Source organism: Galleria mellonella, unplaced genomic scaffold (genome assembly GCF_026898425.1).
Source record: "Galleria mellonella isolate WM207_F2 unplaced genomic scaffold, CSIRO_AGI_GalMel_v1 utg150, whole genome shotgun sequence".
NCBI lineage: Eukaryota > Metazoa > Arthropoda > Insecta > Lepidoptera > Pyralidae > Galleria > Galleria mellonella.
In genome coordinates, this window is record NW_026442002.1 from 1 (window position 1) to 55,836 (window position 55,836).

Sequence of the window (55,836 nt, forward strand, 5' to 3'; positions counted from 1 at the left end):
ATACTGCCGGACTCCTACCGGCTAAAAACCACATGGCATTCCCTCGCCGCGCCTTTGTGTTGGGGACCCGGGTTCCCTTGCGTAGTCCACCGGGATCCCAACGGCGTTGGCCCGCACCGGCTCGCGGGCCCCGACTCAGTTTGGGGCGGGTACGAGATGTTGAATACCCACCCCCGTCTAGGGGAAGCGCGCGCGGGGATGCGCGCGCGACTTCCCAGGGCCATGTTGGTATGGGGTGGGACTGCCCCCGCAGTCGTCACCCCGGCCCTGTGGCGATGTAATTATCGCCGGAGAGGAGGGCGGGACTACCTGCCCGTTTCCATCTCCTCTCCCTCCACACTCACCCGGCCTGCTGGGTTCGGCAATTTCACCGGTTGCTTCTTACGCTTCTTAGGAGGAGTGCAGGCCTTGGACCCCACCCAATGGTCCGACGGCCGGCCCTGCGCTGAACACACAGCGCACTTTGGGTCGGCCGCGCACATCGCCGCCTTATGGCCTTCGTTTCCGCAGCGGTAACATAGACCGCTGCGGTCCTGCTCATGACTGCAGGATGCCCGCACATGTCCTTCCTCCAAGCAGCGGAAGCACCGAAGCGGCCTCTGCCGCAGGAGCTCTGCTTTCGCCGAAACCCAGCCTATACGAACTCGGCCGGCGACCGTCATCTTCTTAACTGCTTGCAATGGAGCTTTAACCCAGCAAGTGCCCACCCCAGATCTAGTACGTCGAACCTCTCCGACTCGCACTTGGTCCACCTGACAGCCGCCCTCCCGGGCAACCGCAGCGACCACTTCCTCCGACGTAACACTGTCGTCCAGGCCCGATATCCGCATCTCCGCGGACTTTACGGGCCTGGAGATTTTGGCCATATTCTCCGGGATGAACTCCCGGAGCTTCGACGCCAGAACGTCGGCCTTCTCCGCGCCATCAGCACCTGGAACCTCTAGAACCTTACCGCCGGTGATCGCGGTGCGAAACCGCATATCTTCGATCCCCAATGCGCGGAGATCGATCCTTCTCTTGGCCTCCGCAAGGACATTCGCATACGCGACACCCTCCCTTTCCGCCTCCGGGTCCAACGTAATAATAACCGCCGCGGAGCGAGGCGGTTTTAGTTTAGAAGGCGAGGGTGCGCTCGTCTTCTTTGCCTTCTTCGAGGGGGCCGAACCGGCTTTCGTCACCGGAGGGTTGACAGCCACAGGCTGCCCTTCGGGAACACTGACGGTCTTGCCCCGTTTTCCTTTTACGACCGTCGCCCAGGAGGACACGGTCGCCTGCACAGGTGGCTGAGCGGATGTTGTTGCTACCGACTCGGGCTGTCCAGAAGGCGCCGGTGTGACGGGCGTCTTCTTCGCCTTCTTTTTCTTGGCCCGACCCGTTTCTGACTGGGGAAGAGAACCCCGGTCGCCGACTCTAGGGGGGTCGGGCACATCTGACGCCATTGTTCCAGCCTCTGGCAGGGTTTGCGTGGAGACCGCTGACGCAGACGACACCTTCTCAGTGGAGGGGAGAGCAGAGATCATCTCTTTCACCTCCTTCATAAGCGTCCCTACCATTTGGCGGACGATTCCGCCGACGTCCCTCATTATTTGAGCGCGGAACGCGCTCGCCTCACTCCCTACGACAGGGACAACATCCGCCGAGATACCGGCATTGGCCGCTGGCTTGGCAGCTGGCTTGGCAGCACGAGCCTCGGCCAACTGCCGACGCAGGTACTCGACTTCCTGCTCAAGTCTCAGGTTCTTTGAGACCAGTGGAGAGACCGACGTCGGAAATAGATCCCCCTCCAAGGTGTCCACAACCTGTGTGATCCCGGCCAAACCCTCTTTCAGGGTCCTTATGGTGGTCCCTTTGAGGTTCCCTGCCTTCTTCACAACATCAGTGAGAGCATCCGCTTGCCGGTGGACGAGACACTTCGCCCTGCGGATTACCTCCTCGGCCACTTTATTCTTATTCTCGGCGGCGGCAGTGGCAGTGGCGCCAGACGCCGTCGGCCTATCCGACTCCGACAGTATATCCGACGCTTCATCCCCTGAGGAGAAGAAGTCACTCTCATGATAATCCAGGGCCGTCGCTGGAGGTAATCCAGACTTGGTAGCACCCGCCCCAGGGACCGCTCCGGTTACATCGTCCTCAAAGAATCGGTAGCTGAACTGCCGCCGACATTCCTCCTTCTTCCTTGTGCGAGAACTTGCTCTCGACCCCACTCTAGGGCTGCCGGACCTTTTGCGGGCGGACTGGACATCGCCCTCATCCTCAACTATAGAGTCTGTGTCAGACTCAGCAATGTGTCTTTTACGCCAGGAGCGGAGACCAGACGTGGACGGCAACGGTTCCATTTCCATCTCCTCAGTTGGGGTTGCACACGAGCTCGACCGCGTAGACCCGCAGTCGATCTCGCCCGCAACCGCTCTCAGCAGACTATGGCGAGTACGACGACGACCTAAGAGACCAACATCTTCGCCCAGTACTACCGAACACTCTTTCAGGAGTTCTAGCCCCGACTTCTTACTTTCTACGCCCTTCTCAGGCACCAACTTCTCTCCGCCCTTCTCAGGCACTACTTTCTCACCGTCCTTCTCAGACACGACATCAATTTTGGGTTTTGTTTTTGTTTTTGATATTTCCATACTTGTTCCCACGAGTATGGGGGAAAGGTTTCACACGCAGGGGAGCCCCCTGCTTCTGCGTGCGGCCTACATACAACGGGGTGCGGCAGATACCCCGAGGTTGGTGCCCTTGCGGCCGATGATACTCCACCGACCCGCCCGCGGCACAGAACACGCTAACCGAACTTATGATGTCCGGTAGCGTGCACCGCACAACGAACTATGCATCGCCAGGCACCGAAGCTTACACAAGAGGATTTTTATAGAGGTTTACTCCTCGCGGCCCAGGCGATTAAGCCAAGGCCCCCGTCCCCTCACTCCGGTGCGAAACATGACCACACCTTCGCGAGGGATTACGGTTTTTCGGCGGTGGCACTGAAACCAGCCCGATTGCGCAACGAAGCACTCACCGGGCCCGCCGACCACTCCCACTACGAGAAGTCGCGGAACAAAACCCGCCCCCAACGAAAACACGACAAACCCCATAACTTGGGCTCGCCGCTCACCACCTCTGTCGGAATATTAGCCGTCGGTAAGTGAGATCTCGACAGCGAGAAGTCACTTACCGCCGTTGCCCAGGATGCACCAGGCCCCAGCCATTGTCAGCCACCGTTCCCGCCGGACGTATCCGCACCAGGACAAGTGACCGTACAATGAGCCAGGGCACTCTTGGAGGTTTTCCGACCCAGACCCTAACCTAACCTAACCTAACCTAACCTAACCTAACCTAACCTAACCTAACCTAACCTAACCTAACCTTTTTTTTTTTTTTTTTTTTTTTTTTTACATGTGGAAAATGCGTCATGCAGAGACACACCCCCGGGGGAGGGTGTGAATACTGCCGGACTCCTACCGGCTAAAAACCACATGGCATTCCCTCGCCGCGCCTTAATGTTGGGGACCCGGGTTCCCTTGCGTAGTCCACCGGGATCCCAACGGCGTTGGCCCGCACCGGCTCGCGGGCCCCGACTCAGTTTGGGGCGGGTACGAGATGTTGAATACCCACCCCCGTCTAGGGGAAGCGCGCGGGGATGCGCGCGCGACTTCCCAGGGCCATGTTGGTATGGGGTGGGACTGCCCCCGCAGTCGTCACCCCGGCCCTGTGGCGATGTAATTATCGCCGGAGAGGAGGGCGGGACTACCTGCCCGTTTCCATCTCCTCTCCCTCCACACTCACCCGGCCTGCTGGGTTCGGCAATTTCACCGGTTGCTTCTTACGCTTCTTAGGAGGAGTGCAGGCCTTGGACCCCACCCAATGGTCCGACGGCCGGCCCTGCGCTGAACACACAGCGCACTTTGGGTCGGCCGCGCACATCGCCGCCTTATGGCCTTCGTTTCCGCAGCGGTAACATAGACCGCTGCGGTCCTGCTCATGACTGCAGGATGCCCGCACATGTCCTTCCTCCAAGCAGCGGAAGCACCGAAGCGGCCTCTGCCGCAGGAGCTCTGCTTTCGCCGAAACCCAGCCTATACGAACTCGGCCGGCGACCGTCATCTTCTTAACTGCTTGCAATGGAGCTTTAACCCAGCAAGTGCCCACCCCAGATCTAGTACGTCGAACCTCTCCGACTCGCACTTGGTCCACCTGACAGCCGCCCTCCCGGGCAACCGCAGCGGCCACTTCCTCCGACGTAACACTGTCGTCCAGGCCCGATATCCGCATCTCCGCGGACTTTACGGGCCTGGAGATTTTGGCCATATTCTCCGGGATGAACTCCCGGAGCTTCGACGCCAGAACGTCGGCCTTCTCCGCGCCATCAGCACCTGGGACCTCTAGGACCTTACCGCCGGTGATCGCGGTGCGAAACCGCATATCTTCGATCCCCAATGCGCGGAGATCGATCCTTCTCTTGGCCTCCGCAAGGACATTCGCATACGCGACACCCTCCCTTTCCGCCTCCGGGTCCAACGTAATAATCACCGCCGCGGAGCGAGGCGGTTTCAGTTTAGAAGGCGAGGGTGCGCTCGTCTTCTTTGCCTTCTTCGAGGGGGCCGAACCGGCTTTCGTCACCGGAGGGTTCGCAGCCACAGGCTGCCCTTCGGGAACACTGACGGTCTTGCCCCGTTTTCCTTTTATGACCGTCGCCCAGGAGGACGCGGTCGGCTGCACAGACGTTTGAGCGGAGGTCGAAGCCACCGGCTCGGGCTGTCCAGAGGGCGCCGGTGTGACGGGCGTCTTCTTCGCCTTCTTCTTCTTGGCCCGACCCGTTTCTGACTGGGGAAGAGAACCCCGGTCGCCGACTCTAGGGGTGTCGGGCACATCTGACGCCATTGTCCCGGCCTCGGGCAAAGTTTGCGTGGAGACCGCAGACGAGGACGACACCTTCTCTGGAGGGGGGCGAATGGAGATCATTTCTCTCACCTCTTTCATAAATGTCCCTACCATTTGGCGGACGATGCCGCCGACATCTCTCATTATTTGAGCACGGAATGCGCTCGCATCACTTCCTACAACAGGAACACCGTCTGCCGAGATACCGGCCTGGGCCGCTGGCTTGGCAGCTGGCTTGGCAGCACGAGCCTCGGCCAACTGCCGACGCAGGTACTCGACTTCCTGCTCAAGTCTCAGGTTCTTTGAGACCAGTGGAGAGACCGACGTCGGAAATAGATCCCCCTCCAAGGTGTCCACAACCTGTGTGATCCCGGCCAAACCCTCTTTCAGGGTCCTTATGGTGGTCCCTTTGAGATTTCCCGCCTTCTTAACGACGTCGCTAAGAGCATCCGCTTGCCGATGGACGAGAAGTTTCGCCCTATGGAGTACCTCCTCGGCCACTTTGTTCTTGTCACCGGCGGCAGCGGTGGCAGTGGCGCCAGATGCCGTCGGCCTGTCAAGCTCCGTCGGTTTGTCTGACTCCTCATCTCCGGAAGAAAAGAAATCACTCTCGTGATAATCTAAGACCGTCACTGGGGGCAGACCAGATTTGCCAGCGGCTGTCCCTTCATCTTCGAAAAATCGGTATGTGAATTGCCGACACTCCTCCTTCTTTCTAGCGATCGAACTGGCTCTCGATCCCACTCTAGGGCTGCCGGACCTTTTGCGGACGGATTGGACATCGCCCTCATCCTCGACCGTGGAGTCCGTATCGGACTCGTTAAGACGCCTTTTGCGCCAGGAGCGTAGTCCAGATGTGGACGGCAACTGCTCCGTCTCCATGCCTTCATCAATTGGGGATGCGCACAAGCTCGACCGCGAAGACCCGCAGTCGGTCTCGCCCGCAACCGCCCTCAACAAGCTGTGACGAGTGCGACGGCGACCTAACTCCACAACATCCTCGCCCAGTACAACGGAGCACTCTTTCAGAACCTCCACTTCCGACTTCTTTTACTAACACCGCCCTTCACGGGCACCGACATCTCTCCGCCCTTCGCGGGCACCGACTTCTCACCGTCCTTCTCGGACACGACATCAATTTTGGGTTTTGTTTTTGACATATCCATACTTGTTCCCACGAGTATGGGGGAAAGGTTTCACACGCAGGGGAGCCCCCTGCTTCTGCGTGCGGCCTACATACAACGGGGTGCGGCAGATACCCCGAGGTTGGTGCCCTTGCGGCCGATGATACTCCATCGACCCGCCCGCAGCACAGAACACGCTAACCGAACTTATGATGTCCGGTAGCGTGCACCGCACAACGAACTATGCATCGCCAGGCACCGAAGCTTACACAAGAGGATTTTTATAGAGGTTTACTCCTCGCGGCCCAGGCGGTTAAGCCAAGGCCCCCGTCCCCTCACTCGGGTGCGAAACATGACCACACCTCCGCGAGGGATTACGGTTTTTCGGCGGTGGCACTGAAACCAGCCCGGCTGCGCAACGAAGCACTCACCGGGCCCGCCGACCACTCCCACTACGAGAAGTCGCGGAACAAAACCCGCCCCCAACAAAACACGACAAACCCCATAACTTGGGCTCGCCGCTCACCACCTCTGTCGGAATATTAGCCGTCGGTAAGTGAGATCTCTAAATAGCGAGAAGTCACTTACCGCCGTTGCCCAGGATGCACCAGGCCCCAGCCATTGTCAGCCACCGTTCCCGCCGGACGTATCCGCACCAGGACAAGTGACCGTACAATGAGCCAGGGCACTCTTGGAGGTTTTCCGACCCAGCACCCCAACCTAACCTAACCTTTTTTTTTTTTTTTTTTTTTTTTTTTTTTTTTTTTTTTTTTTTTTTTTTGGAAAATGCGTCATGCAGAGACACACCCCCGGGGGAGGGTGTGAATACTGCCGGACTCCTACCGGCTAAAAACCACATGGCATTCCCTCGCCGCGCCTTAATGTTGGGGACCCGGGTTCCCTTGCGTAGTCCACCGGGATCCCCAACGGCGTTGGCCCGCACCGGCTCGCGGGCCCCGACTCAGTTTGGGGCGGGTACGAGATGTTGAATACCCACCCCCGTCTAGGGGGAAGCGCGCGGGGATGCGCGCGCGACTTCCCAGGGCCATGTTGGTATGGGGTGGGACTGCCCCCGCAGTCGTCACCCCGGCCCTGTGGCGATGTAATTATCGCCGGAGAGGAGGGCGGGACTACCTGCCCGTTTCCATCTCCTCTCCCTCCACACTCACCCGGCCTGCTGGGTTCGGCAATTTCACCGGTTGCTTCTTACGCTTCTTAGGAGGAGTGCAGGCCTTGGACCCCACCCAATGGTCCGACGGCCGGCCCTGCGCTGAACACACAGCGCACTTTGGGTCGGCCGCGCACATCGCCGCCTTATGGCCTTCGTTTCCGCAGCGGTAACATAGACCGCTGCGGTCCTGCTCATGACTGCAGGATGCCCGCACATGTCCTTCCTCCAAGCAGCGGAAGCACCGAAGCGGCCTCTGCCGCAGGAGCTCTGCTTTCGCCGAAACCCAGCCTATACGAACTCGGCCGGCGACCGTCATCTTCTTAACTGACTTGCAACGGACCTTTAACCCAGCAAGTGCCCACCCCAGATCTAGTACGTCGAACCTCTCCGACTCGCACTTGGTCCACCTGACAGCCGCCCTCCCGGGCAACCGCAGCGGCCACTTCCTCCGACGTAACACTGTCGTCCAGGCCCGATATCCGCATCTCCGCGGACTTTACGGGCCTGGAGATTTTGGCCATATTCTCCGGGATGAACTCCCGGAGCTTCGACGCCAGAACGTCGGCCTTCTCCGCGCCATCAGCACCTGGAACCTCTAGACCTTACCGCCGGTGATCGCGGTGCGAAACCGCATATCTTCGATCCCCAATGCGCGGAGATCGATCCTTCTCTTGGCCTCCGCAAGGACATTCGCATACGCGACACCCTCCCTTTCCGCCTCCGGGTCCAACGTAATAATCACCGCCGCGGAGCGAGGCGGTTTCAGTTTAGAAGGCGAGGGTGCGCTCGTCTTCTTTGCCTTCTTCGAGGGGGCCGAACCGGCTTTCGTCACCGGAGGGTTGACAGCCACAGGCTGCCCTTCGGGAACACTGACGGTCTTGCCCCGTTTTCCTTTTACGACCGTCGCCCAGGAGGACGCGGTCGGCTGCACAGACGTTTGAGCGGAGGTCGAAGCCACCGGCTCGGGCTGTCCAGAGGGCGCCGGTGTGACGGGCGTCTTCTTCGCCTTCTTCTTCTTGGCCCGACCCGTTTCTGACTGGGGAACAGAACCCCGGTCGCCGACTCTAGGGGTGTCGGGCACATCTGACGCCATTCTCCCGGCCTCGGGCAAAGTTTGCGTGGAGACCGCAGACGAGGACGACACCTTCTCTGGAGGGGGGCGAATGGAGATCATTTCTCTCACCTCTTTCATAAATGTCCCTACCATTTGGCGGACGATGCCGCCGACATCTCTCATTATCTGAGCACGGACTGCGCTCGCATCACTTCCTACAACAGGAACACCGTCTGCCGAGATACCGGCCTGGGCCGCTGGCTTGGCAGCTGGCTTGGCAGCACGAGCCTCGGCCAACTGCCGACGCAGGTACTCGACTTCCTGCTCAAGTCTCAGGTTCTTTGAGACCAGTGGAGAGACCGACGTCGGAAATAGATCCCCCTCCAAGGTGTCCACAACCTGTGTGATCCCGGCCAAACCCTCTTTCAGGGTCCTTATGGTGGTCCCTTTGAGATTTCCCGCCTTCTTAACGACGTCGCTAAGAGCATCCGCTTGCCGATGGACGAGAAGTTTCGCCCTATGGAGTACCTCCTCGGCCACTTTGTTCTTGTCACCGGCGGCAGCGGTGGTAGTGGCGCCAGATGCCGTCGGCCTGTCCAGCTCCGTCGGTTTGTCTGGCTCCTCATCTCCGGAAGAAAAGAAATCACTCTCGTGATAATCTAAGACCGTCACTGGGGGCAGACCAGATTTGCCAGCGGCTGTCCCTTCATCTTCGAAGAATCGGTATATGAATTGCCGACACTCCTCCTTCTTTCTAGCGATCGAACTGGCTCTCGATCCCACTCTAGGGCTGCCGGACCTTTTGCGGACGGATTGGACATCGCCCTCATCCTCGACCGTGGAGTCCGTATCGGACTCGTTAAGACGCCTTTTGCGCCAGGAGCGTAGTCCAGATGTTGACGGCAACTGCTCCGTCTCCATGCCTTCATCAATTGGGGATGCGCACAAGCTCGACCGCGAAGACCCGCAGTCGGTCTCGCCCGCAACCGCCCTCAACAAGCTGTGACGAGTGCGACGGCGACCTAACTCCACAACATCCTCGCCCAGTACAACGGAGCACTCTTTCAGAACCTCCACTTCCGACTTCTTTTTACTAACACCGCCCTTCACGGGCACCGACTTCTCTCCGCCCTTCGCGGGCACCGACTTCTCACCGTCCTTCTCGGACACGACATCAATTTTGGGTTTTGTTTTTGACATATCCATACTTGTTCCCACGAGTATGGGGGAAAGGTTTCACACGCAGGGGAGCCCCCTGCTTCTGCGTGCGGCCTACATACAACGGGGTGCGGCAGATACCCCGAGGTTGGTGCCCTTGCGGCCGATGATACTCCACCGACCCGCCCGCAGCACAGAACACGCTAACCGAACTTATGATGTCCGGTAGCGTGCACCGCACAACGAACTATGCATCGCCAGGCACCGAAGCTTACACAAGAGGATTTTTATAGAGGTTTACTCCTCGCGGCCCAGGCGGTTAAGCCAAGGCCCCCGTCCCCTCACTCGGGTGCGAAACATGACCACACCTCCGCGAGGGATTACGGTTTTTCGGCGGTGGCACTGAAACCAGCCCGGCTGCGCAACGAAGCACTCACCGGGCCCGCCGACCACTCCCACTACGAGAAGTCGCGGAACAAAACCCGCCCCCAACGAAAACACGACAAACCCCATAACTTGGGCTCGCCGCTCACCACCTCTGTCGGAATATTAGCCGTCGGTAAGTGAGATCTCTAAATAGCGAGAAGTCACTTACCGCCGTTGCCCAGGATGCACCAGGCCCCAGCCATTGTCAGCCACCGTTCCCGCCGGACGTATCCGCACCAGGACAAGTGACCGTACAATGAGCCAGGGCACTCTTGGAGGTTTTCCGACCCAGCACCCCAACCTAACCTAACCTAACCTAACCTAACCTAACCTAACCTAACCTAACCTAACCTAACCTAACCTAACCTAACCTAACCTTTTTTTTTTTTTTTTTTTTTACATGTGGAAAATGCGTCATGCAGAGACACACCCCCGGGGGAGGGTGTGAATACTGCCGGACTCCTACCGGCTAAAAACCACATGGCATTCCCTCGCCGCGCCTTTGTGTTGGGGACCCGGGTTCCCTTGCGTAGTCCACCGGGATCCCAACGGCGTTGGCCCGCACCGGCTCGCGGGCCCCGACTCAGTTTGGGGCGGGTACGAGATGTTGAATACCCACCCCCGTCTAGGGGAAGCGCGCGGGGATGCGCGCGCGACTTCCCAGGGCCATGTTGGTATGGGGTGGGACTGCCCCCGCAGTCGTCACCCCGGCCCTGTGGCGATGTAATTATCGCCGGAGAGGAGGGCGGGACTACCTGCCCGTTTCCATCTCCTCTCCCTCCACACTCACCCGGCCTGCTGGGTTCGGCAATTTCACCGGTTGCTTCTTACGCTTCTTAGGAGGAGTGCAGGCCTTGGACCCCACCCAATGGTCCGACGGCCGGCCCTGCGCTGAACACACAGCGCACTTTGGGTCGGCCGCGCACATCGCCGCCTTATGGCCTTCGTTTCCGCAACGGTAACATAGACCGCTGCGGTCCTGCTCATGACTGCAGGATGCCCGCACATGTCCTTCCTCCAAGCAGCGGAAGCACCGAAGCGGCCTCTGCCGCAGGAGCTCTGCTTTCGCCGAAACCCAGCCTATACGAACTCGGCCGGCGACCGTCATCTTCTTAACTGCTTGCAATGGAGCTTTAACCCAGCAAGTGCCCACCCCAGATCTAGTACGTCGAACCTCTCCGACTCGCACTTGGTCCACCTGACAGCCGCCCTCCCGGGCAACCGCAGCGACCACTTCCTCCGACGTAACACTGTCGTCCAGGCCCGATATCCGCATCTCCGCGGACTTTACGGGCCTGGAGATTTTGGCCATATTCTCCGGGATGAACTCCCGGAGCTTCGACGCCAGAACGTCGGCCTTCTCCGCGCCATCAGCACCTGGAACCTCTAGAACCTTACCGCCGGTGATCGCGGTGCGAAACCGCATATCTTCGATCCCCAATGCGCGGAGATCGATCCTTCTCTTGGCCTCCGCAAGGACATTCGCATACGCGACACCCTCCCTTTCCGCCTCCGGGTCCAACGTAATAATAACCGCCGCGGAGCGAGGCGGTTTCAGTTTAGAAGGCGAGGGTGCGCTCGTCTTCTTTGCCTTCTTCGAGGGGGCCGAACCGGCTTTCGTCACCGGAGGGTTGACAGCCACAGGCTGCCCTTCGGGAACACTGACGGTCTTGCCCCGTTTTCCTTTTACGACCGTCGCCCAGGAGGACGCGGTCGCCTGCACAGGTGGCTGAGCGGATGTTGTTGCTACCGACTCGGGCTGTCCAGAAGGCGCCGGTGTGACGGGCGTCTTCTTCGCCTTCTTTTTCTTGGCCCGACCCGTTTCTGACTGGGGAAGAGAACCCCGGTCGCCGACTCTAGGGGGGTCGGGCACATCTGACGCCATTGTTCCAGCCTCTGGCAGGGTTTGCGTGGAGACCGCAGACGCAGACGACACCTTCTCAGTGGAGGGGAGAGCAGAGATCATCTCTTTCACCTCCTTCATAAGCGTCCCTACCATTTGGCGGACGATTCCGCCGACGTCCCTCATTATTTGAGCGCGGAACGCGCTCGCCTCACTCCCTACGACAGGGACAACATCCGCCGAGATACCGGCATTGGCCGCTGGCTTGGCAGCTGGCTTGGCAGCACGAGCCTCGGCCAACTGCCGACGCAGGTACTCGACTTCCTGCTCAAGTCTCAGGTTCTTTGAGACCAGTGGAGAGACCGACGTCGGAAATAGATCCCCCTCCAAGGTGTCCACAACCTGTGTGATCCCGGCCAAACCCTCTTTCAGGGTCCTTATGGTGGTCCCTTTGAGGTTCCCTGCCTTCTTCACAACATCAGTGAGAGCATCCGCTTGCCGGTGGACGAGACACTTCGCCCTGCGGATTACCTCCTCGGCCACTTTATTCTTATTCTCGGCGGCGGCAGTGGCAGTGGCGCCAGACGCCGTCGGCCTATCCGACTCCGACAGTATATCCGACGCTTCATCCCCTGAGGAGAAGAAGTCACTCTCATGATAATCCAGGGCCGTCGCTGGAGGTAATCCAGACTTGGTAGCACCCGCCCCAGGGACCGCTCCGGTTACATCGTCCTCAAAGAATCGGTAGCTGAACTGCCGCCGACATTCCTCCTTCTTCCTTGTGCGAGAACTTGCTCTCGACCCCACTCTAGGGCTGCCGGACCTTTTGCGGGCGGACTGGACATCGCCCTCATCCTCAACTATAGAGTCTGTGTCAGACTCAGCAATGTGTCTTTTACGCCAGGAGCGGAGACCAGACGTGGACGGCAACGGTTCCATTTCCATCTCCTCAGTTGGGGTTGCACACGAGCTCGACCGCGTAGACCCGCAGTCGATCTCGCCCGCAACCGCTCTCAGCAGACTATGGCGAGTACGACGACGACCTAAGAGACCAACATCTTCGCCCAGTACTACCGAACACTCTTTCAGGAGTTCTAGCCCCGACTTCTTACTTTCTACGCCCTTCTCAGGCACCAACTTCTCTCCGCCCTTCTCAGGCACTACTTTCTCACCGTCCTTCTCGGACACGACATCAATTTTGGGTTTTGTTTTTGTGTTTGATATTTCCATACTTGTTCCCACGAGTATGGGGGAAAGGTTTCACACGCAGGGGAGCCCCCTGCTTCTGCGTGCGGCCTACATACAACGGGGTGCGGCAGATACCCCGAGAAAAAAATTTTCTCGAGGTAAATATACAATTGAAAAAAAATTTTCTCGAATTTCATTGAAATTTCTCTTGTTCCCGTTTCTAAATTCATAGTCTTGCTGATTCCTATAGTTATTAAAGTCTTCTACACCCCCCCACCCCTTACAACCCCCTATTGCTCTTTGCGAAACCTAACTCTAAACTAAGTCAAAAATCTTCAAAATTTTCAAAATTTTTCCAACTTTTTCGCTAGTAATCTTGTCCAGTCTTATAGTTTTCTCGTTTCCTGCAGTCGTTCGCCGCTCCCTCGCCCCCTACCCCCGAAATTCTATACACTAACCTAACCTAACTCCCCCCACTTTACCTAACTTTCCTCCCCACCTATCGGTCCTAGAATTTTTTCTATATTTTTCCCGTGCTGTGCGCTCCGCCCCGAGTGCATAGACACCACTCCCGACCCCGTACGAGCACTTTGGCGAAACCGAGGTTACCTAAGCTCTGCTAACGTTTTGTAGGTAAATATACAATTGAAAAAAAAATTTTCTCGAATTTCATTGAAATTTCTCTTGTTCCCGTTTCTAAATTCATAGTCTTGCTGATTCCTATAGTTATTAAAGTCTTCTACACCCCCCCACCCCTTACAACCCCCTATTGCTCTTTGCGAAACCTAACTCTAAACTAAGTCAAAAATCTTCAAAATTTTCAAAATTTTTCCAACTTTTTCGCTAGTAATCTTGTCCAGTCTTATAGTTTTCTCGTTTCCTGCAGTCGTTCGCCGCTCCCTCGCCCCCTACCCCCGAAATTCTATACACTAACCTAACCTAACTCCCCCCACTTTACCTAACTTTCCTCCCCACCTATCGGTCCTAGAATTTTTTCTATATTTTTCCCGTGCTGTGCGCTCCGCCCCGAGTGCATAGACACCACTCCCGACCCCGTACGAGCACTTTGGCGAAACCGAGGTTACCTAAGCTCTGCTAACGTTTTGTAGGTAAATATACAATTGAAAAAAAATTTTCTCGAATTTCATTGAAATTTCTCTTGTTCCCGTTTCTAAATTCATAGTCTTGCTGATTCCTATTGTTATTAAAGTCTTCTACACCCCCCCACCCCTTACAACCCCCTATTGCTCTTTGCGAAACCTAACTCTAAACTAAGTCAAAAATCTTCAAAATTTTCAAAATTTTTCCAACTTTTTCGCTAGTAATCTTGTCCAGTCTTATAGTTTTCTCGTTTCCTGCAGTCGTTCGCCGCTCCCTCGCCCCCTACCCCCGAAATTCTATACACTAACCTAACCTAACTCCCCCCCCCTAACTTTCCTCCCCACCTATCGGTCCTAGAATTTTTTCTATATTTTTCCCGTGCTGTGCGCTCCGCCCCGAGTGCATCCCCGACCCCGTACGAGCATCGGCTCTGCTAACGTTTTGTAGGTAAATATACAATTGAAAAAAAAATTTTCTCGAATTTCATATTTCTCTTGTTTTTCTAAATTCATAGTCTTGCTGATTCCTATAGTTATTAAAGTCTTCTACACCCCCCCACCCCTTACAACCCCCTATTGCTCTTTGCGAAACCTAACTCTAAACTAAGTCAAAAATCTTCAAAATTTTCAAAATTTTTCCAACTTTTTCGCTAGTAATCTTGTCCAGTCTTATAGTTTTCTCGTTTCCTGCAGTCGTTCGCCGCTCCCTCGCCCCCTACCCCCGAAATTCTATACACTAACCTAACCTAACTCCCCCCACTTTACCTAACTTTCCTCCCCACCTATCGGTCCTAGAATTTTTTCTATATTTTTCCCGTGCTGTGCGCTCCGCCCCGAGTGCATAGACACCACTCCCGACCCCGTACGAGCACTTTGGCGAAACCGAGGTTACCTAAGCTCTGCTAACGTTTTGTAGGTAAATATACAATTGAAAAAAAAATTTTCTCGAATTTCATTGAAATTTCTCTTGTTCCCGTTTCTAAATTCATAGTCTTGCTGATTCCTATAGTTAGTTATTAAAGTCTTCTACACCCCCCCACCCCTTACAACCCCCTATTGCTCTTTGCGAAACCTAACTCTAAACTAAGTCAAAAATCTTCAAAATTTTCAAAATTTTTCCAACTTTTTCGCTAGTAATCTTGTCCAGTCTTATAGTTTTCTCGTTTCCTGCAGTCGTTCGCCGCTCCCTCGCCCCCTACCCCCGAAATTCTATACACTAACCTAACCTAACTCCCCCCACTTTACCTAACTTTCCTCCCCACCTATCGGTCCTAGAATTTTTTCTATATTTTTCCCGTGCTGTGCGCTCCGCCCCGAGTGCATAGACACCACTCCCGACCCCGTCCGAGCACTTTGGCGAAACCGAGGTTACCTAAGCTCTGCTAACGTTTTGTAGGTAAATATACAATTGAAAAAAAATTTTCTCGAATTTCATTGAAATTTCTCTTGTTCCCGTTTCTAAATTCATAGTCTTGCTGATTCCTATAGTTATTAAAGTATTCTACACCCCCCCACCCCTTACAACCCCCTATTGCTCTTTGCGAAACCTAACTCTAAACTAAGTCAAAAATCTTCAAAATTTTCAAAATTTTTCCAACTTTTTCGCTAGTAATCTTGTCCAGTCTTATAGTTTTCTCGTTTCCTGCAGTCGTTCGCCGCTCCCTCGCCCCCTACCCCCGAAATTCTATACACTAACCTAACCTAACTCCCCCCACTTTACCTAACTTTCCTCCCCACCTATCGGTCCTAGAATTTTTTCTATATTTTTCCCGTGCTGTGCGCTCCGCCCCGAGTGCATAGACACCACTCCCGACCCCGTACGAGCACTTTGGCGAAACCGAGGTTACCTAAGCTCTGCTAACGTTTTGTAGGTAAATATACAATTGAAAAAAAAATTTTCTCGAATTTCATTGAAATTTCTCTTGTTCCCGTTTCTAAATTCATAGTCTTGCTGATTCCTATAGTTATTAAAGTCTTCTACACCCCCCCACCCCTTACACCCCCTATTGCTCTTTGCGAAACCTAACTCTAAACTAAGTCAAAAATCTTCAAAATTTTCAAAATTTTTTCCAACTTTTTCGCTAGTAATCTTGTCCAGTCTTATAGTTTTCTCGTTTCCTGCAGTCGTTCGCCGCTCCCTCGCCCCCTACCCCCGAAATTCTATACACTAACCTAACCTAACTCCCCCCACTTTACCTAACTTTCCTCCCCACCTATCGGTCCTAGAATTTTTTCTATATTTTTCCCGTGCTGTGCGCTCCGCCCCGAGTGCATAGACACCACTCCCGACCCCGTACGAGCACTTTGGCGAAACCGAGGTTACCTAAGCTCTGCTAACGTTTTGTAGGTAAATATACAATTGAAAAAAATTTTCTCGAATTTCATTGAAATTTCTCTTGTTCCCGTTTCTAAATTCATAGTCTTGCTGATTCCTATAGTTATTAAAGTCTTCTACACCCCCCCACCCCTTACAACCCCCTATTGCTCTTTGCGAAACCTAACTCTAAACTAAGTCAAAAATCTTCAAAATTTTCAAAATTTTTCCAACTTTTTCGCTAGTAATCTTGTCCAGTCTTATAGTTTTCTCGTTTCCTGCAGTCGTTCGCCGCTCCCTCGCCCCCTACCCCCGAAATTCTATACACTAACCTAACCTAACTCCCCCCACTTTACCTAACTTTCCTCCCCACCTATCGGTCCTAGAATTTTTTCTATATTTTTCCCGTGCTGTGCGCTCCGCCCCGAGTGCATAGACACCACTCCCGACCCCGTACGAGCACTTTGGCGAAACCGAGGTTACCTAAGCTCTGCTAACGTTTTGTAGGTAAATATACAATTGAAAAAAATTTTCTCGAATTTCATTGAAATTTCTCTTGTTCCCGTTTCTAAATTCATAGTCTTGCTGATTCCTATAGTTATTAAAGTCTTCTACACCCCCCCACCCCTTACAACCCCCTATTGCTCTTTGCGAAACCTAACTCTAAACTAAGTCAAAAATCTTCAAAATTTTTTCAAAATTTTTCCAACTTTTTCGCTAGTAATCTTGTCCAGTCTTATAGTTTTCTCGTTTCCTGCAGTCGTTCGCCGCTCCCTCGCCCCCTACCCCCGAAATTCTATACACTAACCTAACCTAACTCCCCCCACTTTACCTAACTTTCCTCCCCACCTATCGGTCCTAGAATTTTTTCTATATTTTTCCCGTGCTGTGCGCTCCGCCCCGAGTGCATAGACACCACTCCCGACCCCGTCCGAGCACTTTGGCGAAACCGAGGTTACCTAAGCTCTGCTAACGTTTTGTAGGTAAATATACAATTGAAAAAAAATTTTCTCGAATTTCATTGAAATTTCTCTTGTTCCCGTTTCTAAATTCATAGTCTTGCTGATTCCTATAGTTATTAAAGTCTTCTACACCCCCCCACCCCTTACAACCCCCTATTGCTCTTTGCGAAACCTAACTCTAAACTAAGTCAAAAATCTTCAAAATTTTCAAAATTTTTCCAACTTTTTCGCTAGTAATCTTGTCCAGTCTTATAGTTTTCTCGTTTCCTGCAGTCGTTCGCCGCTCCCTCGCCCCCTACCCCCGAAATTCTATACACTAACCTAACCTAACTCCCCCCACTTTACCTAACTTTCCTCCCCACCTATCGGTCCTAGAATTTTTTCTATATTTTTCCCGTGCTGTGCGCTCCGCCCCGAGTGCATAGACACCACTCCCGACCCCGTACGAGCACTTTGGCGAAACCGAGGTTACCTAAGCTCTGCTAACGTTTTGTAGGTAAATATACAATTGAAAAAAATTTTCTCGAATTTCATTGAAATTTCTCTTGTTCCCGTTTCTAAATTCATAGTCTTGCTGATTCCTATAGTTATTAAAGTCTTCTACACCCCCCCACCCCTTACAACCCCCTATTGCTCTTTGCGAAACCTAACTCTAAACTAAGTCAAAAATCTTCAAAATTTTCAAAATTTTTCCAACTTTTTCGCTAGTAATCTTGTCCAGTCTTATAGTTTCTCGTTTCCTGCAGTCGTTCGCCGCTCCCTCGCCCCCTACCCCCGAAATTCTATACACTAACCTAACCTAACTCCCCCCACTTTACCTAACTTTCCTCCCCACCTATCGGTCCTAGAATTTTTTCTATATTTTTCCCGTGCTGTGCGCTCCGCCCCGAGTGCATAGACACCACTCCCGACCCCGTCCGAGCACTTTGGCGAAACCGAGGTTACCTAAGCTCTGCTAACGTTTTGTAGGTAAATATACAATTGAAAAAAAATTTTCTCGAATTTCATTGAAATTTCTCTTGTTCCCGTTTCTAAATTCATAGTCTTGCTGATTCCTATAGTTATTAAAGTCTTCTACACCCCCCCACCCCTTACAACCCCCTATTGCTCTTTGCGAAACCTAACTCTAAACTAAGTCAAAAATCTTCAAAATTTTCAAAATTTTTCCAACTTTTTCGCTAGTAATCTTGTCCAGTCTTATAGTTTTCTCGTTTCCTGCAGTCGTTCGCCGCTCCCTCGCCCCCTACCCCCGAAATTCTATACACTAACCTAACCTAACTCCCCCCACTTTACCTAACTTTCCTCCCCACCTATCGGTCCTAGAATTTTTTCTATATTTTTCCCGTGCTGTGCGCTCCGCCCCGAGTGCATAGACACCACTCCCGACCCCGTCCGAGCACTTTGGCGAAACCGAGGTTACCTAAGCTCTGCTAACGTTTTGTAGGTAAATATACAATTGAAAAAAAAATTTTCTCGAATTTCATTGAAATTTCTCTTGTTCCCGTTTCTAAATTCATAGTCTTGCTGATTCCTATAGTTATTAAAGTCTTCTACACCCCCCCACCCCTTACAACCCCCTATTGCTCTTTGCGAAACCTAACTCTAAACTAAGTCAAAAATCTTCAAAATTTTCAAAATTTTTCCAACTTTTTCGCTAGTAATCTTGTCCAGTCTTATAGTTTTCTCGTTTCCTGCAGTCGTTCGCCGCTCCCTCGCCCCCTACCCCCGAAATTCTATACACTAACCTAACCTAACTCCCCCCACTTTACCTAACTTTCCTCCCCACCTATCGGTCCTAGAATTTTTTCTATATTTTTCCCGTGCTGTGCGCTCCGCCCCGAGTGCATAGACACCACTCCCGACCCCGTCCGAGCACTTTGGCGAAACCGAGGTTACCTAAGCTCTGCTAACGTTTTGTAGGTAAATATACAATTGAAAAAAAATTTTCTCGAATTTCATTGAAATTTCTCTTGTTCCCGTTTCTAAATTCATAGTCTTGCTGATTCCTATAGTTATTAAAGTCTTCTACACTACCCCCCACCCCTTACAACCCCCTATTGCTCTTTGCGAAACCTAACTCTAAACTAAGTCAAAAATCTTCAAAATTTTCAAAATTTTTCCAACTTTTTCGCTAGTAATCTTGTCCAGTCTTATAGTTTTCTCGTTTCCTGCAGTCGTTCGCCGCTCCCTCGCCCCCTACCCCCGAAATTCTATACACTAACCTAACCTACTCCCCCCACCCCCACTTTACCTAACTTTCCTCCCCACCTATCGGTCCTAGAATTTTTTCTATATTTTTCCCGTGCTGTGCGCTCCGCCCCGAGTGCATAGACACCACTCCCGACCCCGTCCGAGCACTTTGGCGAAACCGAGGTTACCTAAGCTCTGCTAACGTTTTGTAGGTAAATATACAATTGAAAAAAAATTTTCTCGAATTTCATTGAAATTTCTCTTGTTCCCGTTTCTAAATTCATAGTCTTGCTGATTCCTATAGTTATTAAAGTCTTCTACACCCCCCCACCCCTTACAACCCCCTATTGCTCTTTGCGAAACCTAACTCTAAACTAAGTCAAAAATCTTCAAAATTTTCAAAATTTTTCCAACTTTTTCGCTAGTAATCTTGTCCAGTCTTATAGTTTTCTCGTTTCCTGCAGTCGTTCGCCGCTCCCTCGCCCCCTACCCCCGAAATTCTATACACTAACCTAACCTAACTCCCCCCACTTTACCTAACTTTCCTCCCCACCTATCGGTCCTAGAATTTTTTCTATATTTTTCCCGTGCTGTGCGCTCCGCCCCGAGTGCATAGACACCACTCCCGACCCCGTCCGAGCACTTTGGCGAAACCGAGGTTACCTAAGCTCTGCTAACGTTTTGTAGGTAAATATACAATTGAAAAAAAAAAAAAATTTTCTCGAATTTCATTGAAATTTCTCTTGTTCCCGTTTCTAAATTCATAGTCTTGCTGATTCCTATAGTTATTAAAGTCTTCTACACCCCCCCAACCCTTACAACCCCCTATTGCTCTTTGCGAAACCTAACTCGAAACTAAGTCAAAAATCTTCAAAATTTTCAAAATTTTTCCAACTTTTTCGCTAGTAATCTTGTCCAGTCTTATAGTTTTCTCGTTTCCTGCAGTCGTTCGCCGCTCCCTCGCCCCCTACCCCCGAAATTCTATACACTAACCTAACCTAACTCCCCCCACTTTACCTAACTTTCCTCCCCACCTATCGGTCCTAGAATTTTTTCTATATTTTTCCCGTGCTGTGCGCTCCGCCCCGAGTGCATAGACACCACTCCCGACCCCGTCCGAGCACTTTGGCGAAACCGAGGTTACCTAAGCTCTGCTAACGTTTTGTAGGTAAATATACAATTGAAAAAAAAATTTTCTCGAATTTCATTGAAATTTCTCTTGTTCCCGTTTCTAAATTCATAGTCTTGCTGATTCCTATAGTTATTAAAGTCTTCTACACCCCCCCACCCCTTACAACCCCCTATTGCTCTTTGCGAAACCTAACTCTAAACTAAGTCAAAAATCTTCAAAATTTTCAAAATTTTTCCAACTTTTTCGCTAGTAATCTTGTCCAGTCTTATAGTTTTCTCGTTTCCTGCAGTCGTTCGCCGCTCCCTCGCCCCCTACCCCCGAAATTCTATACACTAACCTAACCTAACTCCCCCCACTTTACCTAACTTTCCTCCCCACCTATCGGTCCTAGAATTTTTTCTATATTTTTCCCGTGCTGTGCGCTCCGCCCCGAGTGCATAGACACCACTCCCGACCCCGTACGAGCACTTTGGCGAAACCGAGGTTACCTAAGCTCTGCTAACGTTTTGTAGGTAAATATACAATTGAAAAAAAATTTTCTCGAATTTCATTGAAATTTCTCTTGTTCCCGTTTCTAAATTCATAGTCTTGCTGATTCCTATAGTTATTAAAGTCTTCTACACCCCCCCACCCCTTACAACCCCCTATTGCTCTTTGCGAAACCTAACTCTAAACTAAGTCAAAAATCTTCAAAATTTTCAAAATTTTTCCAACTTTTTCGCTAGTAATCTTGTCCAGTCTTATAGTTTTCTCGTTTCCTGCAGTCGTTCGCCGCTCCCTCGCCCCCTACCCCCGAAATTCTATACACTAACCTAACCTAACTCCCCCCACTTTACCTAACTTTCCTCCCCACCTATCGGTCCTAGAATTTTTTCTATATTTTTCCCGTGCTGTGCGCTCCGCCCCGAGTGCATAGACACCACTCCCGACCCCGTACGAGCACTTTGGCGAAACCGAGGTTACCTAAGCTCTGCTAACGTTTTGTAGGTAAATATACAATTGAAAAAAATTTTCTCGAATTTCATTGAAATTTCTCTTGTTCCCGTTTCTAAATTCATAGTCTTGCTGATTCCTATAGTTATTAAAGTCTTCTACACCCCCCCACCCCTTACAACCCCCTATTGCTCTTTGCGAAACCTAACTCTAAACTAAGTCAAAAATCTTCAAAATTTTCAAAATTTTTCCAACTTTTTCGCTAGTAATCTTGTCCAGTCTTATAGTTTTCTCGTTTCCTGCAGTCGTTCGCCGCTCCCTCGCCCCCTACCCCCGAAATTCTATACACTAACCTAACCTAACTCCCCCCACTTTACCTAACTTTCCTCCCCACCTATCGGTCCTAGAATTTTTTCTATATTTTTCCCGTGCTGTGCGCTCCGCCCCGAGTGCATAGACACCACTCCCGACCCCGTACGAGCACTTTGGCGAAACCGAGGTTACCTAAGCTCTGCTAACGTTTTGTAGGTAAATATACAATTGAAAAAAAAATTTTCTCGAATTTCATTGAAATTTCTCTTGTTCCCGTTTCTAAATTCATAGTCTTGCTGATTCCTATAGTTATTAAAGTCTTCTACACCCCCCCACCCCTTACAACCCCCTATTGCTCTTTGCGAAACCTAACTCTAAACTAAGTCAAAAATCTTCAAAATTTTCAAAATTTTTCCAACTTTTTCGCTAGTAATCTTGTCCAGTCTTATAGTTTTCTCGTTTCCTGCAGTCGTTCGCCGCTCCCTCGCCCCCTACCCCCGAAATTCTATACACTAACCTAACCTAACTCCCCCCACTTTACCTAACTTTCCTCCCCACCTATCGGTCCTAGAATTTTTTCTATATTTTTCCCGTGCTGTGCGCTCCGCCCCGAGTGCATAGACACCACTCCCGACCCCGTACGAGCACTTTGGCGAAACCGAGGTTACCTAAGCTCTGCTAACGTTTTGTAGGTAAATATACAATTGAAAAAAAATTTTCTCGAATTTCATTGAAATTTCTCTTGTTCCCGTTTCTAAATTCATAGTCTTGCTGATTCCTATAGTTATTAAAGTCTTCTACACCCCCCCACCCCTTACAACCCCCTATTGCTCTTTGCGAAACCTAACTCTAAACTAAGTCAAAAATCTTCAAAATTTTCAAAATTTTTCCAACTTTTTCGCTAGTAATCTTGTCCAGTCTTATAGTTTTCTCGTTTCCTGCAGTCGTTCGCCGCTCCCTCGCCCCCTACCCCCGAAATTCTATACACTAACCTAACCTAACTCCCCCCACTTTACCTAACTTTCCTCCCCACCTATCGGTCCTAGAATTTTTTCTATATTTTTCCCGTGCTGTGCGCTCCGCCCCGAGTGCATAGACACCACTCCCGACCCCGTACGAGCACTTTGGCGAAACCGAGGTTACCTAAGCTCTGCTAACGTTTTGTAGGTAAATATACAATTGAAAAAAAATTTTCTCGAATTTCATTGAAATTTCTCTTGTTCCCGTTTCTAAATTCATAGTCTTGCTGATTCCTATAGTTATTAAAGTCTTCTACACCCCCCCACCCCTTACAACCCCCTATTGCTCTTTGCGAAACCTAACTCTAAACTAAGTCAAAAATCTTCAAAATTTTCAAAATTTTTCCAACTTTTTCGCTAGTAATCTTGTCCAGTCTTATAGTTTTCTCGTTTCCTGCAGTCGTTCGCCGCTCCCTCGCCCCCTACCCCCGAAATTCTATACACTAACCTAACCTAACTCCCCCCACTTTACCTAACTTTCCTCCCCACCTATCGGTCCTAGAATTTTTTCTATATTTTTCCCGTGCTGTGCGCTCCGCCCCGAGTGCATAGACACCACTCCCGACCCCGTACGAGCACTTTGTTGGCAAGCAGTCAAGGACATGACTAGAATCAATATAGAGCACCAAAAGATTTATGTAGAAGAGTTTATACCGATAAAGCAATGTTATAATTGTCTTCAATACGGTCACCTCAGGAAAGATTGCAACGTAAACAAACCGATATGTTCTCATTGCTCTTCAAGTGAGCACGAGTTCAAAAATTGCCCAGACAAAAACAACACCCAAAAAGTTAAATGTCATAATTGCTCCAAACCCAACAACAAATACAACCATAATACAGACACCAAACATAGCGCAACCTCAGTACATTGCCCCGTATTCCGGGCGATGAAAGAAACCATTGTCAAAAGAATTCAATATTACGTCTAAAAACAGTCATAAACCAATCACCATAGTACAATGCAACTTAGGAAGAGGATATGACGCCCAACAGGAATTTTTAATATACATGCACAAAAATAACATAGACTTAGGAATAATTAACGAACCCTACACCGGTAGTAGGCAAACTTTTAACAACATATTCGGATTTGAAACTTACCAGTTTCCAAAAAGTGACACGCCCGTCAAGTCTTGTATTATTACTCAAAAGAATAGATTCTCAATCCTCGGTATGTCGGAATATTCAGATAATAATACAGCAATAATCCAAATCAAATGCAACAATAGGAATATATTCATCTCATCGGTTTACATAGAACCCCGGAATAAAAGTGGTGACCCCAATGATCATACTTTAAATAGAATTCTCAACCCGCTAGAATTATTTATCAAAAAGCATCACAAAGCTATTCACATTATTGCAGGCGACTTTAACGCATGGCACAGAGATTGGGGATCCGTCATAAACAACAAAAGAGGCAACCAAATTGCTAATTTTATTACTGCCAACAACATTCATATCTGTAATACTGGCAACACACCCACATTCAAGACGATAACGCACGGTAGGCTGGTTGAATCTATTATCGATTTAACCCTTGTCACAGCCACGGATTTGGACTGTATAAAAGATTGGAAGGTCAATGACGGAGTATGCCCATCTTCTGACCACAATGCGATCGAGTATAAAATTATAACTAGTAAAAACAAAACAATAAATAAAATAAAAAATACAACATATAAATACGACACTAAAAATTTCGATTTCGATCAAAATAAAGACAAATTCATCGCAGAAATCACCAAGCAACTAAATACAGACATAAATATTAATTCATTAACAATTGAAGAACTCGAACAGTTAATCGACAGTATGACCCTAACAATACAGAAGACATGTGATAAGTTAATACCAAAAATAAAAACTAAAAGACTGGTCGCCCCTTGGTGGAACGATCAGCTTGAAGAGCTTAAAAAGAAAGTAATTAAAAATCATCATAAACTAAGAAAGCTAAAGAAACAGAACAAACCATTAGCAGAAGTAATAGAAGAAAAGAAGAAAATAAAAGGAGAATACTCAGCAGCAATTAAGGAAGCTTCCACTAGGAATTTTAGAGAATTCTGCCAGAGACAAAAGAAGGAAGACGTATGGGAAGTCACCAACCGTATAATCAAAACCAGACCACATAACACAACACCAGCTACTATGAAAACCGCACAAAACACTTATACACAAAACTCCAAAGAAACGGCATTAGCTATAATGGAAAATTTCTTCCCCGACGATACCGCAGATAGCAAACCCAGCCATATCAAAACACGCACAATAGCTAATCTAAAACCAAACACAGCACCTGATTCACCATTTACGGAAACAGAACTCATAACCGCAGCTAATGAGATGAATCCCAGGAAAGCACCTGGAGAAGATCACTTAACTGCGGACATATGTCAAATGTTCATTGCATGCTTCCCTCGATTTGTTCTTGGCATGATGAATCGCTGCTTGTCACTTGGATATTTTCCAAAAAATTGGAAGACGGCTACAATTAAAATTCTACCCAAACCTGGCAAAACAGACTACACAGACATTAAATCCCATAGACCCATAGGACTACTCAATAACTTCGGCAAAATACTAGAAAGGTTAATCATACAACGTCTCAATCATCATTTATATATCACACAACAAAATAACAATAGACAATTCGGCTTCAAAACTGGTCTCTCAACGACACACGCACTTCATCATGCCATTAACTTAATTCAATCATCAAGGAGCAATAAGGAACATGTCATCGCCATCTCCTTAGACATACAAGGGGCGTTTGACCATGCATGGTGGCCAGCCATATTAAAACGATTGATTATAACGCAGTGTCCCATAAACATATTTTCTGTCATTAAAAGTTACCTCTCGGATAGAACAGCCAAACTAAATTATCTCGACGAAACTTTATATAAAACCCTCAATAGGGGATGCGTTCAAGGGTCAGTTTGTGGGCCTACGTTATGGAACCTCATAATAGATGAACTTCTTGATATCGCGCTACCGGATGAATGTCATATGCAAGCGTTCGCCGATGACATCCTGCTCATAGTGCACAGTAAGAGCATAGATCGTTTGGAAGCATCGGCGAATCTTGCGCTAAAACAAATTAGTGCATGGGGTTCGGATGTCAAGTTGACATTCGCCCCACATAAAACGCAGATGGTGGCGTTTTTTCGACCAAAGACTGCTTCAGCGCAAATATACATGAATAGTGTCAAAATTAACTTCAGTAAACATATAAAACTTCTTGGGGTCACTATTGATTATCAACTCAGATTCGTCAAGCATATAGATAATGTAATCCAGAAAGCACGTAACGTGTACCAAATGCTACAGCGGTATATAAAGCCCACCTGGGGGGTACACCCAGAAAATGTCAAGGAAATCTATCTACACGTTATTGTACCCATCATAGCATATGCATCCAGCGTAACGATTAAGGCTCTCAATTACAAACATGTCACGCGCAAACTACTTTCTCTACAACGTGGATTTGCAATAAATATAATAAGAGGATTCCGCACGCTCCACACCGAAACTGCAATATCCCTTGCTTGCTTAATACCCATAAACGCTAAACTACTAGAGCTGGCGAACAATGAAGCGACGCGCATAAAGGGCACGTCAGAGCATTTACCACATGAAATAAAACTAGACATACCAGCACATCCATCCACATTGTTGCATCCATCCTTACGTCCAAAAATAACCTATCAAGAGATACACACCAAACAGGATTACACTCAAAAAATAACTGGTAATCAACATAAGATATTTACAGATGGTAGCAAAAATGAAAACATGGTAGGAGCTGCAGTCGTCGTGCATAATCCTGATGGGACTAAGGACACCACAAAATTTAAACTCCACTCCGCCTGCACCGTCTTTCAGGCGGAACTGTTGGCAATTTCTAAAGCCGTAGAATGGATCGCAAATAATAACATCTATACGGCCACTATATTTACAGATAGCAAATCAGGGCTCGAAGAGATTGCGAATCCCAACACCAGAAACCCGCAAGTGGTTTCGATACACCATACAATCAATAGAATTCGTGAGGAATGCAAGGAAACAAATTTTGTGTGGGTGAAAGCGCATGCAGAAATAGAAGGCAATGAGGAGGCCGATGTTGCTGCCAAAAGCGCTGCTCATCTACATAAAATACTGGATTATGACAGGTTCCCCATCAGTTATGAGAAGTACATAAATAGTCAGCGCAGCAATGTAGAAACAGAAAAATTATATACTGAAATAGATAACTCAAAATACATCAAAATACTAATACCCACATATGAACTGCTCACACAAGTAACTGATAAATTCAAACCGGACTTTGAAATAACGCAATATTTGACAAATCACGGCTATCACCGCGAATATCTACATCGTTTTTGCATAACTGACGGGGATGCGTGCCCTTGCGACAATAACTATATACAAACATTTGAACATCTTATAAAAACTTGCCCACGTTTCGTCGCAACACGTAGCAATCATGAAATTGCATCATCGATGATGAGAATAAAGCCTTATGACATTCAGGATATCATGAAATACGAAGTAACAGTAGATACATATAAAGATCATATTAAATATATAATTAGGAATCTAAAAGAATTCAATAAAACTTAATTAATGTGTATAAATGTTATAACTTTAATATTATATAAGAGAGATTTCATATACAAGATGATTTTTGTAAATAACACGATTCGAAGAGGTTGTCAGTTGGCGTAGCACAGGGTTGCTCTGTCGATCGTCGGACGCGCGGCCGGCTGAGAAGGGACCGCGCGCCCGGCGGCCGACCCTCTTTCCTTATTTAACACTGGACATTACACCCAGTGTAGCAGTTCTGTGGTAGTTATAGATGCGGCAACAGCCAACCTCAACAAATACATATAATATAATACATATATATATATATTAAAAAAAAAAAAAAAAAAAAAAAAAAAAAAAAGTACAGAGATATAAATTCTAACTATATCACAAAAAAAATAAAATAAATAAAAAAAAAAAAAATAATATATATATGTATAAATAAATAAACAAATAAAATCTAATAAAAACTTATAATAACGTATATATATATTTAGTTTATTATATATAACTATTCAAATACTAAATATAAAAAATGAATAAAATGTTAATACAAAATAAATAACAAATATAATAAATGAACATCAGATAATATCAAACAATATACGCATTCAAACATAAACCAAATATTGAAACCAAAATCAAAACAACTCACCATATATATACACCGCTGTGCATTGTATCCCGATAGCGATGCATTTCGGCTCCCAAATGACAGGATCTCAGTAGACCCTTGAAAAAAAAAAAAAAAAAAAAAAAAAAACCTAACCTAACCTAAAACCTAACCTAACCTAACCTAACCTAACCTAACCTAACCTAACCTAACCTAACCTAACCTAACCTAACCTAACCTAACCTAACCTAACCTTTTTTTTTTTTTTTTTTTTTTTTTTTTACATGTGGAAAATGCGTCATGCAGAGACACACCCCCGGGGGAGGGTGTGAATACTGCCGGACTCCTACCGGCTAAAAACCACATGGCATTCCCTCGCCGCGCCTTAATGTTGGGGACCCGGGTTCCCTTGCGTAGTCCACCGGGATCCCAACGGCGTTGGCCCGCACCGGCTCGCGGGCCCCGACTCAGTTTGGGGCGGGTACGAGATGTTGAATACCCACCCCCGTCTAGGGGAAGCGCGCGGGGATGCGCGCGCGACTTCCCAGGGCCATGTTGGTATGGGGTGGGACTGCCCCCGCAGTCGTCACCCCGGCCCTGTGGCGATGTAATTATCGCCGGAGAGGAGGGCGGGACTACCTGCCCGTTTCCATCTCCTCTCCCTCCACACTCACCCGGCCTGCTGGGTTCGGCAATTTCACCGGTTGCTTCTTACGCTTCTTAGGAGGAGTGCAGGCCTTGGACCCCACCCAATGGTCCGACGGCCGGCCCTGCGCTGAACACACAGCGCACTTTGGGTCGGCCGCGCACATCGCCGCCTTATGGCCTTCGTTTCCGCAGCGGTAACATAGACCGCTGCGGTCCTGCTCATGACTGCAGGATGCCCGCACATGTCCTTCCTCCAAGCAGCGGAAGCACCGAAGCGGCCTCTGCCGCAGGAGCTCTGCTTTCGCCGAAACCCAGCCTATACGAACTCGGCCGGCGACCGTCATCTTCTTAACTGCTTGCAATGGAGCTTTAACCCAGCAAGTGCCCACCCCAGATCTAGTACGTCGAACCTCTCCGACTCGCACTTGGTCCACCTGACAGCCGCCCTCCCGGGCAACCGCAGCGACCACTTCCTCCGACGTAACACTGTCGTCCAGGCCCGATATCCGCATCTCCGCGGACTTTACGGGCCTGGAGATTTTGGCCATATTCTCCGGGATGAACTCCCGGAGCTTCGACGCCAGAACGTCGGCCTTCTCCGCGCCATCAGCACCTGGAACCTCTAGGACCTTACCGCCGGTGATCGCGGTGCGAAACCGCATATCTTCGATCCCCACTGCGCGGAGATCGATCCTTCTCTTGGCCTCCGCAAGGACATTCGCATCCGCGACACCCTCCCTTTCCGCCTCCGGGTCCAACGTAATAATAACCGCCGCGGAGCGAGGCGGTTTCAGTTTAGAAGGCGAGGGTGCGCTCGTCTTCTTTGCCTTCTTCGAGGGGGCCGAACCGGCTTTCGTCACCGGAGGGTTGGCAGCCACAGGCTGCCCTTCGGGAACACTGACGGTCTTGCCCCGTTTTCCTTTTACGACCGTCGCCCAGGAGGACGGGGTCGACTGCACAGACGTTTGAGCGGAGGTCGAAGCCACCGGCTCGGGCTGTCCAGAGGGCGCCGGTGTGACGGGCGTCTTCTTCGCCTTCTTCTTCTTGGCCCGACCCGTTTCTGACTGGGGAAGAGAACCCCGGTCGCCGACTCTAGGGGTGTCGGGCACATCTGACGCCATTGTCCCGGCCTCGGGCAAAGTTTGCGTGGAGACCGCAGACGAGGACGACACCTTCTCTGGAGGGGGCGAATGGAGATCATTTCTCTCACCTCTTTCATAAATGTCCCTACCATTTGGCGGGACGATGCCGCCGACATCTCTCATTATCTGAGCACGGAATGCGCTCGCATCACTTCCTACAACAGGAACACCGTCTGCCGAGATACCGGCCTGGGCCGCTGGCTTGGCAGCTGGCTTGGCAGCACGAGCCTCGGCCAACTGCCGACGCAGGTACTCGACTTCCTGCTCAAGTCTCAGGTTCTTTGAGACCAGTGGAGAGACCGACGTCGGAAATAGATCCCCCTCCAAGGTGTCCACAACCTGTGTGATCCCGGCCAAACCCTCTTTCAGGGTCCTTATGGTGGTCCCTTTGAGATTTCCCGCCTTCTTAACGACGTCGCTAAGAGCATCCGCTTGCCGATGGACGAGAAGTTTCGCCCTATGGAGTACCTCCTCGGCCACTTTGTTCTTGTCACCGGCGGCAGCGGTGGCAGTGGCGCCAGATGCCGTCGGCCTGTCCAGCTCCGTCGGTTTGTCTGACTCCTCATCTCCGGAAGAAAAGAAATCACTCTCGTGATAATCTAAGACCGTCACTGGGGGCAGACCAGATTTGCCAGCGGCTGTCCCTTCATCTTCGAAAAATCGGTATGTGAATTGCCGACACTCCTCCTTCTTTCTAGCGATCGAACTGGCTCTCGATCCCACTCTAGGGCTGCCGGACCTTTTGCGGACGGATTGGACATCGCCCTCATCCTCGACCGTGGAGTCCGTATCGGACTCGTTAAGACGCCTTTTGCGCCAGGAGCGTAGTCCAGATGTGGACGGCAACTGCTCCGTCTCCATGCCTTCATCAATTGGGGATGCGCACAAGCTCGACCGCGAAGACCCGCAGTCGGTCTCGCCCGCAACCGCCCTCAACAAGCTGTGACGAGTGCGACGGCGACCTAACTCCACAACATCCTCGCCCAGTACAACGGAGCACTCTTTCAGAACCTCCACTTCCGACTTCTTTTTACTAACACCGCCCTTCACGGGCACCGACTTCTCTCCGCCCTTCGCGGGCACCGACTTCTCACCGTCCTTCTCGGACACGACATCAATTTTGGGTTTTGTTTTTGACATATCCATACTTGTTCCCACGAGTATGGGGGAAAGGTTTCACACGCAGGGGAGCCCCTGCTTCTGCGTGCGGCCTACATACAACGGGGTGCGGCAGATACCCCGAGGTTGGTGCCCTTGCGGCCGATGATACTCCACCGACCCGCCCGCAGCACAGAACACGCTAACCGAACTTTTAATGTCCGGTAGCGTGCACCGCACAACGAACTATGCATCGCCAGGCACCGAAGCTTACACAAGAGGATTTTTATAGAGGTTTACTCCTCGCGGCCCAGGCGGTTAAGCCAAGGCCCCCGTCCCCTCACTCGGGTGCGAAACATGACCACACCTCCGCGAGGGATTACGGTTTTTCGGCGGTGGCACTGAAACCAGCCCGGCTGCGCAACGAAGCACTCACCGGGCCCGCCGACCACTCCCACTACGAGAAGTCGCGGAACAAAACCCGCCCCCAACAAAAACACGACAAACCCCATAACTTGGGCTCGCCGCTCACCACCTCGTGTCGGAATATTAGCCGTCGGTAAGTGAGATCTCTAAATAGCGAGAAGTCACTTACCGCCGTTGCCCAGGATGCACCAGGCCCCAGCCATTGTCAGCCACCGTTCCCGCCGGACGTATCCGCACCAGGACAAGTGACCGTACAATGAGCCAGGGCACTCTTGGAGGTTTTCCGACCCAGCACCCCTAACCTAACCTAACCTAACCTAACCTAACCTAACCTAACCTAACCTAACCTAACCTAACCTAACCTAACCTAACCTAACCTAACCTAACCTAACCTAACCTAACCTAACCTAACCTAACCTAACCTAACCTAACCTAACCTAACCTAACCTAACCTAACCTAACCTAACCTAACCTAACCTAACCTGGCCTGGCCTGGCCCTGGCCTGGCCTGGCCTGGCCTGGCCTGGCCTGGCCTGGCCTGGCCTGGCCTGGCCTGGCCTGGCCTGGCCTGGCCTGGCCTGGCCTGGCCTGGCCTGGCCTGGCCTGGCCTGGCCTGGCCTGGCCTGGCCTGGCCTGGCCTGGCCTGGCCTGGCCTGGCCTGGCCTGGCCTGGCCTGGCCTGGCCTGGCCTGGCCTGGCCTGGCCTGGCCTGGCCTGGCCTGGCCTGGCCTGGCCTGGCCTGGCCTGGCCTGGCCTGGCCTGGCCTGGCCTGGCCTGGCCCTGGCCTGGCCTGGCCTGGCCTGGCCTGGCCTGGCCTGGCCTGGCCTGGCCTGGCCTGGCCTGGCCTGGCCTGGCCTGGCCTGGCCCTGGCCTGGCCTGGCCTGGCCTGGCCTGGCCTGGCCTGGCCTGGCCTGGCCTGGCCCTGGCCTGGCCTGGCCTGGCCTGGCCTGGCCTGGCCTGGCCTGGCCTGGCCTGGCCTGGCCTGGCCTGGCCTGGCCTGGCCTGGCCTGGCCTGGCCTGGCCTGGCCTGGCCTGGCCTGGCCTGGCCTGGCCTGGCCTGGCCTGGCCTGGCCTGGCCTGGCCTGGCCTGGCCTGGCCTGGCCTGGCCTGGCCTGGCCTGGCCTGGCCTGGCCTGGCCTGGCCTGGCCTGGCCTGGCCTGGCCTGGCCTGGCCTGGCCTGGCCTGGCCTGGCCTGGCCTGGCCTGGCCTGGCCTGGCCTGGCCTGGCCTGGCCTGGCCTGGCCTGGCCTGGCCTGGCCTGGCCTGGCCTGGCCTGGCCTGGCCTGGCCTGGCCTGGCCTGGCCTGGCCTGGCCTGGCCTGGCCTGGCCTGGCCTGGCCTGGCCTGGCCTGGCCTGGCCTGGCCTGGCCCTGGCCTGGCCTGGCCTGGCCTGGCCTGGCCTGGCCTGGCCTGGCCTGGCCTGGCCTGGCCTGGCCTGGCCTGGCCTGGCCTGGCCTGGCCTGGCCTGGCCTGGCCTGGCCTGGCCTGGCCTGGCCTGGCCTGGCCTGGCCTGGCCTGGCCTGGCCTGGCCTGGCCTGGCCTGGCCTGGCCTGGCCTGGCCTGGCCTGGCCTGGCCTGGCCTGGCCTGGCCTGGCCTGGCCTGGCCTGGCCTGGCCTGGCCTGGCCTGGCCTGGCCTGGCCTGGCCTGGCCTGGCCTGGCCTGGCCTGGCCTGGCCTGGCCTGGCCTGGCCTGGCCTGGCCTGGCCTGGCCTGGCCTGGCCTGGCCTGGCCTGGCCTGGCCCTGTGCTTGGTAGTGTCACTAACAGGACTGCACCGGGAGCCAATATGATTTGATAGAAAACGCTGTTATATATATATATATATATATATATATATTTTTTTTTTTTTTTTTTTTTTTTTTTTTTTTTTCCTTTTCCTCATCTCACCTGTTACGTCTGCCTGATCGTTAGCTCATAAGGAAATTAAACTTCTTCTAATTCATTCATTCCTCTTTCTGTGTGTTGTGTAGTACTGGCAGTGTCGCTTTTTCTATTCCATGAGTGTCGCAAGTGTTTCGTCGGCACTTGGTAGGAATATACAGCTAATTACTGTATGTTTACTTACTTACCTACCCACCTGCCTGCCGAGTGTAGCAGTTACTAACAAAACTCTCCCCCCCACTCCTTTCTCACCCCATCCACACAGGTGGGGAGGGGGGGGGTGAGGGGAGTTCCCTCGTGGTTTTCAGTGAAATATCTGAAGTATCATAGCCCTCAAGAAAGGCGACGCGTGAAATGTACTGATGTCCGGGCTGACCATCTCTTTCGATTTAGGGTATTCCTATTTAATATGCAAGCTGATGGGCCGTCTAATGAAAAGTGGTAACTGTCACCTATATACATGAATAGTAGTTCCATGGCCATAACGACATAACAGAGTGTCAGAGTGCACTGTATCGCTTAGATACCCTTCATACGTTGCCATTCCTGAAGACTAAGGTGTATTAAGGTGGCACCACAGTGTGATCTCAATATGATGTAACTATGTCTCGGTGTATATATATATATATATATATATATATATATTTACATCTGGTAATCATCATCTCATGTCGCTGAGTTGATATTTGAAGGTACATTTAGAGGAGAAATATAGCTTTAAATTTTTCAGATGAGCTAATGACAGAATATTTGAATCCTTAACATTTTAGAAGGTACGAGATAATTCCTCGAATATTATAAGGACGTATGGACGTATAAACCATTTCTTAGGCTTAAGTCAATGCATCGTCATTTCAGCCATTACCTGTCCACTGCTGAACTTTCTCGTCCGCAGACTCGTATACTGTTAACGTAAGTGGGGTTAACATTTGTACCAGTAAAAGCAATTAAAATCACATACACTTTTTTATATTTTATATTTCTTGAACCTTATATACGTACATGTACAAACAATATATACATTTTACATTTTTATACATGTAAATGAAGCGCTGACAAATTCCCAACATGTATTAATGGTACAGCGACACCGATTGGTCAGAATGCAGAACTAGACTTATGCATGCACAAAATTAAACTCTCTATAAATACTTCGACAAAATTAACACAACTTTGTATCGCCGAAGTGTTTATAGAGAGATATTATCGTACACTTGTATATGTTAAACCTAGATATATGGATATGCACAGTTGAACAAGCTTTGAATGTTTAGGTAACAATATAACAGTTAATATTGTAATTTTACTACTATAAATCAGTTCTGTTTGTAATTCGACATAATTATAACAACGTACTAAAACTTAACAAATGTATTATGCAAGTGCTATGAAGAAACCAAATAAGCCGCTGTAATTTATGTCAAACAAAAATTAAATACTTAATTACTATATACCACGCCATCTATCCGTACCGATAGTAAAACCACAGTACTACACAGTAGTAGTAGTACTAAAGAACTAGATGGCGCAGTGTATACAAAATAATAGCATAAAACTTGACTATTGTAGGACGGAATTCTAATTTCAGTGCAAATTAAAAATTAAGATCAGAAAATAATGGCTAAAGAAATTGATAGAGAGAATACAATACAGGTAAATATATAATTAATACCTAAGCACCTCAGAGATAAACCTTACAAACTAGGCAAATAAAAATAAATCTTATACCTCTAGAACATGGCTCATTTTTCTATAAATAGATAGCTTTACGGTTTCATTTGTTACTATGGTCAAATAGACAATTATAAAACAAGGAACTTTTTTGAAGTATGTAGTTTCAGATTTTCTTTACAAAACATAGCTGCACAAAATGTATTTTTTTTCAAATAAGTTGCCATTATTGGTTTATATATATTTTGAATGTGAAAGAAATGTTTACTAGTTCAATTTATGGGTCGTAAAGCAGTCCAAGCTTGTAAGTCCCCCGAGCTTGGAAGCTTGGAGGTCCCGGGGCGCGGCCCCGCCTAGCCCTCCGGTAGCTACGCCACTGCTTGTAAAACAAACACGTACTACCTGAGCGTTAGTTAGTCGACGATGTGGCGTCCATTCTGTATATAAGAGAAAACAAACCAGTTACAATGAGATTGATCGCATAGAGATTCACTTTACTATCAGCGCACGCAGAGAGGAGCGGGCGCCTTACATGCATCATACATCTCTTGTCAGATCCACTGTCGTGAGTCGCGTCATGCATGCACGCCGGCCTGCTAGGTCTCCGGAAACTGTGGACTCCTCCCTCAGAGCTAGATCACGGCCTATCTAATCATCATAAGTCAGTGTACACCCTGCCCGATACACGCTTCCAATATCGCATTGTACATCTATTTTTATAGCTGTTTGCATATAATCTCAATTAACACTAACATGAGTAATATTTTGGCTCAAATGTGTAGTCAATTAATATTCTACACTATCTCCTATAGATAAAGCTTAGATTTCTTTAAAAAATATTATCAAATATTGGCTCAAATACAATAAAATCTAAAATAAAGCATAATAATAATCTAAATAAAGTCTATATTGCAATGATAAGCTCGACTAGCTCGTCCTTTTTAATATAAGCTTTATTTTATTTTGAATAAAGGCTATATTGCTTTAACATTTGTACTACCTAAACCTCGAGAGACATGCTCCGAATAGTTACCATTTTAAGCACCATATTTCCGCAGATTTGGGAAACGAGGTAATTTGAACCTTATAATATACACGTAAAATTGAAATTAAAACACCATATCACAGAGAAGGCGGAGTGAAAGCAGTTTTCTCTGCCTTATTGTCATTGATAATTTTCCCCTCACTGTTCAGGCGAGCGTTCAGGCCGCCTTTCGTGATCTTCTCTCCCATGTGCCGGGCGCGTTTCTCCGCCTTCTTATCAACTCTCTTGCCAGCCAGAGCGACCTTCATCTTCTCCCAGAACCAAGGATCGCCCCACTTGACATACGTATTAGTTTTCAGATACGCCCGAAGTTCCGCGTCCAGCTGGTCATCGGGCGGAGCGTCCTCTAGAAGTACAACGACCACTCTAGTTCTCTTCTCCTTCTGAGCACTCAAGTGAGCCACCCTGAACTCCATTTTGCCCCAAACGGAATCCACAAAGTTCTTGGACAGCACTATGATAGTCCGCCGCGATTGTTCCACGGAGCTCGCGATCTGCGCCGGGATCCACTCCCCGATGACCCAGTCTCGGTAGTGCACACAGATCTTGAAAGGCCTCGGTCCGTTCTCCAGTCCCGGAAGCAGTTGTTCCGCGACGAATCTCGCATCTTTATGTGAGAACGAAACGAACGCGTCATAGATTTTATCGCGGTCCACGTCTTCCTCTCGTATCATCCACCGCAGCCACTCCCGGGAGTATATGAGCAATTTAATTTCAGACGAATACTTGTAGACTAGAGCGGCGGCTATAGCCGCTATTATGCCAAGTGCGGCGAGGGCGCCGCCCAGTATGGCGGCGCGTCGGACCGCGCACAACCTGCCCGCGTCCACCAGCCACGGCGTTTCACCTCCTATGCACGTGACGTTCGCCGCGTCGGCGACCTTCGCTTCACTGCTTTGTAACAGTACAACGTCGTCGATGTGATCGCAGTCGCAGTTCAACGGATTATTCGCCAGACGTAAAGTGATGTTCGCTTTCAGTAACTTCGATGGAACTCTTGACAGGAGATTCCCAGACAGGTCCAGTTCTTTTAAAGTAAAAGGCACTAGCGGTACCTTTGTCAGATTGTCGTTTGTAAGAATCAAAGTGGTAACGTGTTTTGGTAGATCTAGCAAATTAGTCGAAGGCCGATTTAGACGGAGTTTGGTCGCTGATAAACCATAAGACGAAGGTTCCGGCAGTTTGGGTAGAGTAAGGCAGGTAAATTCGAGTTCACTAGTGGCTGGTCTCAAATTGCAGGAGCAATCAGTTGGGCAGTCGTCTGCTGGTAGATTACATGTTAACACATCCGGCTGCAGCGTGCGAATGGGGACACCTTTGACATGGTTCGGAGCTGCACATCGTGCCCCGTCCGGAATCAGTTTTGGCTCAGCGGTGACGGCTGTAGACAGACCTTGGAGACGTCTGATGAAGGAGTACATGTTACAGTCGCAGTTGAAAGGGTTATCGTCGAGCAACACCTTGGATTTCGTTGCAGACCCAGTTCCGGCGAGCCAGGGCGGCATTTCCATCACTTCCACGTTGGTTATGTTGTTGTGTCGAAGGTCTATAGTGATTTCAGAGCCCAAGAATTGGATGTCGGCACCCTGAAAAGGAAAAAGAATACGATTACTTCTGTACTACATAATGTTTGTATATCTAGTACTATGTTATCTGACACCTAGACTGACTATCAACGCACAGCTAATACTACTAAGTCTAGAAAGTTGACTAATTATAAATATTCTTGAACTATACAAAGCCACATTATCAGCAAGTAATATGGGCTGCATTTTATTTTCAATAAGTTTACGATATCGGGGAGTGAGGGAGAGAGAGAGAGAGACTAAGGTTTCTAGTCGTCAGGAATCACAACACATGTACGGTAACCACAGTACCTGTGATTTACATGGTGACCGTGAGCTTGTTAACCATTTCTAATTCCAAATTCAAATCAAACATACTCCTACTCAAAATATTCAAGGATACTCACCGTTAGTTCGCCGATCTGGTTCCAGGCCAAGTTTAATTTCTTCAGATTCAACAAAACGAACCTCCAATCGCTGAATATGGACGTGATGGAGTTGCTGCTGAGGTCCAGTTCTCTGAGCTGCAACAACGAACTGAACGGGGACTGCAGCTCGAATTCCTCGTAAGTAGAGACTTTATCGGGCATTTCGACGCCATCGAGGCGGAGAGTTAGTGAGTTGTTGGAGAGGTAGATCGTCTCCAGGCCGCCTGCGTCGTTGAACGCGTCACTAGCGATCAACTTCAATCTGTTGTTGGTGATTCGAATTGATTTCAATCGCGTCAACCCAGAGAATAGTTGTCTGAAAAAAAAAAAATTTAATACATCATTGAATGATTTTGGAATTTACTAAACAAATCGTCACGTCATGATGGACTAACTGAGCTGCTTTCTTCCTCACTTATCGTCCCTCATTGGTGCCCCGCCAGCATATACCAACCTCCTACCACCACGTGGTTTAGTGTAATCATTTTATTTCGAGTTTCCATCGTATCTTAAATATCTTTTTTTTTTAATTTGTAGTCGATTAAAATAAAAAATAAATAAATAATAAAAAAATACTAACCCAGGCAGCACTTCAATAAGATTCTTATCCAGATTTAAGTCTTTCAGCTGCTTGAGAGGCCAGAACACGTCCGACCTCAACGTTTGTATCTTGTTATCATTCAGCTGCAACGACTCAAGTTTGATCTGGTCTCTGAACAATGCAGCTGGTAGAGCGCTTATGCTGTTGCCGCTGAGTTGCAGGCTTGTGATCGCTGACGAGTTGTGAAAGGTGTCAGGGGACAATTCGTAGATTCTGCATTTCGTGAGTCGTACACTTTTCAGAGCGGGAAGATTGGCGAACGAGCGCGGACTGAGTTTCAGATTGGCGCGGTTGTCAAACGCTGTTACCTGTAAATTGATAAAAATAAATAAAAGGTATAATTGTGTAATCTTTATTTCTGTGTTGTGTTGTCATATGTAACATGTATAATTTATATTATATTTATAAAAAAAAAAAAGAAAAAGAAAGTACCTTCTCCAGAAACTGTAGTCCAGCAAACACGTCAGTGGCTATCTCTTCCAGGGGATTGGCGAAGAATGTGATCTGTTTTAACTTGGGAGTGTTCACGAACGCGTTGGTGGGCAGCACACGGAGTCGGTTGCGACTCACGTCCAGCCGCTCCAACGAGTCCAAGCCTGCGAAATGTCACTTATACCATGAAACCCATCATCGTAATTACAACTCCCTATAGCGGGGGAACAGGGATTGTTAGTAAAGGAGACATAAAAAAAAAAAAAAACACATTGCTAGCAATATACCCAACCAGGTCGACCTCCTCGCGGTTCCCCATGGAAACTATCATGGTTAATTCCTGATGAATTCATCATGATGGACTAACTGGCCTGTTTTCATTCTCATCTATCACCCTTCACTGGTGCTCCGCCAGCGTATCCCGTTAGCGCAGGCGGGGTTGCCATACCGTTTTCACCATATGGGTCCATGGTCCCCATATGGATCGAGCCTGTATCTGGGCAATCTCTTAAATTACGTACACTTTTAAATTAGTATTACCCGCCACAGCGACTGGACAGCAGCGAATGTATCTATTGAATCTCCATCTAACATGTATGAATCTGAACGTTCCTCTCGTCGATGTTGTAAACTTGTTTTGCAGTAGTTAGTAGCAGCGCGAATGCGGAATGCGAGCGGCCGGAGGATCTTATCGAGCTATGGCACGCGCTGACTCACTAGGCCTGTAGTCACCAACTACAATATTTACACTCACGTACTCATCAATGTCATCACCACTGTTTAGTCTGTGACGTGACACCGATATCGTACTGAGTACCCCTGGACCCTGGAGTGTCCACTCCGGGGTGTTCTTTCTTTCTTTTTGTTCAATTCTATTAACATAGCCTCTGTTGCTTCATGTATCAGTTTCGTCGAACTAATCTGTTTTGTTACTATTCTTTTTTTTTATACCACTGAGGTGGCAAACAAGCATACGGCCCACCTGATGGTAAGCGGTTACCGTAGCCTATGAACGCCTGCAATACCAGAGGTATTACGCGCGCGTTACCGGCCCTGAAGAAACCACTTTACCCCCATTTTGAAGAACCCCATGCTGTAGTGTCTTGGGAAAATCTGTTATTCGTGAGAATCTGTTAGTGGTTTAGTTTGTTGTCTTGGCAGTGAAATAACATGACACGGAGGTATAACGCCTTAGTCCTTAGAAGGGTAACGAATGTTGTCCCGGATTATAATAGGCCACACCTTCCTTTCCCGTGGGTGTCGTAAAAGACGACAAAAGGAACTTACTGCTGGTAGACGGATTGGCAACAGTGTCCCTCTTAAAACATTTTTAAAAGTCTAACTGAGGTTGCCAACCTGCCTGCCAAGCGTGGCAACACTGTGTTTATGGGGAAGGCTTAAGTTTAGCAGTGGACGAGTTAAAAGCTGGAATAATAATGGAAGTCGCATTATAGTCTCTGAGGTTCAGGATGTAGCTCATGTGTTCAGGATGTAGACCACGGTTACTGCTGCTCATCAGGCGGGCCGTCAGCTTATTTGTTATTACATGTTAAATGAAAATCCAGCTACGAACCTTGAAACGCATCAGGATGGAGTTGTTCAATAAGATTATCCCACAGGTGGAGCTGTGGTAGCTTGTCCAGCCCTCGGAACCCGCCGGCCGGCAGTTCACGGATATTGTCACTGGACAGTTCCACGTGCTGCAGCGAGCCACCGGACTGGAAGCCCTCCTCGCTGAGGGTCAAGTTAGCTCCTCGCAGTCTGAAGTCCGTGAGGGAGGGCAATACTTGCAGCGCTTCGTACGGCACAGTGGTTTGGGCGGCTAGAATGAACATTTAACAAAATAATCATACTATATTTTACCTATGACATTGTCCGTGGGACCGACATAATAAAAAATTACCTTCTGCATTGGAAATAGTAGCTATACCTAGTTTCATTGCAGCTGGTTACAGCATGGATATCCTACTACGGTAAACCCTACATGTTATATTAACATGTTAGTTAATTTTACAAAATATTTTTTTATACAACTTAGAATAGCGAACAAGCTGACGGCCCGCCTGATGTAAAGCGGTAACCGTCGCCTATACACATGAGCAGTATCATGTATACTGTTTGGTACATGATACCCCCCATGCGTGACCATTCCTATGGACTCGGGTGTTATTCCTCTGTACTCTGTAAATTCACGCCATATCCCACCCTTCAAACCGAAACACAGCCATGCAAACACAACTGCTTCACGGTTGAAACACGGATGGGACAGAGGTACCCAAGCAATCGACTTTTGTACAAAGCCTCCCTCTAGTGATGTGTATATTTTTACCTGCGACTATATCCTCGGGACTGCGCTGTACTCACTCACCGGGATTAAATGCAGTCTACGTTCTCCACCCGTATAGTACGTATATACTAAATTTCATAGTGATTTGTCGAGCCGTTAAGACCGTAAAGAGGTGAGAGGCTAAGAGGTAACAAACTCAATTTCACATTACAAATAATTGTGTAAACTGTAGTTGTGGCCGCTCGCACGGCAACTGACCGGCGTCGAGGAGCCGCAAGCTGGTGAGCGCGCGCAGGCCGGCCACGTGGCGGGCGCGCAGCGGCGTGCCGGGCGCGCGCACGAGCAGCGCGCCGGCCGCGCGCGCGCCCAGCGCGCCCAGCACGCACGCCAGCGGCCCGCCCAGCTCGCACTGCGACACGCTGAAGCTCCTCAGCGTGTCGTTGCGGCCCACCGCTATGTGCGGCAGCTCGGGGCAGCGGATCACTCCGCCCTGCGGGTCACGCATTTATAAGCAAATGAAAAAAAAAAGAACACTCTTGTCATAGGACAAAGTTAAGGGGGCGAGCAGGATACCATTTGCTTTTATAGAGGGCAAACGAGCATGCGGCTCACCTGATGGTAAGTGACACCATGATCACCCGCAACACCAGAGGCATTACAAGTGTCCTGCCGACTTTTTAAAAAGGAATATGTTCTTTTCTTGAAAGTTATGTTGTCGTATCGGTTCGGAAATACTGCTGCTGGAGGTTGATTCCAAACAGTGGTTGTACCATATTCATTCCACAAAACTACTCAGCGTACCCTTTTTAAGAGCTTCCAAGTTCATATTTATCGGATTGCTTCCTATGTTCGCGTAACATACAACATGTATTATTATTATTTTACATATATAGGTGTGTACAATTACTTTTTATTGTATTAAATGTTCAACTGTAACTAGATATCATTGACTCTGTCTTTAGCTGTACGGTTTTTGTCCTTGAACATTCTACAGTTTTCTTTCAGCTTCTCAAATGTTGACTGTGAGAGCTCCCTCTATGGAATAAGTCCGCCATTGGATATTAAATCTTTTAATGTGTCCAATGTAAATTATGTACAGTAAAGATTTTACAATACAATACAAATACAACACATTCATTTAGTTTTAAACTGGCTCATATCAGCCGTTCTCTGTCCGCTGCTGAACATAGGCTTCTTCCGTAGACTGCCATAAGGAACAGGACCTTCCTCAGTGCAGTTTACCATTGGGTAATTTTGCCAGTAGTTGTCATGCTAGGCAAGCAGATTGGCAACCGCAGATTGGCTTTTGATGATGTTTTAAGAGGGACGCTACTGTCCATCCTTCGATTATTAAACTCCCTCACTTGTCTCTTACGATACCAACGGGAAAGAAAGGGGTGACTACTCTATGCCGGGATTTTGTTGAATTCGTCACGATGGGCTAACTGACCTGCTTCATCCTCACCTATCATCCCTCACCGGTGCCCCGGCAGTGTATACCGATAGCGCGGGCGGGGTTACCATTACATTATCCATTTAAAAAAAAAATCTATGTCGGGACCAGACGGCAAACGAGACTGAATAGAACTATGCAATACATGAGGTGGCATCCTTTTTTTTATAATCCTTAGAACGACAAACAAGCTAAAAACACGGCACATGGAAAGCAGCAACCGTCGCCTATAGACATAAACAGCTTCATGCTCATCACAGGATATAGTGCCTTTGTACCCTGTAAATTCATTGCCATATCCCAGCCTTCGAACTGAAACACAGCTGTTCAAGTACAGCTGCTTCACAGCAGAAACACGAGTGGGACAGAGACGCATGCAGACGACTTTTGGACAAAGTCTAGTGAGAGAAAAGATGTCACAGCTGCACCCACCGTGCAGCGGACGTCAGCGTAGCTGTTGATCTGCGCGGTGACGGTGACGTTGGCGGACGGCAGCTGGCACGTGTACTCGCGCTGGTCGCCGGCGTAGCCGCACGAGCACGGCGCCGGGCAGTCGAACGCGCGCACCGGCCCCACCAGCGCCGCCGCCAGCGCCGCCACCAGCGCCGCCGCCGCCGCGGACCGCGACCGCATCGGTGGTCGGCGCTCGGCTGCAACAACACGAAATATACGATTACACTTTTATTTCATCAGGCACATGAAACCTAAGAACAAGGAATTACATAGAAGAAATGATAAAATAAAAACTGTAAATCATACGGTTGTCTCCTTTCTTCTTATGCAAATATAATTAGTAAAAAGAGGACGAAAGATACACCATCAGTTGCTATTCTTGTCAATTCATAGCAGGCCAGTGCAGATTAATTAGCTGATCGAGATGGAACTAGTCGCGATAGTTCCCAAGAAGAACCGTGGGGAGAGCGACCTAATTTTTTATTTCGTGATACTGTAGTCCCATGTTAATTTAGTGACGCTTAAGGATGCAATTTTTTTTACACAACGAAATCTACATAATTCCGCGATCAAATTTAAATTGAAATTTGAATTTAGAACACGTTCCAAATGTAAATACATTTATTGCGTTCTGAGATCACCGTTCATTGCGAGCGTTCAACTGCTACTACAACTACTACAGTTTACTATTTAAATTATTAATACATAATTTTGCGTTCTATATTTAATCTTTTAAATTTTACATTTAGAACACGAATTCCGAATTGAAATAAACTGCTTTTTCGAATTTAGAACGCAGATGAATGATTAATTGAATCAATTCTTCATATGGTAAATGTAATGTATCTACGAACAATGGAAGCTTCATAGTTGCGTTACACAAAGTAAAAGGCACAAAAATAAATAAGTAAATAGAGATAGATTCTCCTTCTTTTAGTATCAGATTAAACTATTTGATATTATATCTATTGTACTATATGTACTGTATCAGTTTCAACGAATAATCGAGCCGAGCTTGAGACGAGACACCGCCTGCCGGTGCCCAATAGTGGGACGTGGGGGGCCAGGGATTGTTAGTACTGAGGTCTAATAGTTTCATTGCTAGCAATGTACCCTCTCAGGTCGACCACCATCATGGTTAATTCATCTGCCAAAATTAATTGTATGATTTTTGTTATAATGCATAATTTACAAAGCATTTTGTGTTTATTTTATGATTATAATTAATAAGTTACATCATGTAATGTAAGTTTTTATGTGATGGAAAGTGGCAACCGTCGCCTATAGACATGAGCAGTATCATGCACATAACAGAGTATACTGTTTCGCCCATGATACCCCCCATGCGTTGCCATTCCTGAGGACTCAGGTGTTATTCCTCTGTATCCATTAAATTCACGCCATATCCCACCTTTCAAACCGAAACACAGCCATGCAAACACAAATGCTTCACGGTAGAAACACGAATGGGGACAGAGGTACCCAAGCAATCGACTTTTGTACAAATGTTTGAAGGAGTGCATATAACTCGATTACCCAAACGATTTATGGCCGATTGTAAATTCTAGGCACTATTCTACGTACACTGGAATTTATTGTATTTGTAATCACTTATGATAAATAAAGAACTTTTGAAAACAAACAAAAACATCACGGTGGGCCAACGGACCTGCATTCATCCTCACCTATCATCTTCCACTGGTGCCTCGTCAGTGTATACCGATAGCGCGGGCGGGGCTACCATTCCATTAAAAAATATAGTGGAACGTTGTCATATATTAAATATGACTAATCTCTTCCCTTTATCAAAATAGACTACTAGGGTATTATGTATTTATGTATCAATGTTTTAAGTATGTGAGGTATTTTATAAAATTAGGGTACGATGAGGCCGACATATCCTTATAGGATAAGAGCCTCTAAATAAAAATAGATAAAAAAAATTACTAATCTCTTACTAAGTGTTACGACAATTTTAACACATCTTGGTTCATCGTCATCATCATCATCCCAGCCATTACCCGTCCACTGCTGGACATAAGCCTCCCCCATAGACTGCCATAAGGAACGGTCCTGACCCACCTGCATCCACTGACTCCGTGCGAACTTGCTTACTTTTATTAATTGAAGAGGAAAAACAAAAAAAAATATATTGAAATAAACTTATATTTAAACATATTGAAATAGTCATATTTTTTCATTACCACCCATTCGGAACGCAATGTCAGCCAAGGAGAACGGGCAAGAAACTCTCAGCTGTTGCTATTTTCATAAAAAGTTTAACTGTACAAATAATGAATTTGTGTGAATACAAACCACTAAGCAGTATCAGACAATACAATTTACAGAAAAAAATATAGTAAATAAATAAAATAAATAAATAAAATAACTCAATAATAATCAAGTTTTAGGATTAAGTCCGCCATGTACACGTATTTGTACTAATAAATAAATAAATAAATAAAAAAATTTTAAAAAAATAACCGAATTGAAAGCCTCTGGCAGAATATTATCCAGTGAGAGATTATTTTCTTTTATATCACTACCACAAGGAAACAGTCGCCTATGACCTGTGATGCCCATGGTGCTCATGCTCTGTCATTCCTGAGAACTAAGGTGTCATACCCGTACCCTGTCATTTCACTGCCATATCCCGCCCTTTAAACCTAAACACAGCTACGCAATGAAATATAATAGACGTCCTAAACCAACCAAATTATGACGTCCTTTTAAAGTCATAAGCGGCACATTTTTATCTACCAAAAAACGTCTTGAGGTTGAAAATGGAGCGTTTTTTTTTTATAAAATCAAATCAAAATTTTATTTAAGAAAATTCAGGGTTCAAAAGGCAAAATTCTGCTTGACTTTCTGCTAGCGGCACCATTATAAGGAACATCATGTCGACTGCGTGGCGATCGACCTGATGTTCCTTATAATGGTGCCTTTAGTCCCAGTCCCTAACAATCTCTCCCCCTTCTTTTAACTAATTATCTAATGATAATCATCCAGCAAGTTTTCTTCCCTTCATAATTCAATATAACTTAGACGGACGGTCAGTTTGTTTACTGTTACAAGATTTATATACAATATCAGCGCCGTGCTCATGAGTTAGTTGTAAACTCTCTAACTCGCACGTTGTAAGTATATTCCGCTATAGTTGTGGACAATATCGCGACTCCCACTGTCCACTGTCCACTGTCCACTGTCCGCTGTCTGACGGCATGTGTGTTCAGATGTTAGTCACTTGGTAACCGACGCGTCGATCATTGTTACATTCATACTCTTCTAAATGTAGAGCACGCGATGATGCGAACGATATATGTATGTATATAGTACTACATAGCTACTGTTGTACATATCTGACGACATAGAAATACGCACAAGGTCATATCACAATTACAGTTTAATGGCGGAATATTCGAATACATGGCAAAAGGAGAAAGTAAAAGGGCAGCGTTTACTTATTTGACACTTTATTTGCACCAATGTTGCAGCACTTGGTGAAGAATTATCAATAAGTATAGTTGTAGTACAAAAGGCAGTCTTATTGCTGAGCGATCTTCCAGACAACCTTTGAGTAGAAGGTATTAACAAATGAATGGGTACCTGGCCTGTTAAATAAAAAAACAAACCTTAACATGTGTAAATAAATCATCAACATTTCAGCCATTATCCGTCCACTGCTGGACATAAGCCTCCCCCATAGACCGCCATAAGGAACGGCCTGCATCCACTGACTCCGTGCAATCCAAACACGTGGAAATAAGAACAATTATTTATTATTATATTGTAGAAGTGAACAGAACAACAAAACATGAGCAGTTTTTCCACAAGAATCAACCACGATAGTTTCCAGGGGGAACCGCGTGGAGGTCGACCTCATAAGACATATTGCTGACTAGGTTATTAGACCCCATTACTAACAATCCCTTCCTCCCGCGCAGGCGGGGTTACCATTCCATTACCAATTATTAAAAAAAAAAACCCATATTACTATTCTGGTACCTAGGACTACAGATATATTAAACTGCGGGATATCGTTAGCGTAACACATAGGATCTATGAAACGATGGTATAAGGCATGGGGAAGCACAAAAGATCCCTATGAGTCGACGTGTAACAACTTAGCTGACCCCATATGCTAAAATAAGATCCTAGCACCTAAGATTGTTTGCCGCTCCATTGTATCGAAAATAAAAAAAAAATACATAACTCCTGAAATAGATATAGACGGCTGGTGTGTTAATTTGTTGATCGAACTCCGTGTGCGAGACTCGGTAAACGATTCTTAGAAGCACAGTGACGCTCTCAGTCTGCTAACAGCTTCGATACACCTGTTACAGCCGACAGGACCGACTCGAAAACATACACGATCTCAGAACAACTGTATTTTTTGTACATTCTACTAGTTGTGTTATTGTAAATGCGAAATCTTGTGAGGACAAACGTGCCACTCTCACCCCAAGACTATATATACCGAAAGTATTTCATTTAAACTTGACATGCGATTAATATTCCATTCTTATTGCTTATCTTATTCCATCTTCTTATACAGGGTGGCCCATAAGTCCTTAGTAATAAAAAAAATTAATTAAAATAAAACTAATTACACTATGAATAATATTTTTATTTGTAAATATAGCTAGAAAAACGGGAATTATTTCTTGTAAATAACGTCGTCCAAATGTAATCCGTTACAGTCACGGCACTCTTGCAAACGCCTTCTGAAATTGTCGATGACTGCGCGGCACGTCACTGCTGAAATGCTTGCCATTTCTCTGCGGATGTCTTCTTTTAGGTCATTAATTGACCGCGGGTTAGAGTCGTACACTTTAGCCTTAATGTAGCCCCACAAAAAAAAATCCATTGGAGTCAGATCCGGGCTACGTGGTGGCCCGGAAATGTCTCCTCTCTTAGAGATAACTTTGTTTGGAAAAAGTTGACGGATAACGGGCATAGCAGTATTGGAGGTGTGGGAAGTTGCTCCATCCTGTTGAAACCATGTTCGGGCATTAAAGCCTGGAAAGTTTTGCAATTTTTGTGTGAAAAACTCCTCGATCATGGCCACATATCGCTCCGAAGTAACAGTAACAGCACGCCCTCTGCCGTCCTCAAAAAAGTAAGGCCCTATGATGCCATGGGCTGACATAGCGGCCCAAACTGTAACTTTAGGGCTATGTAAGGGCGTCTGGTGCTTAAGTTTTGGATTAATCGGGCTCCAATAGCGGCAATTTTGTTTACTAACATGTCCGTTAATGTGGAAGTGTGCCTCATCAGAGAACATTATGTTATTGAACGAAGTAAACCGATTAAACATTTCATTAGCATAATTCACTCTCTGAATAGCATCAGTTTCTTTTAATTCTTGCACCAACTGAATTTTGTAAGGGTGCATAAGTAAATCTTTCTTCAAAATCCGTTGAAACGATGTCCTGGATACGTTTAATGCACTGGAACGCTTATGAGTTGACTGTGTAGGATTTTCACGAATAGATTGTGCCACTGTGTCGATGTTTTGTTCCGTACGTGATGTCCTTGGGCGACCCAACCGCGGTTTATCTAACGTCGAACCGGTCTCCTCGAACTTAGCAACCCAATTCTTAATCGTTTGGAGAGCTGGGGTGTCATCAAAGTTGTGTAAACCTTTGTGTTCTCGAAATTTACGCCTCGCAACGGTTGCCGAATTTTTGTTTTGATAAAACTCGCGCACACAAAACGCACGGTCCGCTCCGGTGAAACGCTCCATCGCGACTAAATTCCCAGAAACCGAAGTTACTGCCCCCGCTTCCCCTGCACCGCTCACGCGCGCCGTTTTCGTTTAATTCAAATTTTACTTTTCTAAAGACTTTTGGGCCACCCTGTATCTATTAAGTGTCAATTACCGTGAGCACAGATAATATAATACTATACTAGCGAAACGCAGGACACAAGGGCTACACTGAAACTTTTTAGAACTGGCTACACGAAAGCAATATAATTAAAAAATTGTTAAAATTTTGAAAATGGAACTCTTTACCAATAATACTGAGTATATCATTTATTCGTTTGTCATTTGTTTCACGGTTTGGCGGCAAATTGAAAATAGTCCGTGTAACTTAACTCATGAACTTAACACGAGAAAATTTTCGTGCGATGATTTTTTATGACTTTCGATGTTAACTAAGTCAACAAGAAAGTTATGATAGATATCTCGCATACGTGATAATTGTAGCCAATTGTAAGTGGATAACAATGAATATTTATACTATCAAAATGTACATACATATTACACCTACATATTAATTGTACTACGTTACGTACGTACCCAGATATAATATAAACCGGGAAACATAATTAATAATAAATTAAAAAGAAAATTAGATATTACAAACATCGGACATTACAAATTCCCGTAACTTTCCCGCGTGAACCAGAAACAGGATCCTATAACATAGATATGTTACCCTCAGCTGTGCTCTATCCGAGTAGCAAATATGATTGTGATCGTATCGTGAACCAAAACTTTTCAACAATTTTAACATGAGTGAATAACAAACACCAATTCAATTCAATTCTTAATTTATTTATTCACAACAATACCACATTGCGTTGAATATTTTTTATAAGTAAGATATCATAAAACAAAAAATGTAGCAACAAAATAACCAATAATAATTGTCAAAAATTACATTACAGTCAGTTTACAAATGTCATTTTAGTATGGCATAGTATACAGTACATACAAACATTGTTTGTTCACTCCATGTTCGTTGGATTCGAGATGTAATTGTTTTTAAAATTCATCAATTGAGTAGATGCATGTTCCCAACAAAACAACACATCAATATTAAAATAAATTTTAAAATAAACCTTGAAAGGGCTCAAAAAACAAACGAGAATTCAAATCAACAGACAATTTTATTTATAGTTTACAGCGCTACTTCGAGTCGTCATTTGGTAGCGGCACGATGACGGGGATGAACCTTACCAATTACAATTACTTTACCGAAATCATTACACGATTGTTAGTGATAATAGAAAGCAACTACACCAGAGGGAGACTTTGTACAAAAGTCGTTTGCTTGAGTACCTCTGTCTCATTCGTGTTTCTATCGTGAAGCAGTTGTGTTTGCATAGCTGTTTCGGTTTGAAGAGTGCGATATGGCATGAATTTACAGGGCACAGAGGAATAACACCTGAGTCCTCAGGAATGGCAACGCATGGGGGGTATCATGGGCGAAACAGTATACTCTGTTATGTCCACGGTACTGCTCATGTGTATAGGCGACGGTTACTACTTTCCACCAGGTGGGCCGTCAGCTTGTTTGCCATTCTAAGTTGTAATCTCACAACATAGTTTAAGTTGATGGAATAAACATTATTTATTGCAGTGCTCATTAAACATTACTCTTATCTGATTTATTAGTAAACAAGTCAATTCGATAAAACTACACATTAACCGTAGGCGCATCGAGAGGGGGTCATGTCCACCCTGGAATTTACTGATTCCCATCCCAGAATAAAGAGTGGAGTATTTAGCTAAAGACAAAAACATGTCTAAATGTATGTTATATCCGCCTTTTTTAATGACATTTTTTTAACGAGTTAATGGTAATCCCGCATGCGCTAACGGTATACACTTGGGGGGAAAGCAATTGTTAGCAATGGAGTTTGACAGCTCCATTGCTAGCAATATGCCCTATTAGGTCGACCTCCAGGTGATTCCCCCTGGAAACCATTGTGAATAATTCTTGTTGAATTCGTCACGATGTGCTAACTGACCTGCTTCATCCTCACCTATCATCCTTCACTGGTGCCCCGCCGGTGTATACTGATAGCGCGGGTGGGGTTACCATTTTATTATCATCCATTCTTAAAAAAAAAACGATATACGCTGGCGGGGCGTTAGTGAGGGATGATAGGTGAAAATGAAAAGGCAGGTCAGTTAGCCCATCGTGGCCAATTCCACAAGAAATAAGCAACATGGTTTTGAGGGGGAACCGCGTGGATTTGATGGTCCCTTCCCCCTTTTTTGTTGAATAGGTCCCCTAAGGAATATATATTTAAATATCCCAACGACGTCAACATTGTTACCTTCGGGGTACGCTATATACTGACCAGGGGGAAGGCATTTTAGTAATGGGGTGTAACTACCCCATTGCTAGCAATATACCCTCTCAGGTCGACCTCCATGCGGTTCCATCTGGAAACCATCATAGTTAATTCTAGTGGAATTCGACACTATATATATATATATATATATATATATATATATATATATATATATATATATATATATATATAATATATACTGACCGAGTAGATACCTATGAAGAACAGACAAACTACCAAACTCGTTTTAAAAGTATATATTTTTTGCAATAAAACCTCCACCTCGATAGCTTATTGACACACGAAGACACAACAGACAACCGGATATTAGGCGACCTCGTATTGAAACAACTGCAGTACTCACGTGCTCTCTGTCTGTCTGTCTGCTATCTCCTCACACCTAAACCACACGTCCAGCACATCACTGAACACAACATGGAAACAATATTATTGTAAACACACAAAAATAACACGAATTTCCAAATGGCTCTCCACAATCCGTATGTCCTGTCTCCGATAACACAACTCGGTAACTGGTTGTGTACTTGATTTATTAGTAAGGCGCAGAGTCGATACGTTTTTTTATCGATAACATTGCGGTCAGATCAGCGAAAGAATGTACAGGTTAATTTTTGTAGCGATAGAATTGGGATTAAATCGATACGACGTTGAAAAGACGTCAAATGGATGTCGCCATTACACCATTCGACATCATTCCGATTTCAAAATTTAGCCTGATTTATCAATATAAGCTCTTTAGTTGTGATTGATGGTATTCCAAAAATCTCTAAATAATTGTACTCAGGCAGGTTGGCAACCGCAGTTAAACTTTTAGAGATTTTTTAAGTGAGATGCTGTTATCCATCCCTCGCCGTCCCTTAGTCGACTTTTACGATACCCACAGGAAAGGAAGGGATGGCCTATTATATGCCGGGACCATACGGCGATAGGTATTGTTTATTATTATTTTATTTTCCAGATAAGTATGTATTTGTTTATAAAATTTTTATTACAGAAATGTAGAAGTTGTATGTAAAGTAGCTTTGATCTTAAATTCATGAATTTTTCACTAAGAAAAATATTGACCATTTATTATTGTTTTTTTTTCGATGTTTAAAATTGTCGATAAAAACAATCGACACCTCGGCGCAGTCTTCCACGGCGCATCACTGCTGTTTACGACATCGTTCGCGTAGCGGCCCCATTCTCTGTCCCGCTCGCACTAACATCATTAACGTACATCTGTCTCTACAATCCATTAGCAATTGATTAGTATGCGCGCGCGCAAGCGGCCGAACTCTGAATCGCACGTAATTTGGAAATAGTATTTCTCTAATGGTTATTGACACATTCTTTCTATTGTTTTCAATCCACCTTAAAAAGTAGTCGAATGACACACATTCATTCGCATTCACATTATAGTTTTCGACGAATTTAAAAAAAAAAGTAGGAGGTTATCAATTTGACCTTGCTTTTTCCCATAATTATGAATGGATTTCGATGATTCTTTTTTTTTACATCATGTTGCTTACTTTTTTGCCAAAAAAGTATTTTTTGTGTAACACAGTAGGTGCTGATATCGTGTCAAGTAGCTCGTTGTGAAAAAGAGATTTTGTACTGCTCCGTGTTTTACAAGCAACAGGTACGCTCGATTACAGCTTGTGTAGACACGTGGTTAGTAATGGGGACTAGTGAGCCCATCGCTTGTTAGCAATCGGAACACCGTGCGCCGATGGCATGACGGTCCACCTGATGGAAAGTGGTAACCGTCGCCTATAGACATAAGCAGTACAATGGACATAACAGAGTATACTGTTTCGCCTATGATACCCCCCATGCGTTGCCATTCCTGAGGACTCAGGTGTTATTCCTCTGTACCCAGTAAATTCACACAATATCCCACCCTTCAAACCGAAACACAGCCATGCATACACAACTGCTTCACGGTAGAAACACGAATGGGACAGAGGTACCCAAGCAAACGACTTTTGTACAAAGGCTCCCTCTGGTGAAATATTTATACTTATTCTAAAGAAAGTGGTAAATTATAGTACTTTAATAATAACTTTTTTATTTTATAATAAAAACGAATTTAATTTATAAATAATTGATTTATTAAACTTCAGTCATGATGGCCAAACCAGTTATGTTGATTTAAAAACCGATCTATTTAACCAATTTTGAAGATATTTCCACTGGGTCAGTTTGAAAATATACCCTTTTAGATAGCAAAAGAGTTTTCCAAATTGGTTTATAAACGACGGAGTTTAGAGGTAACAAACAGAAAAAAAAATACACCCGAATGGGGAATCTTCTCAACCTCGAAGTATTTTTTCAACCGACTTAAAAAAAGAGCTACTCAATCCGGTTGTATTTTTTTCTTTTTTTTTATGCCTATGTTCAGCGGTAAACAGTAACGGATGACATTATTATGGCTATTCTCTGTAAACGAAAACGAGATGCAGTATAGTTTGCGACAGTCGCCAACTTGATAATAATCTACTGTAGTAAGTCTTCTGAACTATGGTAGTGCTGGTGTTTGCGATCCGACGCCGCGACGCGCGCCGCTTCCGAGAAATACGCTCAGCGGACCGGAGAGGAGAGGGCGCGCCTGTTGCACAGGCCGGCCGCGCGACCACGACCGGTTGTCTTAGACGTTGTGAGTCCATCGCGTTTCCTAGCGACCTCTGGTGATCGGAATACAAATGAATCGATGTTCATCTTAAAAAAGAGGGGTTTACCCCGAGGCCCCTACCTCGCCCGCCTACACAACAAGGCGGGCAAGAAGACTTATGATGATGATGATGATCATCTTAAAAACTGTTTTTTTTTTTGTATGTGTCTTTCTATATGTTTACACGTACAAAGCCGGCGGAGAACTGTAGTATTCGTATAATACCATACACACCGGTGTGAGAAGCACGGACTACGCAAGTGTGCGGGCTGCCTCCGCGGTTTATTTATAGCAATATACGCGGCGGTACTGCGAATTACTTACACGTACTGTGTTTGAATCATTACGTATTAAATATTAAGTTATTGGGGGAAAGGGATTGTTAGTAATGGGGTCTAATGAACCCACTGCTAGCGATACGACCTCCATGTGGTGGGGGGAAAGGGATTGTTAGTAATGGAGACTGAGAATCCTATTGCTAGCAATATGCCCAACCAGATCGACCTCCTCGCGGTTCCCCATGGAAACTAACATGGTTAATTCCTGATGATACATCATGATGGGCTAACTGGCCTGTTTTCATTCTCATCTATCACCCTTCACTGTTGCTACGCCAGCGTATTCTGTTAGCGCGGGCAGGGTTACCAAACCATTTTCACCTATCAAAAAAAAATCCACGTGGTTTCCCTGGACACCATCGTGAACAATTCTTGTTGAATTCGTCACGATGGGCTAACTGACCTACTTCATCCTCACCTATCCTATCCTCACTGGTACCCGATATCCCGGATTGGGTTACCATTCCATTATCACTCATTAAAAAAAATACTAACTTATTAATAAACATTCTTGTACACAAATATCTGCAACAATACACACAGACAGTAATACAGATAACGAGTCCACTGTATGGCTGCGTTCCTTTGTTTTTTTTTCTTTAACGTTATAAAAAACAAGCCAATTAGTATATTTTCAATGTGATTAACACGTGGCAGTCAACATGGCGTCTTGTGGGGCCTGGTAGTTTACACAGATGGAGACTTTGTACAAAAATAGGCAGCTTGGGTGCCTCTGTCCCACTCATGTTTCTGCTGTGAAGCATTTGCGCTTGCGTGACTGTTTCGGTTTGAAGGTATCTTAGTCCTTCGGTGGGAAGGGATTGTTAGTAATGCGGACTACCAGTTTCATTGCTAGCAGGTCTACCTGTCAGGTCGTTTTCCATGTGCCCCCCCCCCCCCCCACGGAGACCATCGTGCAAATGTATTCATCACGATGTGCTAACTGGCCTGCCTTTTCATCCTCACCTATCATCCCTCACTAGTCATCAGAAATGGCAACGCATAAGGGGTACTATGGGTATAATAGCGTATGCGTTACCACTTTCCATCAGCCGTCGTGGTGGGCCGTCAGCTTGTTTGCCATTCAAATATCTTAAAAAAAAACATTCTTAAGTAACAATTACCGTTTCCCATCAGGCGAGGCGTATCCATGTATATCCGTATGTGATATAAAAAAAATATTAATAGTAAATAGAACTGATAAACATTTTTCGTCCGTTTGTTTACACAAAATTTCCGCGAAGTGATAAATATTGTTTCCAGATATAAACTACCTACGTTTTCCTCTTACAATATTTTGTGAATATAATATATATATAGGTAAACATAATAAAGCATCGTCCGTCTGTTCGCTCCAAACTAATATAGGAGTTGTCATACCTACGTGAAACAAAACAAAATATAACTACATCTAAATAACAAGGAATTACATAGAAGGAATGATAAAATAAAAACTGTAAATCATACGGTTGCCTCCTATCTTCTTATGCAAATATAATTAGTAAAAAGAGCACGAAAGATACACCATCAGTTGCTATTTTTCTCAATTCACAGCAGCCTAGTGTGTAGAAAATATTTGATATGTCAGTTATTAATC

General features: G+C 47.0%; 3 protein-coding genes across 3 annotated transcripts; all 3 read right to left on the reverse strand.

Moving 5' to 3' along the window:
• Positions 1-3,744: 3,744 nt before the first annotated feature.
• Positions 3,745-6,044, reverse strand: LOC128200072 (uncharacterized). The gene is made up of 2 exons (XM_052892190.1): positions 5,937-6,044; positions 3,745-5,877 (listed from the first exon to the last, which is right to left on the reverse strand). The coding sequence occupies exons 1-2, from the start codon at positions 6,042-6,044 to the stop codon at positions 3,745-3,747; spliced, it is 2,241 nt and encodes a 746-aa protein (XP_052748150.1).
• Positions 6,045-7,768: 1,724 nt separating this feature from the next.
• On the reverse strand, positions 7,769-10,308 carry LOC128200073 (uncharacterized). Its single transcript, XM_052892191.1, has 2 exons — positions 10,183-10,308; positions 7,769-10,112 (listed from the first exon to the last, which is right to left on the reverse strand). Exon 2 carries the CDS (start codon positions 9,431-9,433, stop codon positions 7,769-7,771), a length of 1,665 nt encoding a protein of 554 aa, XP_052748151.1. The 5' UTR covers positions 9,434-10,112; positions 10,183-10,308.
• A 23,853-nt stretch (positions 10,309-34,161) lies between these two features.
• LOC113509839 (protein toll-like) lies at positions 34,162-51,769 on the reverse strand. The gene is made up of 8 exons (XM_052892228.1): positions 51,592-51,769; positions 43,116-43,333; positions 41,489-41,720; positions 40,517-40,765; positions 38,944-39,107; positions 38,491-38,819; positions 37,890-38,226; positions 34,162-37,503 (listed from the first exon to the last, which is right to left on the reverse strand). Exons 2-8 carry the CDS (start codon positions 43,314-43,316, stop codon positions 35,995-35,997), a joined length of 3,021 nt encoding a protein of 1,006 aa, XP_052748188.1. The 5' UTR covers positions 43,317-43,333; positions 51,592-51,769; the 3' UTR covers positions 34,162-35,994.
• Positions 51,770-55,836: the final 4,067 nt, after the last annotated feature.

Bases quoted from the DNA above. Each gene is read 5' to 3' on its own strand.
- LOC128200072 (XM_052892190.1), bottom strand. From the start codon at position 6,044: ATGGATATGTCAAAAACAAAACCCAAAATTGATGTCGTGTCCGAGAAG. The intron at 5,878-5,936 runs GTTAGTAAAAGA...GTACTGGGCGAG, and splicing joins CGGTGCCCGTGAAGGGCGGT to GATGTTGTGGAGTTAGGTCG.
- LOC128200073 (XM_052892191.1), bottom strand. From the start codon at position 9,433: ATGGATATGTCAAAAACAAAACCCAAAATTGATGTCGTGTCCGAGAAG.
- LOC113509839 (XM_052892228.1), bottom strand. From the start codon at position 43,316: ATGCGGTCGCGGTCCGCGGCGGCGGCGGCGCTGGTGGCGGCGCTGGCG. The intron at 41,721-43,115 runs GTGGGTGCAGCT...CGTGACCCGCAG, and splicing joins ACGCTGACGTCCGCTGCACG to GGCGGAGTGATCCGCTGCCC. The intron at 38,820-38,943 runs GTACTTTCTTTT...ATCAATTTACAG, and splicing joins GACTACAGTTTCTGGAGAAG to GTAACAGCGTTTGACAACCG.